Source organism: Photinus pyralis, unplaced genomic scaffold (genome assembly GCF_008802855.1).
Source record: "Photinus pyralis isolate 1611_PpyrPB1 unplaced genomic scaffold, Ppyr1.3 Ppyr1.4_unclustered_Scaffold450, whole genome shotgun sequence".
Classification (NCBI taxonomy): Eukaryota; Metazoa; Arthropoda; class Insecta; order Coleoptera; family Lampyridae; genus Photinus; species Photinus pyralis.
Window position 1 is genome coordinate 65,634 of NW_022171596.1, and position 72,089 is coordinate 137,722.

General features: G+C 34.7%; 4 protein-coding genes and 1 non-coding gene across 6 annotated transcripts; all 5 read left to right on the forward strand.

Annotated features, from left to right (window-relative positions):
- The first annotated feature begins 7,176 nt into the window (after window positions 1-7,176).
- On the forward strand, window positions 7,177-8,436 carry LOC116182271. The gene is made up of 2 exons (XM_031502791.1): window positions 7,177-7,384; window positions 7,444-8,436. Exons 1-2 carry the CDS (start codon window positions 7,324-7,326, stop codon window positions 7,881-7,883), a joined length of 501 nt encoding a protein of 166 aa, XP_031358651.1. The 5' UTR covers window positions 7,177-7,323; the 3' UTR covers window positions 7,884-8,436.
- A 639-nt stretch (window positions 8,437-9,075) lies between these two features.
- Window positions 9,076-17,395, forward strand: LOC116182270 (coiled-coil domain-containing protein 6-like). Its single transcript, XM_031502790.1, has 7 exons — window positions 9,076-9,233; window positions 9,379-9,598; window positions 13,512-13,805; window positions 13,853-14,160; window positions 14,208-14,398; window positions 14,448-14,664; window positions 15,765-17,395. Exons 2-6 carry the CDS (start codon window positions 9,383-9,385, stop codon window positions 14,660-14,662), a joined length of 1,224 nt encoding a protein of 407 aa, XP_031358650.1. The 5' UTR covers window positions 9,076-9,233; window positions 9,379-9,382; the 3' UTR covers window positions 14,663-14,664; window positions 15,765-17,395.
- A 1,273-nt stretch (window positions 17,396-18,668) lies between these two features.
- On the forward strand, window positions 18,669-20,455 carry LOC116182290 (40S ribosomal protein S4). 2 transcript variants are annotated; one of them, XM_031502813.1, is made up of 5 exons: window positions 18,669-18,772; window positions 19,072-19,330; window positions 19,379-19,476; window positions 19,780-20,081; window positions 20,288-20,455. In XM_031502813.1, exons 1-5 carry the CDS (start codon window positions 18,770-18,772, stop codon window positions 20,409-20,411), a joined length of 786 nt encoding a protein of 261 aa, XP_031358673.1. In that variant the 5' UTR covers window positions 18,669-18,769; the 3' UTR covers window positions 20,412-20,455. The 2 variants fall into 2 exon arrangements, with proteins under 2 accessions (XP_031358673.1, XP_031358674.1); XM_031502814.1 differs by lacking the exon at window positions 18,669-18,772 and adding an exon at window positions 18,906-18,925.
- Window positions 20,105-20,243, forward strand: LOC116182301. Its single transcript, XR_004147476.1, has one exon. It is a non-coding gene; the product is annotated as a small nucleolar RNA SNORA16B/SNORA16A family (small nucleolar RNA).
- Window positions 20,456-21,201: 746 nt separating the features above from the next.
- On the forward strand, window positions 21,202-30,514 carry LOC116182272. The gene is made up of 5 exons (XM_031502792.1): window positions 21,202-21,523; window positions 22,720-22,934; window positions 24,395-24,677; window positions 28,087-28,490; window positions 28,533-30,514. The coding sequence occupies exons 1-5, from the start codon at window positions 21,306-21,308 to the stop codon at window positions 29,741-29,743; spliced, it is 2,331 nt and encodes a 776-aa protein (XP_031358652.1). The 5' UTR covers window positions 21,202-21,305; the 3' UTR covers window positions 29,744-30,514.
- Window positions 30,515-72,089: the final 41,575 nt, after the last annotated feature.

Sequence of the window (72,089 nt, forward strand, 5' to 3'; positions counted from 1 at the left end):
GGTGTCGGATCAAGTGACGATTGTACCGTACTCGACCGTGATTGGTAGGTGGAAAAGTCGCGGATACTGTCGATACGGTCCTTACTTAGTCCATTTGTTTTGTTAAATCCAATTTAAAATTCTCGCACATCTCCTTTGATAGTATTACGAGCATGTTACGACGCTTATTATCCGGAAAGGTGACGTGATCCGCTTGAATAAGAATTATTTGTGTTTTACATATGGAGTTATACGGATATCATTTCCGATGTCTCCAATGGTTGCATGGATTTCAAAATCTGTGATTTTTTGTCTTTATCTTCCATACCGATTGTAACGAGAGCGTTTGATTTGGATTATAATTTTTTCCCGCAGAAGTACGGGGAAATAAAAGTGGTTATCGGTGTAAAAATGTCAAGGTTCTAGAACAATCTCCCAGACAAATATAGCTCGTGTTAGTCTTCAAGTTATAATCTGTACGATTGGAGTCAATGTATTGTGCGTAGTTGCCACACTTTCATTTTCAATTTCCAGACGGGCGGGATTCTATTACAGCCCTTTTAATGAGGGTTTAACCAGTGAGATAAGCATAACGAAAAAATCAGGCTGTGGAAATATTGCATCAGTTTTCTTAAAATGACAACTTTAATTCTAGCTCGGGATTGGTTGAGGAAAAGTCACTAACCAATAAAAATTAGGTACCCTCATGTTAAAAATATTCCATTTTTGGGCGTAGAATATTAACTCGGTAATTAGCAGAGAGAACCATTCGGAGAGAAAATTAATATTAGTTAGATTAAAATTAAATTAGATTTAAAAAAAGGGAGCGTTAAATTTTCGGGGTGAAGATTGCGTTGGTTGGGCGTTTGTTGCGTTAAGTTTTTTTTTGGAAAAATAAGGGTAGTTTGAAAAGACTAAGTTCAAGTTAAATACGATTTTCCATGTAAACAAAAATTTCAAAGGGCGACTCGACAGCAACTCATTTTTGTCTCTTGTCTTGTCGAACCTTTTCAAATGTTGGTTTTGCAATATTTCGACATTCTTGAATTATTCTCTGTCTTAGTTCGTTTATGTTCGCCGGTTGCGTTTTAAATACGACAGATTTCAAATGTATCATATTAGTTTATTTTTTGATTTGCACGATAATTACTAACCTAAATGTAATGCTATTTGGTATGGTTGGAAAGCATTTTTCAGAGCTTTCCAACGACGTATCACACATGGGGGGTCACTATTTAAGATTTAAAAGTTGGGGTGGCTGGGGCGCAGGGGGTTGGAGGGGGTGCGTCGCCAACTATGTCATTGTGATTCCCCCACCGAATTACCGAAACGGATTTTGATTTTTTTAAATATCTCGTTTATTTACTAAGATATGGGGGGTGGTAAGTTTTCAAATTGTCACCCTGTATACTTGAAAATAGTTATAGGTATATAGTTGACGATATTTGCCTAGTTAAGCAAGTAAATAGTAAACATTAATTAGATTGTTATGAAAGTTTAGAGAATGGTAAAAACAAACGCTTCCTAATGAATAATGATGAAGGCAAATCAGAGCTCGGAAACTTTCACTTTCTGTTGTAATTAGTATAAATAGGGTCTTATTTGTATTTTATTGTTCAGCTGTTTATTTGCGTTTTTGAAAGATGGCCAATCTGTAGGTAACCAAAACTTTGGGAATAAAACAACTAAGTGAATCGTAAAAATGCATCCCCAAGTTCAGGGAATGATGTAAGTACCATTTAAAACTTTAAAACTTGTACGTGACACCGATATAAAACAAAGAGATTAGTTAGCACCCGAAAGCGACACTTAGATTATTGCCGTTTCCATGTGGTATAGAAACAAGATTGCAAGAAAAATCGCGTAATTGGAACAAAAGCTACAAACAAAGATCAAAGGTGCCGATAGTATTAAAATTGATACATACCATTTCTGGAAAACAACAAACGACCACTTCTCTCACCTGCTGCTGTTAAAATGACTATAATTAAATAGATTTGATGTTACATCTCTTGGATGAATAAATAAAAATGTTTGAGTAGGTACCCCATAATTAAGTCAAGGGTAGTAATTATCTAATTTCGTGGGAGATACCAAATGAAGAGTTTTTTTATTCGATTTTAACAAAAAGTAACGGTCTCCTAAGAAATGGATAGTATTTGATTAATTAATGCTGTTTGTATTCGTTGCCCGGTGTCACACTTTTCTTTCGTGTTTTTCTTAACCCGAAAGGTTTTGTTGAATAGAGGCTAATATCATAAACCAGAAGATGTTGAAAACAAACACACATCAGTTATACAATATAGCAAACATGTCTTCACACTTCACAATACCAATACATTGACCATACAGTGATATTCATTAAAAAGTATAGACATAGGATTTACGTGTATTATTTTTCACTATGTACCTACTTTTAAATGACAACATATCTGGTGACGGGCGCCTAATTTTATGCGGCTAAAATACCTTTTTAAAACTTAATAAAGATCTGGATGTTATATTAATTAATTTGAATATTGTTGCTTTAGCTTCACAGAAAATAAACTTCTTACGCTCCTTAAACTCTTATCGGTACTATACTATAGGTACTATTGACAAAATCAACTTTTTGTTCAGTTGAATACATCACACACGAAAATAAAAATACGAAAGCCAAAGTTTAAGAAGTTACCTTGGTTTCATGAAATTAGTCGCTCTGCAGAAGAGATTTTGTCATTTAAAAGTAGACATAGGGAAAAAGCAATACGCATACATCCCTATGCCTATTTTTTTAAATAAATATCACTGTATATCTATGAATCATATCAACAGCTCTTACGTTTTGACATTTCCATTATGAATACGATACATTTCCAATTTGTAATTTTTATTATAAAAATTGCAATAACGCGCTCATTTAGATAGTTTGGGTGATTTTAATGGATGGTTTGCCTTAGTTTTGGCATTTGGCTAGCATGGATACGATGCAATAATTTAGCCATAATACTAAAAATGGAATGGTATTGCTAAAATTAAATGCAAACCTCACTCAGTGAAATAAAATAATCCAAATTCTTTGCTTGGATTCCATTAGGAAAAATCAAAATTATGATATATATTTTTCTCTCTCTACTTTTGAACAAAACAATCGCGTAGTCCATTTAAACGAATAGGAATTCCGATTTTATGCCACGTGCTCGCCTTTTCACAAAACGGAACGAAACCGTTATTTCCAAAGAGATCGTGGCAACTGCAGTCGCTTGCCGTAATACGTTTCTTGATATGACTCGTAAACGCCAGACACATCTTTGTTCAAGCCCACTATGAAGCAGTGCATGTGGAAATTTTGCTAAATGCTTACCAAAATATAAAAAAATTACTTTTTTAATTCTAAAGCGACCATCCGTTACACCTTGGAACTTTAAACAGATTAAAGAAAAGATTTCGCCCTTCACCAGTGATCGGAAATTTCTATTTCAAAACAAGTGGAGACAAAAATAGATGATTTTGATGTCAAAGGCGCTGTCCGAATTGTTGTGACTTTCACAAACACGGTTCTTTTTAAGACTTTTATTAATAGTCCAGTCAAATAAGAAAAAATAAAAACATTAATCGGTAAAGATCTGAAATTTTGGTACACATGTTCATTAGTGTTCCCCATTGGACATACTAAAAGTCCTCGTCAAAATCTGTTGCGCTCGAGGCGCCATCCTGGAAAAAAGGAGCACTTTTTCAGTTTCTTGCCTATATATCGGCAACAATTATTGATACGGAAAAATAGTTCAGATAAAAAATATAGTTTATTAAATTGCCCATAAAAAAGCATATTAACATTTTTCTGTATGCCCAATACTTTAGCTATAATCCGACATCGAATAGGGAATCAAGTATCCTGAGCTCTCGAAACAGTCGCGCAGATATTTTTTTACAACTTTTTACAAATCATTAAAAATTCATTGAAAATTCTACCAGTATTTCTTATATATGCGAAGTCGTCGCACTCAAGCTTGGTATGAGACACGTTTAGTAAGGTTTCTCATAAAACTCTCTCTCAATAGAACTTTCATCTTCAATGTGAGCACTGAGTGTCCGAACAGGGTCAAGGTCATTCTGAAGGTCTGATAACGATGTCGGTTTTAATATCTCTCACTAGCAGGCACGTTATACTTATGCAGATAAGGGCGTTCTTCAGCTTCAGAAATCATTTCGTTGCTCCAACACTTTTACACATTTTCGCTTACCTTTTTGAAAAAAACATGATGTATCATCAAACATTATGTCATTGGTAGAATGCTTTATCGCACGACGATTCTGTTCATTTTTTGGCTCTATTACAGCTATCGATGTAGTCATAAAAAAGACGGCCTCCTATAATATTACGATACGGGGCCTAAACGCGTTCTGACGTATTCAACGTGAAATTACAGCTAAAGTACTGGAGATACAAAAAAAATGTAAATACTCTTTTTTATAGGGAATTTAGTAAACTATATTTTTCATGTAAACTATTTCTTCGTGTCAGTAATAATTGCCGAGACATGGGCAAAAAACTGGAAAAGTGTACCGTTTTTCCAAGATGGCGTCTCGAGCGCAACAGATTTTGACAGGGACTTTTAATATGTTCAATAGAAAGTCCCAATAAATGTGTATACCAAAATTCAGCTCTTTACCAATTAATGTTTTTATTTGTCCAAAATTGCGCTAATTTGAATTTGACTGGACTATAAAGAGAGGCAGGCAAAGTGCGAACTGCAGCTCCGTTTCTCACTTTGCCTGTTGCATTCGTCATTTCGCGAAATGCCTAGGCATTTTGCAAAATGTCGGATTTCTCAGTTTGCCGGTGACATATATATTTTTTTACATTTTTTTATAACGCCATCTATGCACCACTAGCCCAATTAGTAAGTTCATTTATGTGGTTTGCAACGTGACCAAATGAATCAAATGTAATTTCGCGGGAATATTTTTGAAATTTTATACAAATTCATGTACAATCTTAATCTTACTAGGATAGTTGTAAACGTACGATTTCGTACGCAGTTAATTTATCACGTCCTGTATATTTTTAAATTACAACGTACAACGCCATCTATGAACCATTAATCCAAATTGTAGATTCTGATTTGTGGTTTGTTACTTAAATGACAATGTAGGCACAATTCTAGTATTATTCCTTTTTTGAATCACGTAATGATGGTTTTGGTCTCAAAATGTAATCTGAAAATTGAATAAAAAGAAATGTGAACTAGAAATGTATTAACTTGCTTCCATTATGATAGTGCAACTGATATCTGCATAGTTACTTCTTAAAAGCATCATTTGTGCTGTGTTTGCTGAATGTATAAATTCATTTTTTTACTGCAACTTAGCATATACAAGGTGTTTCCAAATAATGGCCAAACTTTTAAATATTTAAGACGTTTGGCTCAGGATAAAGATACCATTTTTCAATGAAAATCTTATAACTGGTACCTATAATGTATGCTGATTTTATATTTGCTGGCATTCTAGATATTTTTACACAGAATCCAGTGCTGTAGTAAAATTTTTGAACACCCTGCATATCTTGTCATTTCGTCATTTTTTGCATTCTTTGTCTTAATTACATTGATATATCATAACCTATATTTTTTTTAATGTTAGCCAAGAACCAAAAATTAAAACCTATTTGTGTACTGTTTTTAAATAGTAGGCCATGGATTCATGGAGATTTTAGGTTGTGATACATCAATGTAATCAGGAAAACGAATGCAAATAATTGACGTTAAGATATATAGGGTGTTGCGCATGCATAAGCCCAATTTTTAGCCATCTACTTTTTAAACCTACTGCTAGATTTACTAATATTACAAATATCTGCAGTTACAAGTTTTTTGAACTATCTTAAATAACAAACTTGAAAAGTGCAAACATTGTTCAACAAAATTTTGTCTTAGTTATCCACCATATGTATCGCCACTTATTACATAAAAAAAACCGCAGCCTTCTACAAGGTTCAAGTGCTGAGATCTTAAACCCTCAGACGGACCGCCTGAATTCCGAGAATTTCAGCAGTCGGTTAGATTCCGAGTTTCCATAAGCTAAGCATAGACCTTAGGTCGCCTAGTTTTATACCATCAAAATGCTGATGTTTTGCTTGAGTAATTTTTTTTTCATGTTAAAAAATGACATGTACAATTTGTTCTGTTCTTCACTCGATGTTTCATTCTAGTTCAACTTCCAGTTGTCAAGTATAAAAAAGTTGAGATGGATCAACCTATAATAAGGTCAATATGTGTGTGGTTGTTTTTAAGTTTGGCCTGATGAAGCATTGTAAGTAAACCACACCTTGTAGAAAAGAAAAACAATGGAATCATGTAAATATTTTACCACAGTGATATTTGTGTATAACAATGCTTCGGAGTTCTGTGAAACAATTGATGAAACATATTTTCATTTTTATACAGTATACAAGGTTGACAAATTGACTACAATATGAATGCATAAATGTATATTACTTTTTGAAATCTATTTGTGACATTTGTATGTAAACAGAGCTGGAAAATATTTTCTGAATCAATGGTGGAATGTCAAGTGAAAATAAACAATTTTAAGTGAAAATGTAATCGGCTTCAATTTAGTGTATGATGCGATAACAACAGTCCACACTGTGTTTGTGTGCTTTGATTATCTCTTTACTTCTGCCTGAGCTTCAACAGGCCACTCTATATATTTTTTTAATAATTTTTAACAGCGCCATCTGTGTACCAGTAGTCCAAGTTATAATCTCAGGCCTGTGGTTTGCAACTTAGTTACACTTTTGTGGTAACATCATGAATGCATACCTATACAGTATCATCAGTGTGTAGAACCAATGTATGGTTTGTAACTTAAATATGCACAGCATACTTTCGTTTTTCATGTCAGGTATTGAATAATTTTGAAGTATGGTAAATCAAGCACAGCATTGATTGTATTTAACTTGTAATCCATTACAGAACTGCACTTTTTTAATAATTGAGTTGTCAACTGACACTGTTTTAAGAGATACCAAAGCATTTCTCATCAGCTTTCCATAATGCCTGTTAATTTTTTGCAAAGTGAGAGACACTGAAATTAACAGGATATTGTTTCGTATTTTTATGCTTTTGTAAGTGAAAGAAATTGTTACTGACCTATTGCAGGCACAATGTTGGCTAAAAGATCTCATTTAGATTAAAATAAAAATTGGTTATTTAAGGCATTAAGTGGAATGATAAGTTAAATTTTTTTTAGACCCCAATAAAGGACTATCATGTGCCAATTAAAGAAGTAACACATTGGTTTGATGAGTTTGTTGTAACAAAAAAAAGAGAAGACATTTCGTTATTAATAAAAGATCTTATGTTGAAATATGATAAAGATTTGGATATTCTACCAGTGATATCATTTCCAACACTTGATGGTAAATCTCTACACCCTTTGACTTTTGGATCTATTAATTGCAATTATGTTTCTGTTTAGGTAAACTTGTGCAAAGAGATGAAGAAGATGAGGAGTTCATGAATGACGAACTTGAAGAGGAATTGGAAGAGGAGGATTATTTGCCGGAAGACAGTAGCGAAGTGAGTGATTCTCATAATGACAGTACTGAAACCCACGCAGAGCAACAGATAGAAGATGAATCACCAGCAGCAGTAACGACACCAATTACCAATCCAATACGCATCAATTTAAACAATTCCAAACGTAAAGAGGAACAACAAGAGCCTGTTGCCAATAAAGGTAGAGATGGCTTCATCGAAGAAGCAATATCTGACCAATTTTTAAAGCCTGATATGAGCGAAACAGGTAGCAGTAGTAGTAGTCGAGAGACTCTGTCTTATTTAAAAGCAAAACGAATAAATAGACACAAAAGCCTTTCCACAATTGATACAAAAAGATTTAAATCGTCTGATGACTAAATAAACGTTTTCCGTTAGTTAATACGAAAATATTTATTAGTAATTTTTTTCATTTACACAAAGCTTGAGTTTCTATACTGTATAATAGCTAATTTAATCTGTACATAGCGTAGATCTAGAGAACGTGTAATGATACCGATCACTTTTGTTAGCGATACAATAATTGTGTAGTACTGAACGTTTATATTATACAGCTTCAACAAATATGATGAATAATAATAAGTAATTTAATTATTTCCCACTATTAAACCCCTAAAACAGCATATAAGCATTGTTTATTCATGCCTAAACAATGATATAAGGTATCTCATGTATTTATTTTAATTGTACTTTTAGGGTTTTTATGACAAGTTTAAATGATAACTTTTTGTATTATATATTTCATAGGCTGTATATATCTATTAGTAATTAAACGAAAACTACGTTAGCTGTATTACTTCTTTACCCGGTTAAATCACTCATTTAGTTATATTTCTGTTTAAGATTTAGTAAGTTAAGTTTAGTTATTGTTGGGAATGTATTGGTATCCCTGAAATAAAAAATGTCAAAAAAGTAAGGTTATGTTGGATTTAATCTTCATATCTTCTTGTTTGGCTCAAGCAGCTCAAATGGTGTAGTTGTTACCGTATATAGGTAATACACATATAATTGGTGTTTTTTTAAAAAGAATTTTGACTTGCATACGTTGGTTCACAACTTGTTTATGGGACATAAGTATTCTGATGTGTCACTGTTACTCAAAAAGCGCGGGAAGTTTAAATTGTTTTCCTACTAATTCTAGAACCATATTGTCATGCCAATGGGATGGAATATGAGAGTGAGTCAAGCTAAAATACGCGTTAGTGGAAGAAGGCTTTGCTTCACTACGCTCGTTTGCGGGATTCGCGTGGCGCATTTTGGTTTAATTGCGGGACATATTTATCAATTTTTAGAATGCGAGATTGTATTTGCCATTACAGGATCGTCCCGCTGAATACGGGACGGTTTACTTTACACCCCACCCCTTATTGGAAAATTGAGAAGTTCAATGTTCAATATTGATCATGTTTCAAGTTTTCCCAGAGAAAACCTGTTTTTCTCATACATGTGGTTTGGTTTGGCTCTAGTGTAATGTGTAAATCATCCTTTAACTGTACGCAACGTAAAATTGTGGTTTGTTCACCCCGTTACGTTTACGTAAACCGTAACCGTAGGGTTATTTATGTTTATTGAAAGCTGTTTACTGCAGTCGTTCGTCTTTTGCTTCATATTATGGCCGCTGCTGTCTTTTTGATATCTTCATGTTGTGTTGTACTTCTACAATTATAGTTTTCTTTTATAGTTTTATTATTTTAATCATTTAAAGCGCGGGTAAGTTTACTATTTACTAAATTTTCCAACATTTCCTTAACGTCATCTTAACAATTTTATCAGAGAATGACCCCATAAAAGAAAGGTTGCAGTGCAGTTGGAGTAATTTATTTCTGAAGAACGTTAATCTGAACTCAATTTTTAGAGAGATGGCAGATTCTGCTAGCGAGTCCGATTCAAGTAGCATCGACGGAGGCCCTATTATGATGCCTCCTAGCCCCGTTACCAGAGAACAACTGCAAAAGCGCATAGAAAGTTTGCAACAGCAGAACAGGGTGCTGAAGGTGGAATTGGAAACGTACAAGTTACGAGTTAAGACTTTGCAAGAGGAGAATCGAAACTTACGTCAGGCTTCTGTTATCATTGTAAGTTTGTGTTTTGTTTTTTTATGTTCGTGACCTTTAACTTTTGGATTTGTTTGTATAATTGGGCCTTTTGAGTGCACCGTTATCTACATATGTTGCTGATTTTAATGTCTTTCGGAACTGTGTATCCTTATTGAGTAATTGGCATTTATTAACTTGATTAATTGCGCCGATGTGTGAGCACTATTCATTTGGTTATTAGCACTCATCTTAATTTAAAAAATTATGTCTCATGCTTTTGAGATGTAATAGTTTCTAGCACCTTCTATTTTGCAAGTTGCATAAGGAAGGATGACTCAAAGAACTGATCTTTAGCTTAATGTAAGTGGTGCGCAAAGATACGTACTCTGCTTGTATGCATGTCCGGAATCTCTTCTGTCTGTCATTTTTCGACAGAGGAGTTCTTCGCATCGAAACACAAAATGGTACATGCATCTACCAAAAAGGTTCAGAATTTGCGCTGTCAGTTACTTTTGGATGGTCACTTTTTGATTAGGCTTTTCATAACAGGTGGTAACAAATAATTATCGGGAAGATTTTCTGGTTAGAAAATTTGAGTGCGAGGTTGAGTGTGTGTGTGCAATAGTTATGCCAGACGGCCTCCAAATTTCTGGGTCAAAATTTTAAGTGCCAATACCCCGAGAGCAGAGTCTCAGAGAAGGTACTCACAAAGGAAAATAGGACATATGGATGACACATAATTTCGGCGTCACTCAAGCGACCCCACGCTTTATCTGCGCCAAAGTTGTCCACATTTATTGTTGTTTGTAACTGATTGGATAGTGGCGCTGCAATATTTTACAAATTTGTAGGTTATGTGCTGATTTACCATCGAATTGCAACAGTGTATAAATTGTGCAACTAGTTGATGCACCATTAAGGAGCACAAGTCGTCACTCTGATATAATTTTCGAACGTATTTGGTGAAATGGTATATACCTGATACCTACCATGTTTGTAACTGTCTATAGCAGGGATCCTCAGCCAGTGGGTCACGACCTCGAGGAGGTCGTGAAATATAAGGGAAAAATTAAAAACTATTACTCTCGCAATTACGTATTGTTATTCTTATTTATTTAACAAAAAAACACAAAACAACTATTATAGACGTTTTTATCATGTACGTACTAGGCTACTAGCAGCCCAGGCGAACTTGGTACTGCCTTTGGGAAAAGTCGTTTTCGTGGATGGGACATACGCTCGGTTTCGGCTGCTCACCTCACAGACTCACCGAACTTCATACCGATTTATTTATATAGAAACTTCGGCGGGCCATTACCCAAAGTTTCATCGCAATAGTATAAACGGTTTAGGCAGGCATAAGAGACAAACATTCATTTTTATTTATATAGATTTAAATAAATTATAATTCATAGGGGGAAATACTCAACTCAAAAACGCATTGCTTCAACTTAGTGACGGAAAAATGGAAAATTACAAAGCAATGTCTAAACCAGAACACACCTACTGAAATTACTTTACAATTTGAAAGAAGTGAAATGCCATTCCCATTAGTTAACACTTCGAAGCGCCACACCCACCATAGGTTACCAGGAAAATTTAAAGCCAACTGAAAGCTCTGCTATAAACATTATGTTAAAAACCGCAGTACGTAAGTAGCAGTACTTCTGGTCTAGCAATTAATGAACGTTTCACTTACACTTCCACGTAAGTAAAGTAAAGCTAAGGGAAATTTGACATGACGGGTAGTTTCATTTGAACTTAAAGTAAAAGAGTCGTTAAACGGAGAGCAGTGTGGAAAAGGTTGAGAACCACTGATCTATAGTGAAGAAATTTGAAGACACTAATACAACATTTTGCGAAGTTTTATCGATTGGATTACATAAGCATTCAATAAAGTTCATTGATTCTGAATTGCAAATGATGGTTTGTTATCAAGTCGCCTTGACATTGGAGTTTGTTAACATTCTTATTTGCAATTGTTTGTTAGCTATGGTTTTGTCGTAAATTTTTTGAAACCTTGATCAAGAGTATGAATCACGGTATGAATGGTATGTATGATAGGAAATATATCTTCGAATACATCGATTTATATTGTTTTAGCAATTATATTTTCTATTTCTCAATTAATTTGAAGTCCCCATATCTTTTGTTCTTTTTGACCTTCCCATATGAAAAACAAGAGTGTCCTGTCCTAATATTTAACATGGCTATTTGTATTTCGGAAGAAAGTACGTGATCTTACTTTTGGATTGCCTTTATATATTTTTTGTCCTTACTTTTCATGTGCATATAATTAAAAAAAATGTGTCAAATTCTTGACAGAACAGTTTTCTAACTCATACCGCGCCTTTGGCAGAGTTTTTTAAAAAATAAACATCGGGAAAAAACGTTTCCCACAAAAGTTTATTATTTTCCGATGTAGAGTAAGAATATTTAATAAATGGTATAGTTTTCCATTTGAAAAAATTAAGTTGCCCTTATGGGGCAGTTATGTGAACGTGCGCATAGCATCATTAAATGGGCCACTTCATATGAAGAAGGTTTTATATAAATCATTTTGTGATATCCATGTTGTCTCTGCAATAATCGACTGTCTCAAGATAAATGTAACACCCTGTATATAAATTAATTTTTGTGACATTCAAATATAAGATTATGAAACTGGTAGTCGCAACCGCAACTCAGAAGAGAAATGATCGCTACATCAGTTAAACCTCAATAGATCATCCCTTGAAACAGATATCTTTTCTGTGCGAAAATGCTTGCTTCATACCTATCGTATATGATTCGCTATTTATTATCGTTCTGTTCCGAATTCCGAATTAATAATTCTAATTAAGTCGCGATAGTCAATCATTTTTTTATGATATGCTCTCTCTTAAATACCTCGGGCCGGGCCCCACGTTGTTTCGCACTACTTTTTTACATTTGTTTGTGTTTATTACTAATAATACATTTATTGTCAAGCAAGTTTTTAAAGCACAGATAGGTACCACCCGCACACGTGCGCGTTCTGCCGAAAAGCTTTTCAGCTCTTCCTTTTATGTCTAAGGATATGTGTACCAAATTTGTTTTCAGCTGTTTAGCCCAAACTAAGGGTACAGACGGACTAACAGACAGACTGGTATAATCGAGATTTTGTTTGATTCAGAGATCTGTGGTGTTTAAAGACGTGTATTTCCGTAAAAAAAGTGAAAAAGTGGGGGGGGGGCATTTTTTATCTCAATGCATTAGTTCCCTTGCTAATGCGCGGGTGATCGTGTCCTGAGATAATTTAAAACAAGTACATGAAAGTCCTGTCCTTAGTTTTCTATTTGAGGGACTAAAAGAAAATGAGGGTTTAAAAGTGGAAGTAATCAATGAAACGTGCACCACGATTTACTGTCATCCCTTTTTTTTGGCGCATATCAACGGCTTTTTGAATAGTCATTTTACATAACCATTTTTAGCGCATTTTGTCTGTCTGTCTAGAGTTTTCATTGTGTATATTTAATTCGTTCTTTTGGAATTCGGTAGCTTATACCTCTGGCATGTGAGCCCAGACACATCTTGACGGTTAATGTGTGCATGCGCAAACTGCACAATGCTAATTTTCTTATTTTATTTTTCTTAAATTTTAACCACAGATGCTTCAAGTAAATGCAAACACATCTCATATAGTAAAAAATCAGATGCGCGCATGCGTACTGCAAAATTCCAACTTTTTTTATGTATACTATAGTAAATTTTTTTTGAAATTGTAACTACAGATGCTTCTGGTAAAGGTAAACCTATCGCATGTATTAAAAATCAAATATGCGCGTGCGCAGACTGCTATAGAGATATTTTATGAATTTTTTAATTCGGTGAAGTTTTGCTAATCTAGCAAAATATCATTTTTGAAATGTGTAATCATAATACTTAAAAGCAGTATTTCCTCACAAATTTTATGTTCAGTGTTTAATTTTAGCAAGCCAAAGCCGAGCAAGAGGAAGAATTTATATCTAACACTCTCCTGAAAAAAATTCAAGCTTTGAAGAAAGAGAAGGAGTCCTTGGCTCATCATTACGAACGCGAAGAGGAGTGCCTGACGAACGATCTTTCGCGAAAACTTACTCAATTGCGTCAGGAGAAATGTCGTTTGGAACAGACGCTCGAACAGGAGCAGGAGTGTCTCGTAAATCGGCTTATGCGAAAAATCGAAAAACTCGAAGCGGAAACTTTGGCGAAACAAAGTAACCTGGAGCAGCTTCGGCGTGAGAAAGTAAGTGGTGATCTAGTTGCGTTTGGACTGGAATTTCGTTTTTTTAGGTCGAGCTGGAGAATACTTTAGAACAAGAACAAGAGGCTTTAGTTAACAAGTTATGGAAGCGTATGGATAAATTAGAAGCCGAGAAGAGGATGTTACAAATTAAGTTGGATCAGCCTGTGTCAGATCCTGCCAGTCCGCGTGATATTAGTAATGGAGACAAGGCAAGTAATCTTAGTGCTCATATTCAAACTTTGCGAAATGAAGTGAATAGACTTAGACAAACGTTAGCAATTAGTCAACAAGAACATGCTGAAAAAATGCAACGCTACGCTCAAGAGGAACGTTGTATTCGTGAAGAGAACCTTAGGTCAGCCTATACTGCTGAAATACTATTTTACTTAACTATGTTGTTAGGTTACAAAGAAAATTACAGCTCGAAGTGGAAAGACGAGAGGCTTTATGTAGGCATCTGTCTGAAAGTGAAAGTTCTCTCGAAATGGAAGAGGAACGACATTATAATGAACAAGTTTTAGGTACTCGCCAACATACCGTGTCTCCTGTTCCGTATAATCCATCTCCGAGTCAAAGTCGTCCTTTGAGTCCAGGTAATTTTTATTTAACCTAAATTTTCTTGTACATTTCATCGCTTTTCAGGATTAACATTGCAAGCTCCTTCGCCCCGCGACTCTTTGATAGCTGTCCAACCTCGCTGTCATTCATGCGGTCAGTCTGTAAGTTCGTTACATCAAGTTGGATCTAGTAGTCCTCCCGCTCCCGCGCATCGCCGTACCAGTGAACGATTTATTAAACCCGCCATACCTGCTCCGCAGCCTGCTAGTCCCATGGATACCTCGATCAATAAGGATTAAAGGTAGTTAACGATTAGACTGTATGAACGGTATCATCACTAAACAGAAAATAATATATGAACAATACCATTGTGCAACATGTTCTTCTATTTATATTAATCGTGGGATTTACTTTGGAGTGGAAAAAACGTCCATTAAGCGGGGTTTGCTTAGGATGAGCCTTGCACTTTTGACGAGCTTAATCTGTTCCACGTTCGTGAATAAAGATCGGGGAAATCAAAAGATTATCAGTGATACGTCTGTAAGTTTTAGGGCGGCCGTACACTAGTCGCATTTTGCAGTTAAGGTAACCACAGAATTGTGGTCACGTCGACTGCACTGCGCGGTTGACCCAACAACATTTTTGTGGTTGAGTTGCGGTCATATATGAACCGCACTTCAATTAAGGCACGCTTTTTCGGAATGTTTTTTATATCATTGGAATGTTTTTTCCATTCCGGAATTTTATCGGAATGCTACCTTTTTTTTTAAATGGGATTAATTCGGATGGGTGGGATCATTTTGTTGATGATGCACTTCCACTAAATTAAGCAAAATTTTTCTTTTACTTTTATTGTCTCGGTTGCTAATAACAAGTTATTTGAGTACATCCCACTTTTGATGTAAAAGTTAGAGGAGAGAAGGATAGGGGGTAGTGTACACCCCTTAATTAAACACTATACAATTTAAAATGGGCCTTTATTGCACAGTAACTTGATAGACTGCTCTAATTCTTGATCATGTGTGGGTTGCGTGCCTTCATGCCCTGGTAATTTCACGTAGAAATGTGTGGGTGTGCAATGATTCCAAAAAATGGGGCAGAAAGGAAATAAAAAAATGTTCAAGAGATACACCTTCATCTGAACTCTCTATAAGAGAGATCAGTTTTAATTATGAAGCAATACCTCGTACTGCCATGGGACCCCTAGTTGAAAACGTCCCTCTCTGATTTGCCTTCTTAGTCGATCTACATTTCGGCGCGCAGGTTGTAATGTATCTACCTAAGTGATTCATGGAGTGCAGTTTCTTTCGCTGTCACTACATGCCATAGTATAAAACTATATGTACACATTACACAAAGAATTAATCACGCCCCTATTTGATGCAATTGTTTATATTTCAGACTAGAACAAGTACACATCATTAACTTGAACAACATGAAATTAATAAATGGCTCTTGAATGGATAGCGTTAGTTAAATAAGTTTTATAGAGTATTAATCATTTTGCTACATATAAACTTGTGTTTACACTGGCTTTAATTTAAATTTTTGTTACTTTCACATATTCTTACTAAAAATGCACTTGAATTGTAATAATACAATTCGGAAAGTATCTATACAAAATCAAAAGGAAATAGTTGTGCACATTATGCTTTAGCTGGTATTACAGTACTTAAACATTGCAATAACATTGTAGCTGTGCATGATTTTTATTAAGTCTTATGTAATATTGTAACAGTGTTCCATACATGAAGTTTCTTGTAACAGTAAGAATTTGTATATGTATCAGATATTGCCAATAACATTTACTGCCACATAGCGGAAAACAATTTTTCTTCATTGCCGTCTCGACTATGAAACCCCCAGTATTACGCATGCACACTAAGAAATAACGAAACTAATGAAAGGCATGCAGGATGTTCTTTAAATGCAGCTTGCAGTATTTTGATTCACCGAATTTTCATGTCTGCTGTAATTATGTAACATCCTGGAACTGCTCAAAGGCCTGATTGTTAAATACTTGTTTGTTGGCAAGAATTGTTTTTCTTCGTTATAAGGCGCTTACGTTTACATAAGGTTCTCATTTTAGGAAATGTAAGGATCGGTCTGGTAGTTTTAACATAAAAAATTCTATCACTATTTTCCAACGCAGTTAAAAATGTATAATCAATAATCTAAAGTAGGTTTATAACGACAATGTAATTGTCAGATTTGCCAAATAAATAGTGTTTTATTAATAAACCACAGGACTTATTGTAAGTCTGCTTTCCTATGTATGAGAATTTTTTTGTTAAATTTGCTTAGGTCAATATGTATGTAAAAGATGCTCAGCTTTTCCTTTCATTAGAAAATCAAGTGTTAAATGCATTCTCTCGTTGTTTAACTCTCTCGGTAGAGTAAAATCTCAGTAATCCAACTTTGTGTAATTGCATGTGAAGGAGCTATTAGTGAGGTTTTACTGTACCTACGAAGAAACCAAAACCATTTGTAGCAATATATTTTGGGTTGAAATGTATTTTTGGCCGACATTGTTATTCTCCAAAAAACTGTCGTGAATTAGGACAGCAAAAAAAGTGATATTAGGTGTAAATTTTGCATTCTTGTTGGATCTTTGGCTGTGTTCTGTATGATTGTAGTTTCTTATTAATTATACAGTACATCGGATTTGCGCATTGCTATAATATGACTTGAAAATACAACAAGATTTAAATGTTCTGTATGTCTAATTTCAGTTGTCATATTGTATTGATGTAGTTACAGAATTGTTCTTTTGTTGTCTCCATGTTGTTACGTAGGGGTTATTTTTCTGTAGTTTAACTTAGAATTACAGTTTTATTTAATAATTATTAAAAGTACTGTCGCATATTGGTTTTCTTTCTATTTATGTAATTTTGAGTGATATTGCGATGCTGTATTGGTAGAAATAAAAGGTTTCAGCTATTTGTACAATTTAAGGTTGTGCCCTTATTTTTTTTTACTTGCTACAAGATGTACAAGATCTTCCAATAAATTTATTCCACAAATAAAATACATTTGGATCAATTTGTTTGTAGGACCTCAGAAACGAGAAGATGAGAGCCTAGTTTCCAGTCGGGGAAATTTAAGTACAATAAATCAAAATACATGTTAAGTAGGTTTTATTGTATTTAATAGCTCAGACTTATCGCCATTTTATATGGAAAAGAAAAAATTGTACTCGCTGTAAATTGAATTAAAAATGTGTGAAAGTAGATTTGCACTTCATAGCAGGAGCATGGTTCGAGTAATGGTGCTTCATATGGTATGGTGCTTTGTTAATCACGCTTAATAAAAGTTTGAAGTTAATTCTTTTTTTATATATACCCCTCCATTTTTATTAGCTTTTATATCATAAATGTATGTATGGTTCTTAAAAATAGAGGTACTACTATTATTATGCTTAGACAATTATTTACATCATAATGGTAAATATGGTACCGCTTTTTAAATGATGTGATTTTTATGACAAATGCGTCGGATAATTTGAATCCTGTGTGCCCATCTGAGGACCCAGCACGGGGGCAACTTCACTCGGACGAGTGTATTGTTTTTTGTTATTACGATCAAAATGCATCATTCGACATGGGTGTGCAAAACTTGCACCAATGGATACTGGTGTATCCATGCATTTGGACCACCCTGTACACAGATAGAAAAAAATAAAAAAACTCTCATTGCCACTATTTGAGCTATACAAGATAGATTTTCAATGCAACGTTTTGTTTTGGAGAAGTCATTCTCAAGCTTCGCGATGGATGTATTGTTATCCTTAGAGAAGATATGCCTAGCAGTCTCCCTCAGTTTAACAAATGAAAGACGCAAATTTAGTTTCACATCCAATTGAGAAGTGCCAGTTGCACTTTACTCGAGGAAAGTGTTCCTTATATGCATTGAGAGGCAGTATAGGACATCTTGTGTACCTATAATAGTTAGGTGTTGTAGCTACGCAATCTGATATCTCTTTTGCTTTAATTGTATCACCGTTCCTTGAAAAGCGTAAAAAACATATGAAACGTGAATGTAATTATTACACCTGGGTCATTGTTTAAATAATATTTAAACCTTTTAAACAATGCCTGGGTCAAATTGTTTTAAAACTGGCACTTCGCGCATTCTCATTGATAGAGAGTCAAATTTAGATTTAGGTGCCGACTCGATATTTAAAATTTCTGTTGTCGCCTTTTCCGTTTTTCAAAAATTACATGTAAAGATAAAGCTACCAAGACCACATTAAATATTGTAAATGAATCATAGCAGCAACAAAAACTAAAAAATTATCCGAGGGGTTAGCTCCCGCCAAACATTTTAAAATGACCGAAGTTTCAGTATTGCCAACAGTAGCAACCTGGTAATAAAAATAAACCTTTCTTTCCTGTAGTGTATTCAAGATGGTAAGTATTCGGTGAATTTTATTTTTCTTTAATCATCCGCGATATAATAACAATAACTCATAATTGTTTATAAAAAATAAATTCTTTGCTGTATTATTAAGAGCTTAATCGACGTATTTCTTGTCAACGTTTCGGAATACTTCGTAAAAAATGGTAGGATTTCATGCTGTTAAATTAAGGGTTATGCTAATTTTGAGCTTAAAATTTATAACAATTAAATGAACAATTTACGCTCTAAGAAGTGCTTTGTTTAAATACCACAGAAAATGAGTTGTTAAAACATAACCTCTTCCTTTCAGGCTCGAGGCCCGAAGAAGCACTTGAAGCGTCTCAATGCTCCGAAAGCATGGATGTTAGATAAGTTGGGCGGTGTCTTTGCGCCAAGACCGTCGACGGGACCACATAAACTACGAGAATGTCTCCCACTCGTTATATTTCTACGGAATAGATTGAAGTACGCCTTAACTAACTGCGAGGTAACGAAGATAGTTATGCAAAGATTAATTAAAGTGGACGGGAAAGTGCGAACTGACACTAATTATCCTGCAGGATTCATGGGTAAGTTTGCAAAATGAAGTGTTTGTTAGGTGCTAACATCATTTTTAGATGTCATTACTATTGAAAAGACTGGTGAAAACTTCCGATTGATTTATGATGTCAAGGGACGATTTGCCATTCATCGCATTACGCCTGAGGAAGCTAAGGTGGGTGACAACTCAGCTGTGTACGGAATGACGATAATAATAGCGGCACCAAAGGTTGAGAATCAATGGAGTTCTCCCTGTTCGTTTGATGTTGCCAATGAAAAATTCTTACTCATCTGATCGTACAATTGCTATGGCAATTTCAAAGCTGTAACGTGTATCTTTGCGCTGTTACAGACGTTACTTGCCTACAGTAACTTCTGTTTTTGGTCATCAATTAGTGATAAATCATTAATCGATAATACCCAAACAGAATACACCAATTTTCCGATATTGAAATTATTTAACCGCATTTTATTTCAGTACAAGCTGTGCAAAGTAAAGCGTGTACAAAAAGGTCCGCGAGGAATTCCATTCATCGTGACTCATGATGGACGAACCATCCGTTACCCAGATCCAGCAATTAAAGTGCACGATACCATTCAGCTCGAAATTGCAACATGCAAAATCCTCGATAATATCAAATTTGAAACTGGAAACGTGTGCATGATTACTGGAGGTCGTAACTTGGGGCGTGTCGGTACAGTGGTTAACAGGGAACGTCATCCTGGTTCCTTTGACATTGTACACGTGAAGGACGCCAACGAACATACTTTTGCCACCAGGTGAGTGTGAGAATTATAATTTTTCCGGGCTATATCGAAGCTGTGATTTATGTTTCTATGATAAATTGTAGTCAAAAGTTAGCCCATAGCAATGTATCTGTTTTTAAGGTCACTGATGAGCCACAAATGCTTAATTCAGTATTACCCAATCAGAGAACAATATTTTTTATTATCCATGTAAGAATTCTAACTGTTATTTGTTTTAGATTGCATAACGTCTTCATCATTGGTAAAGGTACGAAACCGTACGTTTCCTTGCCTAAAGGCAAAGGAATTAAGTTGTCTATTGCTGAAGAGAGAGACAAGCGGTTAGCGGCAAAGGCACAATGATGTATTTAAATTTACATATTTTACAATAAAAACTATTAAGGATGTGTTTTTGTTTTTGTGTTGAATGCTAGGGCAAGTCAAGAAATTTTTTAAATCCATTGTTTTGTGTTTGGTACTGAAAATCAATAACACATCATTTATCTTGTCCTATGCGTTTATCATTATTTAATATTATTTTCAAAAATTTCAAATTTTATATAAATTTCTCCAGTTATGTTTAATAAACAGTTGCGCAGCGGTGAGGGGGTGGAGGGCACTTATTAGGGGTAGAAACGTCATACCTAACAATATCGAAAGGCGCTTTTGATTTCAATTTTTTGATAATTGTAAAATTCTGAGTTTATTGCTGTGCTCATTTGTAATTGTTTGTTGTGGGAAATTGGAGAAATTGAGGAAATTATAAATTAGAATTATAACTATAAATCTATTTATATTTCGACATAAAGAAATTACCATTGACATCCCTATGGTGCGTAAACCGTTTCTACACTCACCCTGTATATGTCTACTTTTAAATGAGAAAATGTCTTCTGAATGGTTTCTAATTTAACAAACTACACAATTCAAAAAGAATGAACTAAATATGTATATTGAAAATTGTAGTAGTTGCGGCCTCGGACGGACGGAGAAAGTGGGGCCGTAATAGCGCCTTCCAACATAAGTCCCGTACTAAAGTTCACACTAAGGTTTTCCTGTCCAAAGATCACGAGGGCAACTAATAAAGTACGGATCTGTGTAAAATATTCGACAGATGATAGAATCGAATCCTGTAAAATCGGTTAAGCTTAAGGTAAGGTAAGGTTCTTAACCGAACTAATTGACATGAAAGAAGTACAGATTTGTTTACTCTAAAATGTGGAAAAAAAACTTGTCGATTTTGTTATTATTACGAAAATGGAAGACTGGTTAAAGGAAGAGCAAGTAACCGAAAGCGAAAATTTCGATGGCATTCTAGTAACGCACGATTTAGAGGATTGCATTGACGATAGTTTGGAGTATTCCTCATTTAACAAGGTTTACGAGGAACTGCCCCTAAGTAACTTAAGATCTGATAATGAAAATGATCAAACAACGGCATTTGCGGAAAAACGGGAATATGATGAAAGTTTTGTGTAAGTATTAAATTTTTCTTACCAAATTTAGACATGTCACATTTTCGGTTCGAGTCTTCGATTAGATATTTTTTAAATTTCATTTTATTCGAAATTTGAATATATATAACATTGCATAATAAATTATAGTACTAGGTATGTAATGCTAGAAATAAATATTAAATATTTGGCTTCTGATTTTGTATGGAATGTGAAGGGGGGAGACTGGAAAATACAAGTATCGCAGGGGCGGTATGCAAGGAATACCCAAACAAATGAATCTTTTACTTACGCTTTTAGTATCATGGCAGTCATTGCAAATCGTACTAGTGGAATTGGGATTTTGCGAGTGAGGAGTGGTTTTATTCCTCATGGTATGGCACTCTTCCTCGAGCCCTTATTGAGATTCTTGAAAATTCTGTGTATCTCGAGAAAGTAGTGTCAGGGGTACTTTCAAAGAGCTATTGGAATGTCTGGAAGAAACATACCGATTGGTGATGTGCAGATATCTTGAAAACTGTGTGTCAGATGAGGTTACTGACAAAGGCAAAATGAATTGTTTGGACGAGGCATACCTGGAAAATGGGGTGTTGGAAGAAGGTACCTATACCTACCTACAAAGAGAAAATGAAATGTTGCAGAGAATTTCTCTTAAGAGCTCACCCACTTTCCTCTTAATGTTTAACTTTAATGCATGAAAAAGTTAACTTCGATCTTGTTTAGAGTATCATTATTGATGTATCTGTGTAAAACTGTTTTCTCTGGTGGTAATTCTAAGTATAGTCAACTGGCCATTTTGGAGCCCACTGACCGTTCAAATCTGTGCACAAAACTCTGTGTACAGGGGACCGGTGTAAGGTCTTACCTTATGCATTAATAAACGTTAAAAAAATCAATGGTTTTTATTTAAATGATAAGACAACACATGTAGGACATGTAATAGGAATTTTTTCAAATGATTCACAAGGGTCTTGAGATGACGATTTTTCTGACTGTGATTATGAATAATAATTTTAATAAATGCTAATTATTGATAATTAATTATTTCATAATAAATTAGTTGATTATTATTTTCCTTGAGGCTTTATGGTATTATATGGGTAACAACTTATTAATTTGTGCTCTTGACAACAGAATAAAGGAATCTGTTCTTTTGTCAAAATTGGTGTATAAATAACGACTTTAGTATACTAATTAAATTGCGAATTTTGTTTTAGCTATATCAACCAGTCATTACAGCAAGATGGAGTCTATATGCATACAAATCAAGACACATCGGATGAAATGCAAGACTGCACCGCTCTGACAACATCAAACAACGAATCTTACTCAAAAGATGGCCAGTTTAATCGATATTCCTGCGAATATGGTGGCTGTGTTCGAACATATAGCACAGTTGGAAATCTTCGTACTCATATGAAAACCCACAAAGGTTAGCATAAATGGTTATTTGCATCTACAGTTTGGAAATAATTGCAAAATTCTTGTGATGGATTTTCCTTGCATGCAATTAATTATAAATGATGGTACATTATGGCCATATGTGACTTACAGTTAATAAGTATGTGAGATAGGTGAGAAAATGTGTTGCATGCTGCCATTCTCTTTTACCAAGTATCGTCATTCTATTGAGCGTAACTTATAGGATATGAAAGAAATGAGTATTTTCTTTTGTTGTTAATTGAAAGGTATAAACCTCGGTATAAACGGTAACATTATGAGGATGTTCAAATGAAATTAAGGTTGTTAAAATTTTTGCTCGTTTTTTGTACTTATACAGTTCTATGATTCTTGTGAATACTAATTTTACATTGTGTTATTAATAGGTGATCAAATAACGCACGCTCGATCGAAACACTGAATAATTTATCTAGTATACTGTATCTATTTATGTTTACATTGCTAAAAACATTACATTATAACATCAAGTTCGGGCCGTTCTTAATTGATCACTTGTTATTTATGCATAGGATTCTGATTTAATAAAACCTTGCCATTTCTGCTCTTGCCTGCATAGGATAATTTTGGGTAAGTTTGTGTGTTTTTCTCTTGCTTGGTCATATGTGTTTTTTAGCGTTTAGCATGGTGATCTCGGAAACCTTTTTTTTAGTGAGAAAGTGGGGGTTTCATTTAAAATGTAATGGATTACCATTTTTCCCATGTCACTTTCTCTGAGATCCTAAATAAACTTTGAAAAACTCACCCTGTATTTAAATGTAGAAAGGATGATTCTGTTGGTAACTTTGACTATTGTTTGTTTTATTCTGCGTAATTTGTACACACTGAAAATATTCCAATTTTTCTCAGAGGTACTTGAATAGTTTCTTGACTAGAGGCATGATTCTAAATTAAATTCCATTGCTGCAGAGAACTGATAATAGTCACCCAAATTTTGCCTAATTCAGCTTAAGACTTTGAAAATTAGATGGGGGTGCTGGATAACATTACAACAAAGAAAAACAATAGGAGGGAACAGTAAGATAATAAGGCGGTAAGACTGTCCAGCTACTCCTAATCTCGAAAGGACAACAGAAGAGTAGAGAGGAAGCAAGAACAAAGAAAGGAGATAAAATGTGGACGTCGTGAAAAATTGAGAGACAGTGAGAAGAAGTTTTTAAGGTTTTCCAAGAATCTTAAACTCAACCACTTCAAAAACACCATTTCCATTTCAACATACACTATTATTATTATTATTTATTAGTTTTTGTGCTTTTTCATTCAAAAATTTAAGTAGAGCGTTATTGGTACAGCTTTCAAGATCAGCTTGTCCATAATAAATAATTGCCTAGGACATCACGGTTCATCATTATTTTAGTAATCATTTTGGGTTGCTTCTAATCGACTATGTGTGAAGTTGTAAACAAACATAATAAAACCCGACACTACTTTCAGGAGAATACAAATTCAAGTGCACTGAACCAAATTGCGGCAAGGCTTTTCTTACTTCGTACAGTTTAAAAATTCATATTCGCGTTCATACCAAGGTTAAACCGTTCGAATGTAACCACAAAGGATGCGCGAAAGCATTCAATACTTTGTACCGACTGCGGGCTCATCAAAGGTTACACAATGGTACGACATTCAACTGTGAATCGAAAGGATGCATGAAGTTCTTCACGACTCTAAGTGACCTAAAGAAACACATCCGCACTCACACACGTGAAAGGCCGTATAAGTGAGTTTATATTAACCAATTCTTGCATGGGTTTACCTTTGTGAATTTGTGCGCTTTTGGTGGTATTTAATTTTGCTTTTTTAGGAAAAAGGTATTGTCGATATATTTTTCAGTAGTTAACAGAAAGCCGAAATTTTGTACTTGTTTAACATGAATCCGAAAGTACGAAATGTAATAATATATTGCTTAGAATATTTTCGTATGGCAGAGCTATTTGTGAATAGCAAGAGTACAGACACAAACTCATCGCATCGTTTTTCTTTGTTTATTTAGGTATTAGACTAGAGCAGATTAGAGTTTGAGGCTTAGTAAAAAAATCACTATTGTACAGATTTCAATGGGCGTTCAAGAGGGGACCTGTTGATCCTGTAGCTTATTTCTAAGCTTGCTGCTCTGCATTTAGAGCCTCCTTATAAATATACATCCATTCCATCGAATGGCATTATTTTTATTTTGGAATCTTTATTAACATATTCGCAAATTTATTTTAGTTGAATTGTTTTAACGTGCATGATTGTTACGGTATTATTATTACAATTATTTCACTTTTTGTAAAACAATGTTTAATTTGTGGTTTATGCTGTCCAGAAAAAATTAAATAAGGAAAGCAAATTTTGTCATTTGAACTATAAACAACGTAACTGGAAGGGAAACCAGTATAGTCGACAAATGCGTATCGTTGAAGCGGTGCGACAGAATGAGGTGGTGGTATAACTATTTCACTCACACAATTTAATGTTACTAGTACTAGTACTGCCACTTGTCTGGCTTTACTAATAATATGTTTGTTTCCCTTCCAGTTATGAGTATATACTTCAATGTTTGGGAATGTTGTTTCCAAGGGAACCATTTTGGACACCTGGTTCATTTGGGAAACATTTTTTGTATTGGTCTTTACTCCAATTTTTTGGATGTAGTATATCTGTGGCTATAATTTGCGTTAGTTAATTAAAAAACATCTTTTAGAATACAACATTCATATTTGTTTACAGGTTTATGGTGTCTGTGTATATTTAGTTTAGCGGGTTTATCCAGGGCTCTTCAGTTTGCTAAAGAATTGCTTTAAAACACCGAACAGTGTAATGCATTTTGATTTCATTTGCGTTCACATTAATGCAAATAATTATCGCTTCCTTCAGTATGAATAACACTCATTACTTGTTTAGAACAATATTATTATTAACCCTTTTGTTCACTTGTAAAGTAGGCTTTCACAGCAGAAATCTGTTACTTCTAGACCATATATTTTCCATAGATAGGTATAACGTACAGCCACTAAACCTGTGACAGGGATAGCCAACAGTAGAATACCGATCATGCGCACTGGTTTGACATTCCTGGCATTTCACTGGCGTGTTATTTCCGTATAAGGTTTATGGTGTTGTAGTTCACACCAGGCGCATTTGAAATTATTACTCGTTTTGTGGATTAAAACATGTGTTTTAAAACTGGGTTTGTACTTTGTGACAAAATCACACTGGTCACATTTAAAACTTGGCAGGTCCAAATTTTAACAAATGCTAGATGTTAAGATGTGTTTTAAGACTGGATTTGTTTGGTGACGAAATCGCATTGAGCATATTTGCTGATCTTGTGTTAAAGAATGTGTTTTATAATTAGATTAGACACACTGGACACATTTTAAATTCTTGGTAGTCTCGTCTGTTAAAATGCTATTTTATTATATTATATTATTATATTTATTTAGTATTTTCAGCAACTTCAGATTCCCAGAATTTTAGAATCTCCTTAGCATCTTTTCAGAATGCCTATAGAACCACAAGCAGACCCGGCGTACTTCGTACCGCCTTTGGGAATACTTGTTTTCTGTGCCGCTTCACCTCGCACGCTCGGCGGACTTCATACCGCCTATCAGTTAATGTTTCATTGGATGGGATATACGCTCGGTTTCGCAGACTCGACGAATTATATAACCACCTAGCGGTATGAAATATACTTTATGACCTATTTTCATACCTAACAAATATACAAAAATAGTACATCAAAATTGGTCAAGCCGTTTTGCAGGAGTGCGACCACAAACACAGTGACATAAGATTTTTACTTTGCTGTATGCAATGCGGTCACTACGTCACCCACAAAACACCTGGCAAGCTAGTTCAAATCAAATCGACCTTTAAATTTAGAATTGTAATTATTTCGTCATAGGCGTCAGGCATCTGACATGAAAAACTATGCGGGTCGCACAATGGGTTCGAATCGAAACACACAATGACAAAAATTTATTGTTAAAACAAAATCCCTGAAAGAAAGAAAAGTTTACAAAGCTTTTTTGCGCATTTTACTTCGCACGCATGTGGTCGACAAATAAAATATTTTAAAACTTAACAGTTTTTTAAGATAAATTCAAATAATCTGATCGTACGAGCTTTGCGATATTTAGGCGCACTGCTTACTTTTTCAACTTGACACTTTTTCCGTGAATGGACAACACGTCACACCACTTTAGTTAACTTGCTTCCGCACAAATTTATTATAAAAATGATGAACTGCATCTTCAACTCGACAAATGGGGCTGACTGTCCGAGATTTAGCATAAAAAAAGGACAACCGTCGCGAAACTAGCAGCCTCCTCGTTTTCTCGTTGTCTTCAGTATTTAAAGAAACACCACTTCCATTATAAAATAAAATCCGTCTAAGAAATAAACGCGCTAAACGTGATCTTACACGCACTCGAACCTTTGATACAATTCTTTTATGAGATTCAAATTTTTCCAGCACATTTTTCATTATCAAACGAAGCTTGGAATTTTCTTAAAATCCATGTAGGATTTCCTCAAAGTATTTGTAGATTCTTCTCTTTAGGACCTTGAAATCTTGAGTCTTTCTATAGTCCCCTTAGAGTCCTTAGACCATTCTTTTAGAGCCTTTAGAAACTGTAGAATGTTCAGGATCTTGGAATTTTTTTAGAATATTATTGTAATTCCTGTAGAACATAATCTTTTTACAATCTTCTTGGAGCAGGAATCTCCTCAAAAACAGAAATAAAATGAGGCAGACTGAGAGCCTATCATTTGTAAATTTTATGTTCAGTGATAAAAATTCCTTATACGGCTTATAGCAAACAAAAAGTTACTTTCTCACTTTCCACCTTGATAATGGTATTATGCATATTTTAAAGCGGATATGGTTATAATCCACTCCTCAAATGCATTGTATTGCTTTCGAGCTTGGCATTTGGTTAAAAAAAATGTGAAAATGTAGTATTAACCATCAGTACTGTTTGTTTTGTACGGCTTATCACGCTTCATTATTACATTGTTGTATGCTTTAATTTGGTCCATGAGGACAGTTGATAGAGGTAATTTTTTGGGTGACTCAATGGACATGTATTACAATAACTGCAGTTGTGTAAACAGTACTGTGATGATTGTTTTTTTTATTATAGATGTATTGAAGAAGGTTGTGGTAAAGCGTTCACAGCGAGCCATCATTTGAAAACTCATCGCAGAATCCACAGCGGCGAAAAACCGTTCATTTGCGTAGAAGATAATTGCAAACGCGCATTTTCAACCCAGCATAGTCTCAAATCACACATCAAAACGCATCAACGCATGATAGACCAAGACAATGAGTTGAATAATAACCTTAGTCAAGATAAGGAAGCCGTATTAATTAAGAGTGACATTAGTGAGGAAAATGCTCCAATTAAATTTAATGATAAGGAATGCGAGAATAATGATAAGAGTTACATTGTTGACTTTGAAGGCAACATTATCTTTCAGAACGATTTGGTCAGTAACGTTGATGTTAGATGGAAAGGTTTGGAGGATGGAGTAAATTCTTTATCAGGTAAATTAAATCTGTTGGGAGAGGAACTAAAGTTTCTTTTAGATTTACAAGCGATGGATAGTGGAGATACGAAGGGAGATGCAGAGATAATATTGCCATCTGACAATGCTGACGAGTTTCATACATTCAACAGTAATACCGAGAACAGTATTGAGTTTATCTCACACGATTTTAACCAGCCGAAATTTGCCGAAGTACAATTGGATATGTCCACTTACGAAGTCGCCAATAACTTAAAACACTATGCAACCGTGAATACGGCCGAACCAATACCGATTCAGCTTTCCTATAACATTGGAAGCGAAAATATTGAGGACAGTAAAGAAGGTGAAACATTAGAAGACACCGAAGTCAGTTTAGAGGAAAATTCGATCATCACAGAAATCGAAAACGCCAGCTTGGATTTATATGACATAGAGCTAAATGATAAATCATCTTCCGGTAATACGGAATTAAATAGTTTCGCTGTCAATGATATCTTCAATGAGGGATCAGTATTTCAAAATAGTATTGTTTGTAAAAATGATAATCCAAATGTAAATATTATAAGCGTAAAAACAATTCGTCCACCCAATACTGTGGCGCCTGCCAGTGACAACTTGTTGGCGTTAGATAAAAATTCGGTAGATCTAAATGGTCAAATTTACACCCCTGAAGCTTTAGAAATGTCTCTAGCGTGCGAGGAAGAAAGTCCCTCTACTTGGATTGATGTTATGAGTTTGGTTAACAACAGTCCCATAAACGTCTTTGAGCATTCTGCAGTCGACGAAAATCAGGCAGTTCTTACGGGTATTCAGTCGTATACTAACTTAGATGATGCACCATTGTTTAGTTCTGCAAACGTCGGCATAGACAATCCAAGTAGGTTAGCTGATCAAACTGCACGTGGCAACAGTGTCAAGGTAAACATTTTAAAAGAGGTAACTGCCGCTGTTGATATTTGCAAATGTGAAGACTGTAAGTGTGGTCCTTATGGTAATTGTGACACTACCAATGGAAATGTACCAGAAAGTAATGGTTGTTGTGCATCTAAACAGGTAGATAATTTTAGTTGCGGCAACGAGGCTGAGTCAATGACAAGTCTTGGTGGCGATCTAAGCAGTGACTGCATTGAAAGTAATTGCTGTGTGGTTGTTTGTCTCAAATCTTTAGAGCAGCTTAAGCAGTTGTTGCGATTAGCAAATGACTGTGGCAATTTACAACAGCTATCCATCGGGTGCGTTCGAGGTACTTGTGCAATACAAAATCACTAAATGTGATCGTTTGATGTGAATTAGTTTACTAATATGCAATTTTAGCAAATACCATGACATTGGGTATTTTTGATATTTATTTACGTATTGACACCTTTATTGTGGTTTTCAGTTGTCTTCAGCCTTTGATTTGAAATTTGCTAGTTTTCTTTGTGTTATACAGAACACTAAGCCTAGCTTAATCGGAGTGGACATTGGCATGCGGTTGAGTAATTACTCACATGTAACTGCCACCATATTGGTGTAGTTTCCTTAGGGCAGGTGTATGGGTGATTCCAGCGATAAGTAAATATACTTAAATATCCCATTTACAATTATCAACATAAATACTACACAACACATATCTCAGGTCCATATGATTAATTAGACTTAATTTTCATGTTTAACTTGTATTTAGAACAATTTAACTAGTCATGTTAGCATAAGATTCAAATCAAATATCAAAGAACAACTAAGAACCACAATTACTTTTCCAATGTGAGATTTTTATTATTAACATGTTGTTTTTAATAACGGTAAGATTAGATAATGATTCAACTGATCCCCTTCAGTTACTAAACAATAATAATTTTTTTATTGTTGAGACTGAGGAATTTTTAAGTTATAATTGTGTTTGTACTAGTCAATATGTTAATTGAGATAATACTTAACAATTTAATACTGTTCTATTGACAGTATTTGTGTTACAATTACCTATGTTGTTTTCTAATATTTTGTAACTTAGTTGTTTTTTTTATTGTACCTGACCAAAGATTAAATGGTGTGATTACATTTGTGTTTTTATTTATTCCTAGCATTAACCTTTCAGTAAAAGTAAATAGGGCATGTTAGGTTTATGATCGATTACAGTAAGATATTGCAAACTGGAAAGATACAATCTTTGTTGAATGAAGGAATGTTGATAACTGTGATTGATATTTAGGGTTAAAGCCACGCCTTGTTTTCTTTTTTGATTTGATTATATATTAGCAAGAGGCCACGAGGACTTTGATAATTTTTTTTCAAAAATCCTCAAAAAATCCTAATATACATATAATTTGGACAAAATCCATCGAGCTGTTACCACAGGGTGCCCTATGAATAAAGGTCACATATGTCATATCTATGGAACCAGGTTAATTGCATCTTAGGGAAAAAGATTTTGATAACAAAAGCGGCCAAGAGAAATAACTGGAAATTCTTTTCAAGTTTCTAGGTTTTTCGCTAGAGGGCGTAAGATATGTTAAGTAGAAAATTGATTTTTGTTCTAAAATAGGTATACCCAACGCTCGCTAGTCAACTTCTCCTATCGCCAGTAAAAACTCACTTACCTGGCTAATAATGTAAAATACTATAAATGGGGAAAAATTTTAACTAAATTGGTTTCGATGATTTGAGCCCCAGAGGGAGGAATCCGCGATGAAATCTGATGTGTAAGTAAACGAGGCATGGATTTGGAATCTGTTGCATAAAAAGTTCATTTACGTCTTCTAGTCAGTGATAATCACGTAATTTAGTAAGTATAAGTAGGTACCTATACAATAAGTAATAATATTTTCCGGCCCGTGTGTCGCAGCTCAATAAATCTGGACTGTGGTGCTAAGGGCCCCTGGTTCGAATCCGGGTTCGGGCATGGATATTTGTAAATGTATAGCTATAGTGGGTTGGGTTGGTAGAGCAGCCTTGGCTGAACGCCCATTAAAAAATAAAGGCAAAATAAAATAAATACCCCCTGTGGGTTCGGGGATAGAATTGGCCCACTCCCGTCCTGGAGATCGTAAAAGGCGATCAATGGGCACTAAAGGTGGCGAGTCCAAGCGCCTTTAGTACCCACTTACCTACCCAATTTTATCTTCAACTCCGACACCAATCATCCTAGGCACCTTTTGTTCACACGACCCTCATAGAACGGAAAAAAGGCCTTGGCCCGCTGGTAGTAGCGGTAAAATGCGAATGAATCCCTCAACTTAGGGCGACGCCGGCGACAAGGAGAATACTGTGCCGCGATTCTTGGTCGTGAAATGCAAGGAACGTGATTTTACCAAGTTCCTTTCTGATTAATAAAATGTTGTACAGTGTGTTAAGAATTTTAAGGAATATAAAAAAGGTAGTTACACAAAAAAAATCCAGGACCATTGTTTAATCCTAGTATTAAGACATTTGATTGACTTTATACTGCAGTATGCAGCCAATCAAATGTCAAAAATTTTGTTTATGCTCAGATTTGACAAATAATGTAGGATTTTGATTATAATTCGCATTCCTGCAACTGGCCGTAATAGAAACTGTGTCGATTAACTCGAAACTGTTGCATCGATGAAAATATAAAAGAAAACCTTAAAGATCAGGGAGTAGTGGATGCGGGAAGAATAAAAACACGGCGCGATGAAGAGTTTTTTAGATACTTCAAATCATGTTCTTACTTTCAATGTCTCGTGATTACCTAATGACTTTCATGACAAATTCGTGCTCAAGGCCTTACCGGGTTTCTTGTAGAGCTGAATTCAAAAACTCTCCACGACCCCCTTTCATCTAGTCAACGTAGGAGGTGCCACCATTAATAAATGGGTTTCGGATTGTGATATAGGTAAAAAAGATAAGTAATTAAATTAAAACATATAGCATAACCTAAAAAGAAACATATTAACCAAATAAGGAATCCTATAAAAATACCTTTACCTGGAAAACATACAACACCAGCATTTAAGTAAATACGCTTAGATAAATAACGTAGACAATTTTAGCTTGGCGCTTCTGGAATTTTCCACTTCGGATATCAACATCTTTTGCAAAACAAGAATCTGTCATTTCAACGACAAAAACAAAAGCAAAAGTGATATCCCCAGTTGTACCAAACACACTCCTAACATACTGCATCTCTCGTAACATTTAAATTATGTGCGTGCCGAATTATGTATGTTCACCTCGGATTGCAATACGTTTTTATATAGCGGTATTAGTTTCAAAGTACCGTTAAAAGATGCACACTTTATTGAAATAACAAGTTAAAAAAATTATATTAATGTGATAAAAGATTTGCACCAGTTGTGTTCGCATAAGATGGCGGCAATTTCCGGTCCCGTGAGTAAGTTTAATTATATAAGGGCAATTTGTACTCAAAATAGGAAGACTGTATGTTGACAACCATAATCGGTGTATAGTGTACAGTTAATTAGCTCTCAATGAATATTAAAATCAATAGCTAGCTCTTTAATCTTGACGAATTTATTCGATCATCCACCGCGTATCTCCCACCTAGTACTTTAGTGGTACTTAAACATGCCGGTCTTGGCGGGTAATCCTTATTACTGAGGAAAGTGGCGACGTTATTTATTAATTTGTCTTCATCTGATCGTTTACGTCTGATCATTTTTGAGCATCATACGGTTTTCGACTTCGCCTTCATCATCGCCTTTGAGGTCAGTTTAACTTTTACAAACTGAAATGTGCCTTCTACGGTTCCTTGGATTTCCTTCAGTACACATTCTCTTAGTCTAATTAACAGTGCCAGCATATAAACCTAAATAAACCTAATGAGTAATTAATAATAACTATCCATTGGGGCTATTTACCCAGTATGTGTTTTACAAATAACCCTAAAGAATAGTATATTAAGATACAAGTGTATAATCAAGTCTTTAAAGCACGCGCAACGAGTTTAAGGGCACGACGCAAAGCGGAGTGCCTTTAACGTTGCAAGTGCTTTAAAGACCAATTATACACGTGTATCTTATAGTATTTTTTATTATACCTGCAGTATAATTTAAAAATAGGAAATAGGTACAATGAAGTCATATTGACGTTATACTCGAATGCATGTCTAATTAAGTGGGCTGGGTGTTCGTAATTTCACGATTGCCATGGAAATGTCACTTGACGTTTGCTTATAAAAATCATCGTCTTTGTGAATTAAACGATTTCCGTTGAAAAACATAATACACCGTCCATTAAATCGATTGTTGTAAAATCTAAACAAACGTTGGTAGGTGTAAAATCCAACTCCAGTAAAGCCTATTATAAAGAATATGAAAAGTTGTTTCCATGGATGAATAGGAAGTTATTTACGAATACAGTCTTAAATGCATCCATAATGCTGGCATATATGAAGGAAATGTCAAAGGTATTTAAATCTTCTATATTTTGGTGCATTCATTAAAAACTTTAAAGCAATGCTGCGATTAAAAAGTGGAACAGATTTGGAAGCATACCCTAAATTACGCGCGTTTGTAAAAGCTTCAACCAAAGGATAGGTACAAAAGCCAAAGAAATGTTCTGCATTTACAGAAAGCGACCTAAGAGGATTTTTTATTTCATCCAGATGACAGTTTCAAAAGTCATACTTGGAGTATCGTTACTTAGCAACTTTAAAGCACGTGTGTTTTAAAGGCCCTTTTTCGCACGCATTTGAGTGTTTAAAACGGAGATTGTGATTCAGGTATAATAAAAAATCCTTTATTAGACATATGTATGTAAGTTACATGGCATATCTACTTACATTACATAGCTATGCCCAAGTTTAAAAACAAAATTAGGACTATTTTATTGTCGAAAGCTTTTTATACGTTTGATGAGTTTGTGAATAACTCTAAATGTCTTTAGTTTCTTTTTATTCTATGAAAGTAAACCTAAATGTTTTTGTGTTAGTTTAGAATTATGTACGACAAGTGTAAGTGTAAACACACAGTAGCACAATATATCATATTATTATTATAGCTACTTTTTAATTTGTCCCTTTATTTTAGCGATACTATACATATTATTCAAATGCATTATGTACGGGAACACGTTTATACAATTTTAAAACTTTCTTTTAACTTATCTCTTACCTATAGCTACTGCCAATAAAATTGTGCCCTCCTTCGGTATTGCAATTACGCGTGTAGTAAAGATCGGCTCCTTTAAAATCCTTGTTAGCGTGAGGTAGGTATGGTATAACTAACGACAGATCAAAACCTCGATGCCGAACCCAATAAAGTTGGATGAAGGAAGAGTAGGATTGTTCGCCGGCTTTGCCCACCTCTTGCATAAAGTCATGAGTTCATCTCGTTTGATTGAAATCCTCTCTTATTCTTGTTTTCTATTTGAAAAACCTCACCCCTTGAAGCTTCATTGTTTTAGCGGCCTCATGCATACTTCATGTTCTCTTAGACTGTGACGCATTTCCTATAGGTTTTAAACTTTAGATAAATTTACTTAAATTCCTTGTGAAAAAAGGAGAATTACGGTGACAAGTGAATGGGACATTTTCGTTTTAGGAAGCAAACGATTAACATCGTGCATTATTCTGTACGCCCGACTTGGCAATACGTACCTATATAGGGTATAAATCTTTCAAATAACAGTCTCTATATTATAGTAATTAATCGGGTACCTACAAGAAGCAAAGACGTAATCAAACAAATCCTAAAAGTTATTGAAAATTGAAAATTTACTTTACAACGTTTAGTGAGAAAAGGGGGTTAACATAACTTTGTTTTGTTTTTAATTGCTTAAATTGTCTTACAGGATTTGGTTTCACAACGAAAGTCGCGAACAATTTTAAAATTTTGGCCCTTTATTAGTACAGGGATTTCCATTACATTTGAAACACAAATATGATCACCATAGAGAATTATAATTTGACAAAAATTCTAATAAAATGCATTAGCAAGAACTTCGCAATTTATAGAACTAAAAAATAGCCTGTTAAAGGACACTACACTTTCTACAAGAAATGTTCAATGTTATCATGAGGGAAGAAATAGATAAGTGACTTACCTTCTGGGTTCAGCAAATATGATATCAATTCTTTTATTTGAGGAGTCTTTCACCCTGCAAATTAGATTCTAATTGGTTTCCCTTTTTATAGGAAAAAAAAACACTAGATCTGGGCGATGAAGATGATGAAGATTTACTAAATTCCGTTGTGATTGGCAACTTATTTGAAAAATTCTTTAAAAAAGGAGCTTATTTTATGGTGGGGGTGGTGTTTAGTTAAATACTGGAAACGACGAGAAAATGATGCTGCTAATTTCGCGACGGTTCAAGAGCGTGTAAATTTGTTAACGTTAAATTTTCGGGCAGTCAGTCCGATTTATTTTGTTGAAGACGTAGTTCGTCGGTTTTAAAATAAAGTGCGCAGTAGAAGTTAGCAATCCTAATTAAAAGCTTTAATGTTATCGGCAAGTGAAGTTTTAAAAGTTTGTGGAAAGTTTTTAAAACGGTTTGTCCGCATCAGAAAAGGTTAGTTCGAGTGTAAGTAAACAAAATAGAGTAGTTGTCTACTTAGTATAACCTTATTAAATGGCCTGTCTCTAATTAAAAGTTGAAAGTTTCTACCGTCCGAACAGTTACCGAAATTTTTTTATCAGTTCGAGCCATTGAGATTTTTCTTCGTGGCGGGAGCCGGACGTTTACGAGGAAAGTAAACAATTCTAAATTTAAGGTTGTTTTGTTTTGAGCTAGCTAGGCGGGTGTTTTGCAGGTAGCGTAGAGACCCCATGTCGATGTACACAGATATGTAAGACAATGCTTAAATTTTCAGTATGATTTTGAAGAAAGGGAGCAAAAAAGATGCAGGGACTCCGTTACGTTAGTTGTAGCTATGACCTGAAGTATACTAGGGAAGGAACACAAAATAAACCAATGTAATGGCGTAACAGTGTAATATGCATGATAAATATAAATCACATACACAACACATGATACAAAAACAGGTTAAAAGCAAGTTACAGAAAACAAGGTAGCTGTATAAGAGGTGACTTCTCTTTAGTGCAATAAAATAAAACTCTTTTGTTAAAAGCAAAATGGGAAATTACATCACCTTGGAGGACAAACCCAATGTTACATTTGTGGAAATCAGGTAATCGCAACTTATATATCACATATAGATTCTAAACAGAAGAGATTTTGAGCAAAATCTCGCCCAAAAGATAGATAACTCGCCCCTCGTCGGGTGTATCCGAGCCTACAGTTGAGAGTCGGGGCAATTACAGTATCAAGTGTCGTAACTCGTTTGGTTACAGTTCTTGCATTTAACATTGTATAAGTAACTATATTCCATTAATAAGGCACCCCGTTACTACTACTATAAGTTACTAAAATCCGCTTGTTGCACCAATTTTATCCGTACGGCAAAAAAACAAGTTTAAACTTACTGCCAAACAGTATTGATATCTCGATTGACACTGACTGTACTTCTAGAATACAACGACACCAAATCATCGCCTCCTTGATAGACTTGTTTGGATGACTTCACTCTATGGAAGATTTTTCCCTTTAACCACTTCATTTTTGTGATTCTCCAAGGTTACTAAGTTGTACTGATATTATGTTATATTGTGGAGCCAAATCATTGTAACCGTTAAAGCTACTCGTGTATTACATAGTAAATGCTTCCACTACAGTATGAAAAACTAACAAACTTTTACGTATTTTCCTAGAAAAGTATAATTTGCGGCGAAATCGATTTTATCAAAGTTTTTGTGGAAGGAAAAGGAAAGAGACAATTAAGCGGGGAAAAAACAATTTGAACCCTTGCTAATTGTAGCGTAATATATTAACAAAGTTGCCAGGAAAAAATTTAATATCAGAGCCTTCCGAGATTATACATACATTATGCATGAGTAGAATAGGACACCCTAATAGCCTCTACTAGAGTTGAAATGTACGCTGGTCAAGCACGAAGGTATAATTTTCGCTGAAAGTCACTCGGATGGAAGAAAAGAAAATATGAGATACTTTCCCAAACAGACATTTTGGATTTCTTTGGTGTTTGCAAAAAATCTTGTGTATTTCAGCATTATAAAATATCCATACAAATCAGTTTTGTAATTATAGAAGTTATTGCTCGCTCCATGCAAAGTCCCTATCGAATATATTATAATTATTAAATACGAGAAAGTAATGTTGAACGTCATTGTGTCTATTACTGTGTAAGGTCCGGTCTTTCATGTTTCAGTGAAACTTCTCCTGAGTGTAACGAATGTAGGTTCTTCCGCCATTATATAACTATTGCATACAAATTTGGAAGTATTTCTGGTTGTCATTCCATTTCATATTTTTAAAGCGACCGTCCAGCTTGTAAGGAAAACATGAATGAGTTGAAATTTGGGCACACTTCTATACAAGTGTACTTACATTTTTTGTAAATTTTTCCGAAACTGGGATAGTATATGGCGGTTCAAATGTTAGTCTGCATATACAGTGCGTTTCAGATAATAGGGTCACCTCAATACCTTTTTTATTGACTGCTGTTTTAAAATTAGCTATTAAATATTTTTAAGGTTCTTAAATCATTATTTCGACTTAAGTCTTTTAATAAAAGATTTAATTCTTTATATAAGTCACAAAACTTATCGAAAAAATTGGGAAGATATGTCTGGTACGATGTGGACACGTAAAACATATTATGAACCTACAGCGATGGCTAAATGATAATATGATGGAATCCAGCAAGAAGAAGGCGAATTATAGGATTTCCCCTTTGTTTCAATAACCTTAATTTAACTCTCACACAGGTAACGTCTTGTGGGTTTTACTTAAATACTATAAACACTCAAAAAACTAAAAAACAACCGAAGCTTTAAAAATTGTAATCGCAACGGAGGTTTTGAAACGCTTTAAAAGTAGTTTTGCTCTGAATCCTGCCCATCACTTTCAAGAAATTAAGCAAAGTAAGGTTGATTGATGCTTGTTCATCTAAAGGAATTGACGAACAATGATATCGATTACAATGCTTCATAGGTAACAGAGACATAAAAATACGAAATGAATTATTTTTTATAGGTACGTAGCATTTTTAGTTTAGTGTATTTATTGTTAAACGTTTTATGTAACTATAAGGATCGAAATTCAATCGCTTAGAATCCCGAATGTTGTGCCAAAACAGTTTAGCTCTGAATAATAAGCCAGCCCAACGGAATGTCTCAACAGGGCCGTATTTTCCCCTTCACTTTTTAGATATCTAAGATATGTAAATGTAATCAACTGTGGTCAACCAAGATGGTCAAGATAAAATTTTATTGTACTATTGAGACTGAAAACTGAATAATAAAATTACGTTGCATCAGCTTTTAAGGGGTGAACAAGCTGTAATTTTTTTTAAACTCTCGCGAATTTCCCTTACATAATGGTAGGTAAAATTTATTTTAAAATGCAATTCTGTGGATAACTCAATGCTATTTCCCTTTAAGAGGGGTATGATATATTTTTTTCAATTTTATCGTTGTTTTAGCACAGTTTTTACATCCCTATACTTTTATATAGAAACCAATGATATTTTTATATCGCTTTTAGGATCGGTCACTTCATTTTGTTAAAGGTGTTATACAAACGGGTATTGCATCTTCGTAGTTTATTGGGGAAACAAAACGAAAATTTCAATATAGTATCCCCGAGGTTGCTTTAAGTTTTTATTTCGTATAATATTCGGATTCGCCAGACATACTGAATGGAAACCATCGAATGAATGGATTCGTCCTATAAAAAATAATGGTAATTTTCAGTTTGATGTGGTAAAACCGTAAAAGACGATTTATTATGCAATTAGGTCGTTTGGACGCTACTGTATTTGCAGGATAAATAGATCTGATGCAAACAGCAAATACACTAGGAATGCATAGGTGATCTTTCTGTTGGTAATCGTATGCCGAGTGATCCAAGAAAGTATTGCGGATAGTTTGAATTTCTCGCAAACCCAAAAAAAGTTGATAGCGCGCCAAATGTCAATTATATAATTGCAGTGGCACATCTATTTAATAGGCAACTAAACACAATCATAATTAATTAATTAAGGAACATTAATTTATCCAGCATCCAGTTGGTTTCAACAGAATGGTGCACTCGTGCACGACGTCCTAATAATGCGGGAATATACCTATCGCAGAAATTTTTCATTTTACCAGAAAATTTGTAATAAGCGCCCCATAAATAAACACTTTACAAAAGAATATTTCTTTATCATACGTACGAACAAAGAATCCCGAGATTCATAAAAATTCAATTAAGCAACGGGAAATGTAGTGAACGTTTTTAGAGTGACAAAACGAAGCCGAAATCAAACGTTTAGAAATGCAGTCTAAAATTGGGATGCTCTCTGTACATGGGAAGCAGAACATGTGGGTACAGCGTTGTTTTTCGTAGTCGGTGATGGTTTTGTAACGACTAAACGTAAATAAAACGAGCCACTCATGCGAATATCATTATCCATCCCAATTCACCTGATTACTTGCCCTTATATTTTTTGTGTATTTATATATCTATCTTTAATCGTGAACGTTCCTTGCTGTTTATGTTTCAGTTAGTTGATTTTGCTCTGTTATTTTTATGCCGATACAAAATGAACTAGGTAAGCATCTGATCTGGAGAAATACAATTTTGTAGTTCTCCAAAACTGCACTATTAAAATGGTGCCTATATAAGTGTACTCACATCAACGTATTTACATTGTTTGCTAAAGATTAAATAATAATTTAAAAAAAACATTCGTATGTTCCAATTTCTACCAAGAGTTGTCTTGAAACTGTAAAGAGCGGGTGGTTTTTCTTGGCAAGGAAATTCAAAACTGGTGTATTCTGGGGATTAAATGCTATCGCCCTTCGGCAATTTGTTCGTGCCTAAAAATGCATGAAACTATGGTAATTGTCTCGAATTTTCTAAATACAGCCAGTAACATGCAATTGTCTCATATCGTTGCGTAAAATTTTGCAGTTGTGCTCCCGGGTTATTATCGCAATTCCATTTCGGTGATTTTAACAGATGTTATGTCACACGGTTATGAAATTGCGATTTTCTAATTTGTTACTACTGGGTGCATGCACTGATTAGCTTTCAAGCCATAATTAAATCCTGATTTGTTCTTATGAGTCTTTTATAACAGATAATTTGACAATCTTTTAAGGTTTTAACAGAAGTAAATACAGTACAATATTAAGTTTTAGTCAACGATAACGATATTCAGTAGCTAGCTAGAGAGGTGTCATTTATATTTTCTTCTCGATTCCGAGGAAAACTGATTATATTCCTTTAGTTAGTGATGCTAATTGAAACTTTACTTTTTGTAATTTTCATAAGCTCCATGTTGTTAATAAGTTTCAAGGAGGTCTTTAAGTAGATTTTATTTAGCAGAATATGCTATTATGTATTTATTTAGTTATTAATTAATTTACTTATTTATTTATTTACTCTTCTTCATCCGCACCTCTTCCAACGTCTATTTTCTTTATGCTTCCTTCAAATCTACTCGCGCTTCCTTTAACCATGTTTCTGGTTTTGTTTAGAACCCTTTTTCACATCATCTTTTATCCGTTTACATCTCTCTCGTTAATATCCTTTTTACACCTTCTTCACCTTTTTTTTGCACCTCTGTAACGCCATCTTGACACACCTTTAACAACCTGTCGTCACGTGCTATTCCTTAATTTCTTCCTTCTTCCTTCCTTGTTTTACACCTGCTTAATGCATCTTTTCCCGTTTTTTTTACTAATGCTCTTTTTACTTCCTCATTCCTTTTTCTTTGACACCCCGTTCCTTCACTTCTCATTCATTCGAGATTATTCATATCTCCTTCAAATTTGCTCTATGATTCTTTAACGTTAATTTCCTTAATCTCTCTTCTTCTCACACATTTCTTCTCACCTCCTTCCTAAACGTCCTATAATTTAAGTCCCCTCTTCAATTCTTTTTTTTTGGTACACAAACGTTTCGGTGAAGAAGAGCAATGCAATTATTTGAATAGAAAAAGTTAAATTTTTATCTCGATTTTTACTCAGCGGAAAAATTACAAAACATAAATTGTTCAAAAACTTATTATTAGGTTTTATTTTACAACCAGGAGTTTGTCGATCCTTGCCCCTGGTCAAGGACAATCGGTGTCGGATCGGTTTCGAAAGACATAGGCAATCAGACGGACAATCAGAAAACTTCAGGGATTGTGAATATCTAAAACAAATTTACAGCGCACGAGACGGTAGCAATTTTGCATAATACGTAAAGGGAACGTCGGAAATTCCGGCCGGCCAGGGTACTAGGTTGAACGTCCAAAAATTACAACTTTTAATTCCCAGGCTTCCGGGTGTCTTAAAACACTAGACACAGTATAACACAATTATCTACGGTTAATTATAGTTACTTAATTGGCCGGACTAAAATTTCCAAATTCGGTCCATTTATTACATGGAATTTCGGACCAATTGCAAAAGCTCTGCGATAATGAAAAAAACGGTACGACCTTGCATCTGTAAAGCTCGTTTTCGCTTAACATTGGGAAATTAAAATCGGTAATCACTGAAATCATACGATCTTAATCTTCTTGAGAGCTTTCGGAAACAATTAGAAACTTCAAAATTGTGTTCGGCAGCTGGGATCCTTATCAGCGGTTAAACGGCTCTAAAATTAAAATATTACTTTTACTTTCTATTTCTCACTTCTAGAAATCAATAAATCTGGAAGCTACGATTTCTTAGTAACAAAGCACCCAATTACTACAAGCTAGTGGTTTCTCTCAATGTACGAAAACGGGTGCTTTGTCTACAAGAATATTCAATTGGGGCTAATTAACAACAAGGAAATATCCAACCAACTATATGATCAAATTTGCACGAATTTGACCTATAGGGAATTTTTTTAAATGTATATAGGTACATATGACCTATGTACGAGTATACTTGATTCCATCCATTTGATCATAGTCCAAAATTTCCTGTAGGTATGATGTATAACAAATTTTTTTCGTATTATGTTTTACTAGTGCCACATATGCATCTGACATGCATTTTCACTTTGTGAGCGCCTTTTACGAGGTGCTAAGATCTCAATTCCTCAGACGGACAAAGGGAAGGAAGGACAAATGGACACACGGAGTTCACGTCGGTATATATGCCGTATTTTTCATGAAAATTACGCTAAAAATGGCTGAACAACCTCGAACACTAACTTGTTTTATCATAAACAAGAATTGCATTCTAAAACACGATACTATTTTTTCGGCGTCGCTAGCTTGAAAAATATATGCAGGAGGATTTTTAGAAAGTGTCAGAGGTAAAAGTTTCTTTGATTAAAACTCAACCTGTACCAGGCGCAGCACAACTCAAAACTTTGTTTCCTCTTTGAATATTCAAGAATTTAATTAAACAGAAGTCAGTAATCTCTTTTTGTAACATTTAACAGTTTTGGTTTGAAAGTAAAAAAAACTCAAGTTAAACAATCCAATGTGTATTTACTAATCTAAACGAGTAAGTAGGAAGACAAACAACGCACTGAAGCTGAAAGGGGCCAGACGAAATAAATAACGGCAATAACCAACAAATGTTAATGTAAATGGTTCGTGGATTGTAACAAATTTCTCGGTGGAAAGAAAAACTTATCTTTCGCATATTTTAACCCTTATTTTCAAAATGCGCTGCCGTTTTTAACAAGGAATAAGTTAGTTTAACTTTAACAGAATTTTTATACCGCTTACTAAAAATAAATGCCGGGATATAAATCCGGCAATAAATAAAAAGACGGTTTTTCGCGAGGCCAGAAGGCGTGCATTTTTATTGCCCGAAAACTGCCCGTTTAAATTAAATGTGAAGATACTGTAGCAAGTTAGTAGGAGACTGAATACGGAACGAACATAATTCTTCTCAGATAAAAGTTATTGCAACAAGATTTAATCACTTATACAACCAAATAAATGCTTATTCGCCTTTCCTCCAAATTTGCGAGTAACAATTTACTGCCACATTTTTCTCTCGGTTATACAATTAATCTGCAAGTTAACGACGAATTTTTACTTATACAGAAAGTGATACCTACAACGCAAGCTTTGTCTCAGGGATGGCATGATCCTGTAGGTAGGGGGGTTCTTTACTGGATTTTGCAGCTTCAACCTAAAAGCACTTGACTTAATAAGCTGCTGATTTATGTAAGGACAACGGCTGCAGATGGCAACATAGCTATATTGCCATATCTTTAAGTCGTGCAGTGTAGGTTGTCATCTTGTGGGATTGCGAATGTCATTTCTAGATTTCAACTATATTTCAACCCCTGCTCATTTAGTTTTTTTACATACACCCAATCTCTCTATGCTTCTAAGTCACATTTTTTTATACTTACTGTGTAAGGGTTGTTTTCTAAACACTATTCTTGGAGTCGCGCTTTATATTGATATACTTTCGCATAAATGGTTTTACTATGCATTTTACCGTAATTACATTGATTTTCTACTTTACTGATATAAAAAAATTTGACCCTATGACGCAACTTGTAAAATAAGATTGCAAAGTGTCAACAGCATAAATTATTCCCAATGTTATACAAGTTTTCTTTTTCCTGCATGTAATTTCTTCCTCAGTTGTCGGTGATATTAAATGAAGAGATTACCCACCGAAAATATCCAAATATTTATGAATTTTTGCCAAATAACTTTTGAATCTCTTCGAATGCTCAATCACTCCCACAGCTTTCCTAAATCGTTCCCAAGTCATTATCGAATCTTACTTAGCCTATTCTATATACAGGGTGACAATTTGAAAACTTACCACCCCCCATATCTTAGTAAATAAACGAGATATTTAAAAAAATCAAAATCCGTTTCGGTAATTCGGAAGCGGAATCACAATGACATAGTTGGCGACGCACACCCCCTGCGCCCTAGCCACCCCAACTTTTAAATCTTAAATAGTGACTCCCCATGTGTGATACGTCGTTGGAAAGCTCTGAAAAAATGCTTTCCAACCATACCAAATAGCATTACATTTAGGTTAGTAATTATCGTGCAAATCAAAAAATAAACATGGAAAATCCTATTTAACTTGAACTTCCAAAGCCGACTCGACAGCAACTCATTTTTGATCGCCAGTTATAATCTATTCTCAAACACTTGTCGAACCTTTTCAAATGTTGGTTTTGCAATATTTCGACATTCTTGAATTATTCTCTGTCTTAGTTCGTCTATGTTCGCCGGTTGCGTTTTAAATACGACAGATTTCAAATGTATCATATTAGTTTATTTTTTGATTTTCACGATAATTACTAACCTCAATGTAATGCTGTTTGGTATGGTTGGAAAGCATTTTTTCAGAGCTTTCCAACGACGTATCACACATGGGGGGTCACTATTTAAGATTTAAAAGTTGAGGTGGCTGGGGCGCAGGGGGTTGGAGGGGGTGCGTCGCCAACTATGTCATTGTGATGAATTACCTCTGAATTACCGAAACGGATTTTGATTTTTTTTAATATCTCGTTTATTTACTAAGATATGGGGGGTGGTAAGTTTTCAAATTGTCACCCTGTACATATCACTCTTATTAAATAGGTACCTTCATAGTATTAGAGTACCCCTTGAATTTTCTTAGAGTGAGTTTTTAACTTCATCTGAACTATCCTTCTTGATCACTATTTTTGGCAATACTATATTAATTGATTTACGTATAATTTTGTCAGGAGCGTACCCATTTGCCCGAAATTTTGTACGTTCTTTCTAATGGTCCTGAAAGCTGTGCAGATTTGAAAATGGGAAATGCCGTTTTGTCTATAAAACTTATATTTATTTAATAAAGTATGAGAAACAAATTTTGATTGAGAGAAGGCCGTGGAAATTTCAGGTCTCGTCTAATAATTAGTTTGACAGCACGCGTTAAGAAGTTATCAGTGAGTTGATTGCGTGATTAAATACGCTAGTGGTTTGGTTTTTTTAAGGAAAAAATCTTCTATCTTGAATTTTCAATTTTTTATATACCCCTATTTTTTAGTGGACAGGGATTAAATCGACATTTGTTCGGCAACATTCTCAAGTCACTCCTGAATCATTTCAACATATTCCTCAATCCACCCCTGCATCATTTCCAAGTTTTACTTGAAACTTACCTAATCCCTCCAAGGATTTCTTGAAATTCCCCCGATTCGCTCTCTCTTAAGCCCCGTGAAACCTTCTCAACTCCACTTCAATCCATGTTCAATTTTTCTTGTATTGATGTTATTACTATCTTGATTCCCATAATAACGTTTTCAACCAAATAATGCGATTAAGTTTTTTTGGATAGTTTTACGCCTGGTTTTACGCGACCACGTTGAGTGTTGGGAACCACACGAACACACGTAGTGAACTAGAATCTCCATTCCCGTTTTGAACGTGATACTTTTTTTCATGGATTTGCAGTTTGATAATCAGAGGGCGAAGCGACTATCATCGTCCAGGAATATCTACTATTTTGCTCTGATAGTAGTATAGGTATCCGAGTCTATATTAAGTCTAAAAACTTTCGACTAATAAATCTAGGTCCCTTTCTACAAAATCAGAATCACTTAGATCAGTGATTAACAACAATAATTTTTCGCTTAGTGAACGCTAAAGTTCCTACCTCCCGAACAGCCACCGAAAATTTTTTCATCTTACTTATTAAGTCAGCTGTCTTTGATAAGTGCACCTGAATATCGCAAACCTTTCACGGCCAGATTATTTAGATTCTTAGAAAAACTGGCTAAACACCGGCTGTGTAGCCTTTCTTTCTTTCAGAGATTTTGTTTTAATTTTGTTTCATGTGTACCAGAATACATTTTTGTTATTGTTAAATATTTAATTGTGTTTCGAATCCTGTGTGGGACCCGGAGAGAGTTTTCATATCCGTTTTTGATTTCTATTGGTGACCAAGATTTATTTTAGGTGTTGATCAAATTTTGTGTAATAGATTCATGTATTTCCGTAAAAACAGGGGGGGGGGGGTCATTTTTTACCCTAATGTCTTTCTAAATATTGGAGCGGACCTTACTATTATTAATTTTGATATAAAAAGAATAGGGTTATTATTTATTGGTGTTTTGTTTAATAATCGTCTTCAAGTCATGGAAGGGACAAGATTTTTGGAAAAATTCAATTGTTGCGCAAACGCATTTCTACTTTCATTTGTCTCTAGATTGTGATCGGCCCAGATGACAAATTTATCTGTTTGCAGGAAGTGCTCTGTGGCGCAATTAATAGAATACCAATAGTAGGGATGTGTGAGGTTTGACCTCCTTATGTGCCAATTACAATAAGTAATAATACGGGCGCGAATTTTTTTAGGATCAATTCACCTGGAAATTTCTTAGAGATAGTGTAGCGAAGTACTCAGTTTCACACCAGCATTTATGAACACACCGTACATTTTGGGAGTCAACCAGCTTTAATGACCATCCGGTACATATAGACGTATAATCGAGCGCTTCGTTACTAAAAAAATCCTTAGGTGCAGCTCGAGTCTGTCCGTCCGTTACGCCGACATCGAATCTAGTTCGCCTGCTGGTGTGATTTATTTACCGTCATTTATCAATTTATTTATTTTTCTTGTTATTAACTTTTAATTTTGATTCCGTTAATTATATTGTTTAATTTTCATATCACATGTGCGCGGACCTACCGAAGTTCGTCGAAATATTTCGCGGGGAGTATTGGTAAGCCATTTATCGATGCGAACTTTTTACTTTTTACTGAAGTTTAATTTTCACGTGACAGTGTCAAGAAACGGGCATGGTGTGGGAGTTTTACTCAAAATTTTCCATGCAAATTCGCACAAGAGAACATTGGCGCTTTGTAAAGTCGCCTAGAAAGATTGGATACTGGAAAATTGGTTCTCAAAAAGTCCTCCGAGAGTAATTTCGTTTAAGAAAATTTAAAACAGGCTACACGACAGATATTTGGATTTTGTTGTAAGTTGAATCTAATTATATGAATTTGTGCTGTTCTGGTACCCCTACTGATTGATTTACATACCTATGTCTAACCAACGCCCGAATTTCACTAGCAAATAAGCTATGGTCTAGGTTTTTTTCTTACCTATACACACATAAATTCTGAGCCTTTTTGTTGACCGGCTCGGAATTAAGGTTTTTTTAAATTTTCAAAAAATAATTTGGATTCGTTATTTTCGCTCTCAGACACCAGATTTAGTAGAGATCTGTATCATTTGCATCATTTTGAGGTCTGAATTTTGGAAAAAAATGTCATTCTCAGAAACTTATAGATAAACTTGTTCATTCCATCTTCCTATGTGGACGTAGCTCACAAATTCAAACCCTTGGTTTTATAAAAAAATACTTTTATCTTCTTTTACTTGTCATAGGTACGTACCTACCTTTTTCCAACAAGTGACATAGAAAATGTGGTGTTTTTTGGCTCGTCCTATGTGCATAGAGATTTTGAGTTTTAGTTGTGAATATGAAACATCACATCTCACTCTAGTATCCACATTGAAATAATTATAAAGTGCAGGCGGTTAATTTCCGCTATACTGATCCGACTTCCAAATTTGATAAATATATATACTTCCCCATGAAATTTATTGTTGTAGAAAATAGTAAATGCGACTAGTTTCGCCAATAAGGCATCTACAGGCGTTAATTATACTAAACATTACAAACTTAATGACTAGTGAGGGGTATCACAGCTACTTACAATGAGTTGTTTAAATTATAAAACAATTTGTCTGAATACACGTTTTTGACAGGTGTCGAATTAAATGGAGAACCTAGAACTGATCCGTAATAAAACTGTACAGACTATCATAATATTTGTTTTACTTTACTACATAGCAGAACAATCACTTAATGGGTTAGTTTCAATATTTATATGAAGTAAAAGAAGGCAAGATAATTTTCTAATGCATCCTTATGGTTAATTTATCAGAAGCTTTATTTGACGTACGAAATGAGGTTTTTAGTTGTAATAAATAAACGAAGTTTGCCTATAAAAACTCATCGTCAGATGAGCGCCACAAGATCTCTTTGATGTTATCTGAGATCAGACAGAAGCTATCAGAAGTTAATATCCCTCAATTCTATCTGCTACTCCCGCTTTATTCGACATGAACCACACACCCGCACGGAATAACAACTTCAGCCTGGGATAACACCATCTTTACCCGCAGAAACAGAATAAATAAAAAACTCGATTTGGAAGTAAATTACTTACTTAAATATAAATTGAAGATTTACTACATCATATGTTTTATTGAGACATTTCGCTATTTCCCTTTCTCGCGGGCCCTATCACTTCGTTTTACAAACTGGGAATTAACTTTTGCGATTAATTGGGTTAAGTAGTGGCGTCGCGTATGAGTTTGGATAACTAATTTGTTCTGATACTTCAATTGTTACAAATATTAGACGAAGGGGTAATAATCCTAAAATTGCGTTTAAAATCGTAGTAACTAGAGCGGAGTCCGTGGAGGGGGTTCATTATTTTAGATTTTCGACGAAAGAGAAGTAGTGCCCCATTCCTCCTAATTGGGCCATACAATTACCAATATGTAGTTCACTTAGCGCCACTATTGTCGAATGTTGGTAGCGAAGTGTTCAAAATATAGTACTAAGTTCTTTGAAAATAGAATCAACTTTTATACAATAAGGTTGTCGATAGCTGGGTTTAGCATTTAAACAATACGTAGGTATATGTGATCCTATTTATTCGTCGTCAAAGTGTAACTAGGTGCCAATTGGTCTTGCCAGTTAATAACATCGGGATATGGGCAGCTGTTTTATTCTACATTCCTATATCCTATTTACATCTCTACTAAAATTGGAGCTATCAGAAACATTCCAATTTTGTATGGAACCAAAGCGATGGAAATCAAAACAAAAATTAGGGATTTGTTAGAGAACTGAATAAGCTTTGGAATGGTGCCACGCGACGCTTTCTGCCGTTTTTTAAAGGGGTCACCCCACCTAAGGGGATGACATAAAATAGTTGCAAAAATTTGATCCTCATACCATCCAAACTTGACGTGGTTATTTGAGAAATTTAGAAACGTCGATTTCGATGGTTATATACAATATACATTTACAAAGACAAGAACTCGGTCATCCACGTACGGCGATTAAATATCATTCTTCGAAGAACTTTCGGTTCAACTCTCTAATTAATGGTTATTGATTATTACAAAAGATGTTCGTCTCTAGACATTCCAAAGGTGCCCGAATTGCACAACTAAAGGTGGTTCATATGCTAACAGTTACAATGAATGAGTGTACTAATACAGCTATTATAAAATAAATAGTACACGAAGTGCTTACCAGAATGCATTGAATAGCCGAGAGGAACCCGCCCCTAAAAATTTGAACATAAATGAAAGAAAATAATGCCTTCAAAGGACTGGAACATATTTTACTAAATAATTTTCCGCCCTAACCTGATACATCTACTGATGGTCTCATTGGCCTGCTATGATATTCAACCATAATTCATATAAACGGCTTGGGTATGAGAATTCTTGCATATAATAACAAAAACGCGTTTTCATGCTTTGAATTTTTAGCAGATGGAAATATCACTTTGTAAATTAAAAAAAAAACTATACATAACGAAGTTGGTTGAATGACCACTGGCCCAAGCCAAAAAAAAGAGCACATTCATATTGATACTTAAAATTGCTTGCAATGAGATTCACCCCTAAAGCGTTTAAAAATTCATAGCAAAGGTCAATTGTGAGGTCTCATCGACTTGCAAGGGTTTCACGGGGAAAGTTTTTCCTCTTTGTAAAACAAACCGATTTTACAAAATGTTTCGTTTGGGGCCAACACTTCAAAAAGGTCAAAAAATTTGCATCTCTTCAATCGCAGCACCTACCTCTTTGTTGTGTCATGTAAAGTAATTCCAAAATTCCTAGCGCAAAAAGGCGTATCTCTAAAGGGAATGCCAAAACATTCGAAACTGGACTTTTACTTCAATTCTTGGATGGACAAGAAACAATTAGAATACGTTTCTATGAGTTCATTAATAATTAAAATCGGGTTCTGCCACGAACTGATATTATACATTTTTCAAGTTTCCAGAAGCTAAGTTTGGATTCCTTATTGAGTTGTACCACCGGAAGGGCGTTTAAAACAGTATTGAGGAATTTAGATATGTAGCATGTATTAATATTACCCAATACATAGATACCGTACACACGAGAATTCACTCACTCACTTTCTTTACACTCTACAGTGCTTTGTCTAATTTTATTATACTGCAGCAATCGAGACCCTTGCGTAGATGTTTTTTTGGCTTGACATGCCCGTATTTGACCTCAATTTTTCATTGTTTTCTCTTTGGAAAAGCAACTGTACAACTAAGTATTAATGCGCTTTACGTGAACACGGGCCGTGCGGTGCGATAAAACGCACGCACCGCTTGTATCGCGGCGCGTGCGTTTTTAAATATAGGTGGCAAATTTAAGTACGACAGACTACTAGTTCAAGAACGATGGCTGCGTCGTGAACACGTTCCATTTTACTTCTAGAAAACAGTTTATTGAAACTAAGATTATTAAATAAACTCAAAAAGAGACCTGAAAATAGAAAAACCACTCATACGATCTATAGAGGTCTGGAGAACGGATTTCCAAAACCTTATAGCACCATCCCAGAGCTGTTTGTACCCTTTCTAGAACTAAACCGTTTTCAAGGTTTTTAAGATTACTGATACAGTTTTCCAAGCCCTGTACAATGGAATGAATTCAAGAATCATTAAGAGCTCTTTTTCTCGCACTTTTATGGTCCATACTATCCAATAGCTTTCAGGGTTTTTGGGACAAACTAGGGTTTTCCCCTGGGTTTCTCTGACTCCTTTAGTTCTTTCTGGGAAGGTTGCTTTGGCAAGTATTTCGAAAGCTCTTGAATTGTCTTGGGTCTAAATGATCCTAAGAGACTTAGAGGTTCTGGAAAGACGGTTTCAAAAAAACCATGTCATTTATTTTTAGCGCATTTTCCAACTCATGTTGAAAGGCGATATTATAGCAATTTTTTCCGTCCGTCCGTTTCTCCTTCCATCCGTTCGTTTGAGGCCGAAACTACTCCTACAGTTTTCAAGATATTTAGTTCGTTCTTTTTGTATTCGGAAGCTAATAACTCTCAACAAAGAAAAATCTTGACGATTAATGTGCGTATGAGCAGACTGCGCAATGTTAACTTTTTTAGTCATTGTGATATTCTGCTTTTTTATTTGTAGATATTTTTCTGAAATTTTAACTAAAGATACGTTTCCCTAGCTCCTTCTAAGGCTTCGCAAAGGAACTCCAAAATTCCTTAAAAAAGAGAAGGTGAAGAAAAGAATGCGTTTGGTATTAAATAACTTGAAATTGAAATGTAGCAATCGAAGCATGATACTTTTGAAAAACTGTTTATAACTGAAACTAAGTGAATCACAACACTCATGTATTCGAAATTTTACACTTTAAATAATTGTACCAATCCTTCATTTTATATTCTAAATACTTTCTCAATGTATTTTATATTTTCGTTTTACGTAGATTTATAAATATGTCTATTTTTTTGGGGAAGTAAATGGTCATCGGGATCGCTTAACGTTTGGGAAACATCTATACATTCCCAAGAAGGTAGATATGTCAATTTTCTTAAAGGCTTGCAAACTCCCAGAATGATCTGTAGATTTACAGAAAGATCGAACAGCTTTTTCAAATATTCAGATAAATGTGTAAATCTGTAAAGCCATATAACTTGTGTGATCCTTCTATGCTTGCGTAAAATAAAAATTGATGTTACTGCAGACTTTTGTTTCCATGCTTAATTTTAGGTCAATTTTACACACTATAATTTGATGTGGCGGTCACGTAGGTGCATTTTTTTGCTAATTCGGCGTTAAATGGGCGATAATCAGTACCTGATGAAACTTTCTGCTCTGGTACACATACTGTTGACCTTGCACAGAAAGATTAAGTTAGTAAGGTAAATTATTTACAACCGTGTCAATGTTGAACGGAAGATCAACGTTTCGCCTACTTCCGGAAGGGGCATCATCAGGGCAAGAAACAAAAATTTGGTCACTTTCTCTGCTCTGGAAAACTGCTATCCCATTGGTTTATCTACCTTCCTGGCGGAATGGGTTTAAAATAGTTAGTATTCTCTTTTTCAGTGATTCAACGTGTGCAATCGGGTATCTATCATTAAAAAAATAGCCTATTCTATTGCTTACAATGTTCTCTTTCTTCCACTCGTTTCTCTTTTGAGCGTCTTTGAAATCGTTTATATTTTTTTATCAAGATATCCACCTCTTATTAAATGTGTTCCCCAAGTTAATTCTTTAATTATATTTTAATTATACTTATATACTAACGAACGCAAAAAAAGAAAGTCAGTATATAGAAAACTGTAAGCAACTTAAGCAAGAGGGACGTATCTTCATTTTTTTTATTTTTGAGTTTATTTGCGCTAGGGAATTTTTGGGGCTTACAACATTCAAATTTTGCTAGGGAAATGTTTGTAAACTTGCCGGGCCCATCCATGCAAATTCACTCAAAATCTTAAATCCTTTATACAACAGATCAATATTTAACTTAGACAAAGAGCGGTTTGGAACAATCTTTAGGCGACTACTTTTGCGGTTGGACTTTGACGATTGATTGGAGAATATAGGTTTGCTCTCGATATGAATTCGTTTGTTGATCAGTGGAACTGGGTCCGAAAAGTGTGTTTTACATACACACTCAGATGAATTGGATTCTCTTAAGGTTTCATTGAACTACGAGGAAATCTTTTAAGTAAGCTTTTACACCAAACTGACTTTTTGCGTTAGCGGCACTAATTATGAACTTTATTATTATTTGATTTTGACAAACAGTTTTCTTTGTTGTAACTCCCTTGCATAGCACGAGTTAATTTCACTTCCCTCTTTCGCTTACGACGGCGTTTGTTTAAAATAATGGACTGTCCTTTACTGAATGGAATCTGCACGATTACGAGCTTTTTGAACTCCCACAATGGAATACCCAAATATCCCTTGGCATAATTTTTTTTCGTAACAACCTTTAATTTGTTGTTAACTGGCACTCTTTAGATAAAATGGCGATTACAACTTATACAACTCTACCCTGGGTATTGAACAGAACTACAATTCGTTTTTTTTAACCACTCCAAAGGTGACACACTTGGTAAGCTCGCCGTATTACAATCGACAAAATAAAAACTTGAACTGAACATGAGTAATATTTGTTTGGTGGAATGTTCCTTAAACCTTAACTCTTTTTTAAACTTAGAAACTTTTCTTGGGCACAATTCAAAGGGAACATTCGCAAACAAATTAACGCAAATAAATGCTCCTGTTACAATATATTAGTGAAGATGCTCCTTTATTGAAAGTGTTGCCATAAAAGGAAATGAACCCACCAACGAGATTTTACGATAATTCTATTTGTAGAAATTACCATGGGAACAATTTGGAGGATTAGTTGGGGCAAGGAAGAGAAAGTATTGCAATAACGCATCTAACTTAGAGAAAGTGGTGAAAAAATTTTGTAGATCATGCCTTGCTTTTTCCATTGGCTAAAGTGTTAGTCGTGGCCAACAAAGTCCGGAGATAGTAAACCTCCATTACTAATTACAATTATTATCTCTACTGGAACATAATTTTAAACACTCTCCCTATGACTGCTCAGATCGGTCGTCCATTATCTGTGCACGTGCAGAATTACTACTGTTAGTAGGTAAAAAAAACCGTATAAAACCGCGTACAGCACATAGTCAGTCACATTAAGATGGGATATACAGTAGATCGCCACACATAAACCAGCTGAGAAACAGATGACGTAAAAGCTCCATTCTCAATGCCTAAAGTAACTCTTGAATTATTTAAAATCTTATATAGAATCAGGTAGGTACAGTAAAAGTGAAATGTTTTAGTACCTCTGCTGAAAAAGACGATCCCCTGCCTAAGCCGATATGCATTCATTAGAATAGTAAAACATTGCATTAAGGGCACCAGAATTGACGGCGATCTGAAGTAAAAGTTCTGTTTTTCTTTTAAAGTTTGTTCAGAGACGCTTCAAACTTTTATGAAGCAAGTTTCGGTTGAATACTTTATAAGATAGGTTTAAACATCACGATTTACATTAAAAAATAAAATATATGTACCGGCTCTCTTATTAAAAGTAGGTAGGTGATGTAAATTACATACGTTCCGTATGTTGTCATTAAGGTCGTGATGGGGAAAATGAGATTTTACAGATATTGTCAGAATTTTGTGATGATAAACCAAGTGCAGGAATTCTATTTTTAATTGTCATTGTATCTAGTATCTTTCAGTACATTTTACAGCGCATTATTATATGGAAAGGTACTGGTATAACAAAGTATGTTGCCTAACAGTCTACTTACCTGCATATAACACAATTTGTACGGTATAGGTACCTACATATGATATTCAAATAAAACTCAATAATATCTTTATTATGCAGGACACATTTTATTTACACACATCTGATTAAAATCTGCAACCAAAATGAGCAACAAAACCTCAAAAAAGTGCAGTAGTAAATAACATAAATTCGACAGTCGGACCTCTCAGTAAACACCATCTCCTTTTTCAAAACCTTATTCTAGAGCCTTTTAATATTAAAAATTTTTAGCTTATTGAGACAAACGTTTAACTAAAATTAATAAGTCAACAGTGAACTTATTTAGCAACAAATTTTTCGCATTTGCTACACAATCACCTGTTTAAATGGAGCATTTATTGTTAGAGAAATGTAGGTATATAAACAAAGTTATTCATTTAATGATCCATAGTATATTGTTGGATTTTCTTTGTAAACCATTGAAAAAGAAGAAAGTATATGATAACGTAACCATTTTGCCATGATCGTTGAAAAGTTTAAGTGACTCTTTCTCAATTCCATTATCAACTTAGACTACTGCGATGTCTATATTATTCAAGTTTCATTATTTTATTTATTTAGCTTTACTTCATATATGCTTCAATTTAAAAGGTCACTACTAATGTGAACACGTCTTAAATAACATTTTAATTCATCTTTAGATTCGATCCTATAGTTTATGTCTATTAGTTTTAAGGGCAAAACCTAAGAGTTGTACCTAGATGCTACGTCCCAAAAGATATATGTATAGAATGAAACTGATGGAGTAAGGCTAACACCACAATAATATATTTTAGATTCCGAGCACTAAAATTGTGGTTTTAATGGGATATCTCATACCTTAATTAGTAAAGTCTTTCGCAGAATTTGGAGGATCCACGGTATGGGTTGGACAATTTTTTATTTGTAGACCTGCTGGAGTTAGAGCTTGGGTGTCTAAAGGCTGGCGAAAAGTAGTGATGGAAGGTGTCAAACTGTATTAAGACAAGATCAACCTGTACGTGACCAGGTCCGTTCATCAAATTTGGTTCACAAATTCATTCAGCCCACAAAGCCGCAGCCCTACTGGACCCGCCGGCCAAATTGTCACGTTGTTCTTTGCCAAATGGTGCCTGTAATGCATATAATTGAAGTTAATGACCATCTTTAGGTTAAAGGTTAAATATTTTATGAAAACTACAGGCGCAGGTATGGTAGGTACAGTAACATAGTCGACTATAGATAGCTTAATTGGAATTTACATTTTTAACAAATTTCGGATTAAATGTCTGTGTGTAAGCATTAATGGTAACAGTTGTGAAGGGAGTTTGAAACAAAACCTCAGGACAGTCACCCATAATGCACTAGAAAACATGCAATATCACAATTTCAATATCCGTACACAGGGATACAGAAGACGAAACAAAAGAAGACCAAAATGAAATAGCAAAGTGGGAATTCTGTAAAAAACAGAAAAAGAATCAGAAATTTTTAAGAAATTAACGATATGTAAAAGGTATAAAGTAACTTAATGAAAGGAAAAGTAAAAGAAATCGAGTGTGATGGAAATACTTCCGCTAGTGGAAGATATGGGTCCAAGATCATGTAAGTTTCTCTTATAAGAATTTGAACATAAACGCCCAAATTGAAAAAAAATCAATTAGGTGTGGCTAAGTCAAAGAGCTTATAGTAAAATTTTGTAATTAAAATACTGTTCCGTAACGTATATTTATAAGAATTTCACCAATTGATAGAAGAAATTTCGTATAAGGGACGATAATACGAGAAGAATATTTAATCAAGCCTTTTTGTGCGCGCATTTAAAATAATGTTAAGACAATAAAGCGTGATGAATGTTTCCATTACTCAACGTATATAACGAGTGAAAATGGTGCGAAGGATAATTTCTTAGAGAGTTTTCTGAAACGCGCGCTGAAAATATACAATTTTCGTATTCTACCTATTCGTCAATATCTGAAAAGGAAAAGGAACATCTGCGAATGGATGGCACCGGAGCAATAAGGCGACGAGATAAGAAAGTTGGAAGTTAAGCTCCGCCCGGAGTTTTCAATTCCGCTCTAGGTCAACCAATAGTTATTCTGGAAGATGGAAAAGGATTGGTCAATGTCGTAGTGACCAATGGAAAAGTCTACTTTTTGTGACGCAGTTGGTAAAATTTTTTGTTATAAATAATGTATGTTACTAAAAAAGATAGCTTTCGTTTAGAGGAGGAAGGTGATTTCATAAAAAGGAGTCAATATGGTTTCCTTGAGGAAAGGATGTTTCCGTTTTCCCGAAATCGATGTTCGCCGTTGATTATCTCTCTGTAATACTGAAATGAGAATGACTGTAATAGAACAGTGAAAAACGTGTGTAAGATGTACAAACTATCTGATTAAATCTAACGTTCGCTCTAGATTTCCCACCAAATTACAGAGTACAGACGTTAACGTTTCAAAATTTATAGTTTATGAACAATGATTGCATGATACTTCCACACCCTCCTACGAAAGTATTATAAGTAATAAAATGTTACGTGAAAGGAGGACAATAGGTAATTATTTTAATTTTTCTTACTTGATAGATACACCCAAAAGCAATACCCGTATCTTAGTGCTTGCAAGTTTGTGAGATAAGTATAAGTTCTCAAATTTGGATAATTTCGATTTTTATTTGGTGGAATTTTATCTTTGAAACTAACATTCCTTCCCTATTTTCAAACCTACGGCATGGTCAAATTTTTACATGTATATTTACACGCAGGTATACATTTAGATTAAAATATGTAATTTTCTTATATTTTGGGCACACTGTTCTTGAAAATCCTGTAGAAGCTTACATGTAAAAATTGATACGAAATATCTTGTTTTACATGACATGCCTAATTGTAGAACTACCCACATGTAGACATTTGATCATATCTAAAATGCTACAAATAAGGGATGTAACTCTAATACAAAGATATAGCTAATAACTATTTTTACTTCAAAACCATTTTCTTGGGATAGGGGTTGGGGGTGCAGTTGCTGCTGTGATAGTTTTAATTTAAAATGAAACACCAGAAAAATGTCCGACATGTTCGAACTTCGGTTATTGTTAAGTGAATGCACCCTTAAGAATTATTATGGGCTTACAGATTAATATAGATCGTTGTACAACCCAAACAAAAGTTGGCAACATAAAAAACAAAATATTTAGCACAGCAAAGCCTAAATGATATTAACAATTTTCCACTCTATCCAGCGAGGCTACACTATATCCGTACATTTAGTGAGTGCTTCAGAAACGTGAAAGTAATTAAAACCTTCTACATCTTTATTTTAAGTTGTGTGAAGAATTATCTTTCAAGGGTTGGAACATTTCTTTCTATTCTATCTTTTTTGCGGATTTCTGTGCCAATCAGAGAGTAATATAAATGAAACAGATTCAGATTCAAACAAGTTTCATTTTCTACTGAGCAATTGTACGTACTCGTAGGTGCTTAGGTATGCCTTCCTTTTCGATTTCTTAATTTTTTTTCATAATTCATATTCCATGATCTGATCTCGACGAAATTGGATATCTGCGAATCTTTAAGCACGACAATAGACAATAGAGGTGAATGTACTAACTTTAAAACAAAACTGTATATTGCTAAACACATAATTAAAATTATATTAAAATTTCATATGTTCATATAAAGATCATTATATGAAAAAAAATGGGAATATCTGGACCAAGAACAAAACTGTCGTACAGTCACCGCCCACCGACAGTAGGTATGTGTGGAGTGTATCTACACAAAAATCGTAAATTGATAAAAAATCGCCACAATTGCTCATAAATTACTGTCATTGTTACTATAAATGGCCAGAGCTCTCAAGCACTTATAGCGCTTGAAATATCAACGCTTCAAGGTCATAATAATTTGAATTTTGTGATAATAAACCCCTTGCCTTGTAAAGTAAGAACTATATTTTTAGTTTTAAACCCCATTTTCGACTGTTTTAACTTTCTAGTGCATTTTGCAAAGGCTTAGGTAAATAATTGCCACAAAAAGCCTTTAGTTACTTTTAGTTAGGAAGAATCAGAGGTTAATCGTGGCCATACTTTCTGGGCACTGTAAACTAAACAGGAACATGCACTGCATGGGTTTGGTAGAATCACCATTATGTAGAGGATGTTACACAGACGAAGAGACGGCCCGCCACATACTTTGTGAATGTCCCGCTCTAGTCCAACTGAGACGATCCATGTTTGGGGAATCCTGGCCTCTCTGAGGTTCATCTCACGTGTTGACGTTGAGGGGTCGGATGAGCCTAGGAGGTGGTACAAAGGGCCCGAATTTGAGGCTGAAGTACGCGTGGATCCTGTCTACCCTCCTATCGTAATCCAGAATCCAGAATGTGTGTAATCATGTTTCCTGTGCCTTTATAGCCTACTAAAAATAGAAACAAGAAAGCAACCCCCTCAAAATTTCTTTTGCTGTTGCAAAGTTATAATTTTTTACCTGCATCATTGTTCAGTAGATTGACAAATAACTTCATGAAAATATTACTGAAGCTGAGCTTAGAGTCAAGCCCGGCTTAAGATGTTACTTCAAATATGACGTATGGAACATTGTACCATGTATGGAACTATCATCTGGAACTGAAATAAAAACTTCTCTCAGGTATCTTTCTGGAAATGCAAAAAAAGGCTTTGGCTCGTATCCTTTGTTGGAAGCTTTCACAACCGCACGTGAATTAAGGCATGGGTCAAATCACAGCATTGTTTGAAGTTTTGAATGAATGCAGCAATGGATAGAAGATTGAAACACCTTTGAGATTTCCTTCATATATGTGGGCATTATCGATGCGTTTAACACTTTGTTTGAAAGATGCTTCCTATCCACGCCACTAACTTTTCATATTTACAAAGATAACTTCAAGTGACATTTCCATGGCAATCGTGGAAATTCGAACAAGCAACCCAATTAATTAAGAATGTATTCGCATATATCGCCAATAGGTTTTCATTTTATTTTCCTTATTTCTAAATTATATTTCAGGTAGATATGATAAAACATACTATAAGGAAGGCGTGTATAATTGATTACACAATTGTTTCCTATTACGCATGACCTCAATGGTTTCCTTTTATAATTTTTGTGTACACACAATTTCATATTCCTTTCTACCTTTGCTGCCCACTTTTGCCTTAGCAGACAATTGAACTTTTCTAGTTACTGTAAGGTCTATAGTAATTATTCAAGATTACTTACAATATGTGATACAATTGATACAAATGTTTGACAATTACCGCCATTATTTAACAAAATTCAAAAGAACACTTACGTCGATGTGTACCTATGTTAAAATTGCCAACCCTTACGATTAAGGTATGCATTCTTCAGTATTTTCCTAAAATCTATCTAAAACTGTAGAACTATTATGGGCGCAAATATAGTAAGGAAACTTTCAATATTTGGAAATGCATCTAAATTTAAAAAATGCCTTATTTGTCGAAGTGCAACTATTTCAAGTGAATAAACAGTACTCTTACTACAATTCGATTAAAATGTGGTGCACATGGCATTGTCATGAAACCCTCGATTTTTGAAAATGAGGAGGGATGTCTATTTGATTTTGATTTTGATCTGGAAGTATTTTGTATTAATCAGGGAAATTTAATTTACACTTACCTATTAAATTGATTTGACTGTCGTTGAAGAACAATTATATATCAATATTTTCTTATTGGATTTCATTGTTACTTCCCTTTTATCTTGTTAGTTGTATACAGGGAGAGTTAAACATTTAAAGAAGCTGGGTGGCGCTCAATTGTACTAAAGCTTTATGTCCAACCGCTATAATGAATCTCAAGTCCCTTTTCTTTAACAACCCTGAGCTAGCTGACCGTTTATGAGGAGGGTTTGAGATAAAGCAGCGCCAGCCTAACTCACTGTTACAAGATCTCTATTATCTTTAAACGGTTTTTGAGATAAAGGCTGTTGAAATTTGAAATAAGCCAAATTTGATGCTTTATATTTTGATAACTATCAAATAGAGAATGCTTTATAGTTTCAATCTGAGCTGAAGACGTGGAAAGCGCCTTTTAATAATTATAAAATTGTAGTTAGCAAATAACTACTTATATTGTTACTCTCTAACATCACATTATACTTCATTTTAGTCATTTATTGTCTTATTCAGCTAACAATATGGTATACTGTGAAGCATAAAACTATGAAATCGTTTCCCATTATGTAAAAATATTTACAATTATATCCTGATCGTCAAGCACCAAGCTTTAACCTTAACGTATGCGTCGCGTTATCTTCATTATCTTGTTTCACCTCAATTGTAGCATTTTTGGAATTGTGTGCCCGATCAATGCTAATTCTAATCTTATTACTAAATCTTTAGCCTTTGAGGAACAAACATCTGGGCCTCGATTCAGTGTGTGTTTCGATTAAATTAATAAATCTAATTATCTCCTATCTTGTCTTTAATGTGCCTCATCTCAGAGCTAGATCAAATAAAAGAACTGGTACACGACGATCACTAGAACTTAACCTTCAACAAGCAACGTAAAACCTAGGGTCCTAAAACACTATCATTTAGGAAGTCTGAATCTTAAAGAAGGCGAAGGGTTTATTAATGAGTGCATTTACTTGAAGACTCACCACAGTATCTAAAAGGATTTAATACCAAACTAGAGATTTTGCAGACGGACGTACCTATATTACTTGCATAATTAAAAATGAACGAAGTATAAATTAGCTTTGGAGTTATGATTTAGATATGGCCTAAAATTTTCATTTGAATTGTGCTTGTTTTGCGCTAAATGAGACACGAATTTTGATAGTGATTGGAAGGCTTCGTTCCTGGCAATAATTTGTAACCCTAAATTGGTTTCTCCTTTAATAATTCCTTATACAAAATGGGAGAGTACCTCATAAATTAGATAAAACAAGCACAATTTACTATTTCAAAACGAGCATAAATTTAATTTTTCGGTATATTTGAGTGGACATGTTTGTGGCATTGATGCGATTATTAATTAAAATAAAGCTTATATGCAGTTGCAGTTTTCTCGACAGTAACCACAAATCCTAATTACTCTAGATATCAGCTTGCAATAAATTAATCACGTTATTACAAAAAATAAAATAATGTTTTTATTAAGGCAAATCAATCGCCATTATATTACTGACAAATATATATTTCCACCGATTTGTAAATTACACCATTTCAGTCCAGTTGTTACTCCCTTGACATTAGGAGATCCATTTATCTTAATATTGCCCTGTGCTCGACAAATCTAGTGGTCCCTCGACGGAACTTCTTTGCGGTCTCTGAAACAAATAGACAAAATTAACATAATTGTGTGTAACAAATTGAATTATTTTTTTTTCGGTCAAAACGTCGCATAGAATCGAGTCACATTTTCTATATCAATGTACTCACGTAGTGTAAATTTTCAAATGCACTTAATCTATAAACGCCTATTTGTATTCAAATAGAATCACTTATGCAGTTGTTGATGTTAATGTTCTTAACTAGATATGCTCACTCGTCAAAGAGGACCTATCCTTTGCTAAGCACCTACCTATAATTTCTTTGCTGTAGAGTTACAGAACAGATTGAAATACCAAACTAGATGTTCCTTTATATTTTATATATTTTATTATTATATTTTATATATTATATTTTTTTATAGTGAGGGGACATACACCTTATTGGCATTACAAAAGGTTTTCCAACTTTTGCTCTAGAGTTTAGAGTTTCCACAGAGGTTCGTTAGAGATTGGGGGTTCAGAATCCAAGCGTCGTTTATATCCACAATTGGGACCGATTGGATTATAGGATCTTTAAAACTTTTTTTTTAAGTCGCACTCTGGTTTTCCGTGTACCGATCCATACATGCCCTAAGTCGATGTGTTTACCTTTTTACATTTTGTACGCTAGTTTTTCTTTAGTGTATACGGCAATATCCAGCGTATGAAGTCACAGAGGGAAAATCTAGTTGATTTATATAGAATATTCTTCAGATTTCCTCTCGGAGATTCTGAGACAACATTTTTTAACATAATTCCCGGAAGAATATTGGAAATTTGTGTGATTTTTAGGAGTTATCTAGAGATTCTTTCTCTATCAACTCTTATCTTTATTTAGTATTCTGCCCAGACTATTCAAATGTGTCCTCGGAGGATTGTAAGAGATTCTTTGCAGGTTCTTACAAATTTTTTCGTGTAACCGTATTTAGGCATCCGTCAGATTGCAAAAAAATACTGCTATGTGAAATGGCATGCGGCCACTACGCTATCCACAAAACAGTAAACACCTGTCCATCTAGCACAAACAAATAAATATTAAAACTTGACAATGACAAAAATTTATTCCGGAACACATGAAGAAAATAAAACAAAATCCCTCAAAGAAAGAAAAGCTTACAAAGCTTGATTGGTCATATTATCCCTCACTCAGTCGGTCGACAATTACAATCAGAAAACTTAAAATACAGTTTTCTCTTAATAATCCAAATAATCTGGTCGTAAACGGTTTGCGATACTAGGCGCACCTAACTCGAGAAACGACCAAAACCAAAGTTTCAGTATTCAAACAACACGCGTTACACTTCTTACACCACTTTGGTTATCGTGTTTCTGTACAAATTTATTATGAAAACTGACGAACTGGGTTTTTTCAAGTAAACCAATAGGGCTGACTGCCCGAGAATTTAGCGTAAACAAATATACATGCTCCTCATCCCTCGCCAAACTAGCAGACTCGTTTTTTGTTGTCAACAATATTTAAAGAAACACCACTGTCAACACAAAATAATCTCCTCTTTAAGAAATGGCCAATCGCGACGGAATGCGCCAAACGTCCCCCCACTACTCCACAAGAAGCGCGCAGTACTTCGGTACACCTGGGTTTTCGTCATCAGCACCAGATGTGCATTTCCTGGAATTGAATTAACTTTTACCTGATAGTAAAACTCCTTATAGCCAGCGCCCAGATGTATCTACTTCTAACACCTTATCTAAAATGAACAATTTCAAGATGATAAATTTAAAACCAAACGACGCGACTAAAAAATGCACGTTCAGAAAAGTACGACCCTAACGGATTGATCTTAAGAAAATACGCGTAGCCTGTCTGAAATGGTTCCGCTCATTCAGTGTTTTCATAATTCTATTAATGATATAGATACACATAAAACGCAATCAGTAACGAATTGCACTTAAGGTCGTTTAATATAGATGGTAGATACAGTGGGTGGAATATACATAATTTTCCTATAAAGGTCTCCCTTCCTTTAAATGTACGATATTATCAGATACTTCGCTCCGAAACATTAAGCCCTAAGGTCTGATGATGAATCAGTATTAAAGATTCGAAATTGATTACCTATACAAACAGTAAAGTAAATTATTTGAAAAACTCGTTTTAATCTACATATACTCAACAAATAATTAAAATGGAGCAATACATTAATAAAATTACTGCACACTGTCCAACCACAGAATTGCCAGTGTTCTTCCAAACAATAATAAGGCTACTGAAGCTACACTAGACAACAACTCCATTCAATCAGGCTGAAGACGCTACAAATAGCTCAAAAATGCAAGACCCCAATTACGCTCAGCACTTTTATTTTTATAAAATGAGAAAATCGTACAAATCCGTACTAGAATTATAAATCACCAGAACTCTCACTTGGTTACCAACGCCGTTGTACCAAAAAGTACCATACGCTTTAGTGGTGCCCAGACACGAATAGCGTTCGAGTGTTCGTAGAGGTTAGTAGCATCTATATAACCACTGAAATTAACGATCTTATCAATTTACATAATAGCATGACACTTGCATAGTTCATTCAGCAAATGTTGTTGAATATGAGTTGATACAAATAGTCGAAGGCAAGGTTCTTGACTCTTGTGGGCTACTTAGCTGAAATAAAGTAATTCATAGCATGTGCTAGAAACGATAAGAATGGCGTAAATGCAAGAAAGGCAATTAAATAAAGATGTTATTTTGTGAGGGGATTCCTGCTAGTCTTTTGAATTCGGAAATTTTGACCAAGTTGACCTAAAAAGCGCAAGTGAATAACAGAGACGCCTCCATAAGAATAATCAGTAGGCACGTAGAATGAAGTTGGACGGGTACATCGAAACATGTACTTTCATTTAATAGAATACTATTTGCAGATTTCAGAAAGATAAATCTCCACTAAGCGATGAAAGAATTTCATAACTAAAATGGACCTTTATGCATAGGGTATAAATTTAACATAAATCAGCACAAGGAGTATTCTAATCTCGTGTGAAAACGAGTTCAGAAATAAATTACGCTTGAAAAGCACGTTGAAATGCTTACATTTTATTTGAGACGTTTCCATTAATAACTTGTTTGGTCGTTATGTAACGATATGAAAATTAAAAGATGAAGCAGGTCGCATGTACCGTACTAAAATTTGTGAAAAACCGGAACGGCGAAACGGAAGTATGTCCGATAAATGACTGGCATTCTTTCAGCAACTTCCGGAGTTTGGGGCCACTTTACATTTCCTTCCGTAGTAGTCGTACCGCCCCAAATGAGCGATGGCAAACTCCATATTGACCTGATTGTTAAAACGGATATATCGTGCAGCATTACTAGTTGTTACAAATATACGATTTTATGCATATCATAATGTATGCATATTTAAGGTCGTTTCGAGTAATTAATATGTTACCAAAAGTAAATATACAGTCCTAAAATGCGTAAAGTAGATTTGTACTGGATAAGGATTTAGGTTAATTTCTCAAACGCAAAGGTGTTGCTGTTGAATTAGTAATGATGGTGAAGAAGATGGTGATTAATTCGTTACACTAGCGCTATTCCGCACTATTTTATGGCACAGAAGATATTATACAAAGAAAGACTTCAAGCTCATTTTATTCCTTAGAGATATATTAGCACCGGGCATGATTACCTACTTAATTTTTGTAGATGTGCGTGAAATTTACCGCAATTAGGTACAGTTCATCTGTAACTAAGCTTTGTCTGTCGGTCTTGCTTGTTTTCTACGTACATGTGGTGCAGCTGAAATGGGTTGGTTATTCTTTACAGAGTTCCCACCCTTTGCCTCAAACATGTACACAAAGAACTGCTCAAACATGGCTAATTTGTATCGAACGTATCAAGATTTAGGATCTAACCAAACTTGCTAGATGTTAATTCAAAACAGCTATAATCCAAACCTTTATTTTATAGCAGAAGCCATAGAAATCATTATAAAACTTCTGAAAATTATATAGGTATTTAATTTAGCCGCTTAAAACAACAAGCTTAGGTCCTCCCGTCGTTTCTATGGAAACAATATTGTATCCTGTTCTGAACTTCATTTATTTGGTGCTCTGCGTCCCAATTTTTTAAATAATGAATTGAATGCACAATGATTTATTTCAGTTTATCTACCCTTGCCCTTAAAGTAATCACTTTATCTACCCTTACTGTTAATGAGACACTTGGTCTACTCATTCAAACCTAATAAGGTGTCAATTTAACGTCTGCTATAAAATAAAGTAAATAAATAAATGGAGAAACGGCTCCTCTCCCTTTGTACTTAAACCTTTTGGCTTGGTTGCTGGTTACTAAACATTCAACCCTGTGATGTATCAGAAACGTCAAACTTAACGTGCAAGGGCATAAATTGATAAATTAATACAATGAAATAAAATTGTTCGTCGTAATGTGCATTACTAAACGTCGGATGCTTAGTAAACTAGGTTTTTCTGTATAATGGAAAACTACTTATACTTCTCCAATGTCCACTGGATCAAGCATTGAAAAATGCTGCGTTAAAATCGCCTTGAAATTGGAGACTCCTTGAAAATTGTAAAGATAACAAATCGTTGGGGTTTTCTTTAGTCTCTATTATTGCCCAGGAACTTCGGTCACTTTGTGTACCTTTTTAAAAGCGCAAAATTTATTAACACTGTCACTGTAAAAAGGAAAACCAATCTTTTCCACAAACTTTGAACATGAGTGACTATGGGAAATTACAATTCCCGGCTAAACACGGCTTAACTTTTTTAAATAGTCTTTAACTGGTTAGCTTCTATAACGTGAATGAATGTGTCTCCCCAATGACCAAAGCCCGAATTTTTCTCGAACATTGAAATCTTTGCGCTGACGATCTGGCCCCAAGTTTCTCTTCAAGGACGTACTTTCTCGGTCAGATCAAGATAAAATCTAATGTTCTCAATACTAACGCCTTCTACTTTCGATTAATTCCCACCTATACAATGACGGATCGTTAATCCCGACAGTTATATCTAATTTTTTAATGGTTAATATCTTTTGCTACTATCAATCCCAGATCGGTTTAGGGTCGTTAAAGTTCCTAAGCTAGTGATTTTTATTGTGACAAGCTCGCAAATGAAATGCAATATATGCATCATTAAGAAAGTGAAATCTGTGATAATCATCAGGATTTCAAACAAAATACGTCGCCTAATGAACCAATTTGTTTTTTTCAAATCTTTGCGTATCTAGCCTCTATTCAAGGTGTTTGTTTATTGTTTAGTTGTAAAAAAAGATTCGTTCCTAGAGTTTTAAGGATAGGAAAATTTTTATATCAATTTTCGTTATCATTATCAATTTGTTTTGTTAATTCATTTGTGACAGTTCAGATTTGATTTATTGGGTTTTCGCTTATTTTTATAAAAGATTGATGTAATTACCTAGAATAAGGATGGTTTTTAATCGGAAATCGTAGAAAATGTTGTAGTTTAGATAAGATAATTCCGCGTAGAATTTGCGTGCGTGACTAAACGAGCGTCCTGTAGCGAATTTTTTATTGGTTTATTAAGTTGCCAGGCGTCGTTAATTGGATAAGAAGTTTCGACTAATTTAAAGAGGAAGTCCGTTTAAATACTGGAGTCGGCGTCAGATCCAGGCGATTTGCCGGTTTCTAGGCCGAGGTGCTGTTGGTGAGTAGGAGTTTTGTCGTCAAGTTCGAAGCCGAGTTGGCTGTCCTTTGAAAATTGCGAAGTCTACGTTAAAGTTGGTGACAAAGTTTTGCCTTTCGTCGTTCTTTAACAAAATTCATTTTTCGTCAAAGAGAAGTCAGTACGTGCTAATCAAGAGTCCAGCCTAGTTTTTTTTAAATAAATTCTACGTAGCAGTTTGGGATATCAATTTTCATTGAAGTTGTCGTCCACGTTAACCGGACAACCTTCGATTCGTCGATCGTGGGTTTGTGTTCATTCAGTTTAATTCAGATTTGAATACCATCAACATTTCTGCATTCTATCCAAAGGAGTGGGATTTAAGAGAAGCCAAATCGAATAGCCAATAGGTTCAAGCGTTTGCAGAGACAGAGAAGCGTGACCCATCGGGGTCATTGGATTTGACTCATTTTCAATAGGTTTCTTAGCGTTTGACAGATATCGTGTTCACGGATGAACAGACCATGGCCAAAGTCGACTCTGCAGTCCAATTTGTGCAAAAGGAACGATTATATAATCGCGGAGATAACGCGAATATGACTTCGAGGGGAAAGACGGGGGAAGATAATGCCCACAAGAGGAATATATCGAGTAAATGAACATTTGAAATAGGTGCGCAAAGCAGTATATATGAAAAATTAGGTTCTAACATCTGCTGATAGAGCTTTAAGTAAATTCAAAAGTCGGAAATAAACATTTTGTGTTGTGATCACACTTTCACGATTTTATAAAGAGGGATTTCAGAGCTTTAGCAACGAAGAAATTTCCACCTTCGTCGACTTCCACGTGTCAGATTGTAAGATCTCAATTTTGCAGCTACAAATTATCCGACGATGGTTTGTTGCATGACAGCGGCATACGATCGAAACCAAATTGGCAGAAAATTGATAATCACACCGGTTATGCAAACAATGGATGCAGCAGAGATAAACTGATGTGACCTATAGTTTACAAACAGAGACGACAAGGGTGTTATTAAAATGTAAATGTGAACAAGTTCCTGTGACAGGCATAAAACTAGATTGCGTGCTGTTATAGGGAACTCTATAATAATTAGCGGGTGTACGAATTTGTAACGTTAATTAACGAAATTTTTCGTTTCGTATTCGAAAATAATAGGCATGTACCGGGCGTGATTGATTTTCGAATTAATTTAATTAAGTAATAATCCGATTTTCATTAGCGAAGGCATATTGCCAATACTGCATATAACGGGGAACTATTTTAAGTTTCTCGCTTAACTTGATTAAATCATTCTCGGGGGTTGATTCTTCCCGCGTATGAGTAGGTACTGGTTAATTTAATTGACGGAGCGAGTCACAAGTGAAGTGGTTTCTTTGTAGACAATTTTTGCATCGGTAATGACGCTGAATTAAGAATAATTTTATAAAGCTCGCCGAACTAAAATGAAAATGAATTGCGAAGCCAAGAATGGAGGAAGGTAAGATAAAGAAGCGCTTAAGTTCATTAAGTTTGTTTTGACAGTCACCGCAATTCTTCGCTGATTGCAAAAAAGCAAAATCAACTAAGTTTATTCTCTTCATTGAAGCGACTTTTAATTGTATTAGGGAAATTGTGTATTTTTTATATTTGCATGCTTAATTCGTAGACATTCACTAACTCTGAGGGAGATTCAGAGTTTGTTCTTGAAAAGTTTGCTTACCTTCAATCTTTTAGGGAAAGGTAGCGTTATACTTCGGGAGGTGGAGGTTTTTCAGTCTAAAATACTTGAAGTTACGATCTCCACAGCTCTAAAACACTGAATTACATAAAAGCAGTTTTAGATTTATGGTGGATTCAGGAAGACCCACACATGGATAAGATAAATGAGCACCTATACTGAATATCATGAATCTGAGGACTTCCGGGGCTACTCCGGTCACATTGTGCGGTTTCCGGTCAGAGATTCAGCGGATTCTCTGTCAACAAAAGATGAATGATGTGTACAGTTCAGTTTTTATAAACTCCAACAACACGGTGATATATGGTTTTTTATATTTGAACAAAAGAAAGTTCCTTCTGAAGTGAAATTAAAATTGTCATATAAATTAATATGACTTTGTGTTAGTTCGAAAAACTCGCGTAAGGATTTTCGCAAAGGCAACCCCTCTTTCCAATCACATTCGCATTCCCCCGAATCAGAAGGATGATCATCATTATAAGAAGCGCTTGCAAATATTTAGTTGTTGAATATGCATGAGTCCATTCGAGTACACCGGCTGTTTTTCCAGAGATCCTCAGCTTTGAGGATCAGGGATCGTCCTCGCCTACTGCGTCGTCGTCCACTAATGGCATATACTTCTATCGGTATAAGAGCAGATCGATTTTAAGTACTTTTAAGGAGTACTTTGTCAGTAAATTGTTCGCAGTTTGATTTTTATGCAAATACCTAAATAATCGTGTAACTGATTTAAATAATAGTAGCGAGTGAGTTTTAGGTACTTGTTTTTGCTTCACGGACAAAGGTATACATTTTTTGTGTTCGATAATATAATCGCCACGGGATTTCGATTATATTTTCATATTTCATACTTCAGCTTTTGGAATCAATTATAACACATAAAAATACATCCCTCTCTTATATGCTTACAAGTCAATTTATAGACGTTTTGTACTAGGTCGCTAATTTGTATGCAAGGCGTTTATTTCTCATAATATAATTTTCAAAATGAATTTGTGGGTTTACTTTTATGGAAGATCATTTTTCGATACGGTTCAACACCGGTTAGTTTTAAAGATGACATTTAGATGGCAAGTAGGTGGCGGAATGCGAACTAATGATTGGTATAAGCGACGCTATTTAAGTTACTTTAATTTCATTTAATACTAACTGCGCTTCGTACGATTGACATTGACGGTACGCGAAATAGTAGAGTAAGATTTCAAGAAAGTATTTTAACTTAAAAATTGATTTGAATTTAAGAGACCACGTATACCACGATACTTAAACCAAAAAGAAAGACTAAAAAGTTAGAAACTTTTAGCAAATTAAAAGCATTTTTTCTTATTAGGATTGAAATAACAAAATTGAGTAAGGAAATTGAGAACCGATATGTTTTTACATATTTTTAAAGATGTTAAATTATGAATAAAAAATCTTCAAAACATTACCAAAAATTACTATATTTATTATAAGAAATACGAAAAACCTATGAAAACTAACTAACCACATGGACATAGGAACGACACTCAATATGCTGTTGTCAATTTACACAAAAAAAACCACAGGTCATTTGCATTTAATGCAACGGTCTTTGTTACATAAAAGGTTCCAACGTCCCTTCAATTAACATTGAAATTCTTAATTAAAACTGAATCTAAAACTGTAATACAAAAATTTAATAAATTGTTATCTGCAGTCAGCTATCCCAAATATTCTCAAAATTTTAATTTTTTATGGTTTTGCTTACTGTACATTTCTTCCCTTAACTTTCTGAAAATTAGCTGCAGCACTTTTTTACTCCTTTCCATTTATCAGAAACAAGAAACACTAAATTGCGATATAATAAGTGTTATTGAAATGAATTCAAAATTCAAATATAACTACATGTACTTCCCAATGTACGTGAAATTTGTTTATACACAAATATATTCGCATAGAAATTGTGGAATAATAATTCCTTAAAACTAAATTTAATTTTAATAGTCCAGGCTAAATAGCTCTAAAATATTTTATTTAAAAAAAAATTAGTTACCGGACGAAACCGGATTTTTCAGGCAGGTGAAATGAATACAAATTGGGAAAAAATATTTAAAACAGCTGAATTTTTCCGCGGGTGAAATCCCGGTGGTTGAAAGGGGTATTTTGCAGATTGTAGCAAAACTATTCATTTTAGACGAAAATGTTCAATGTAAAAGTTATAGAGATTAAGAAATGAGCAACTTTTGTATCTGCACTATTTTCACATAACCTCCAATTTTCCTACAAAAACCGGAAAAACTGTTTTTTTCGTTTTTTATCCTTATTTTTGCGAAAAAAAGTCGTATGGTTTGAAATGTGAAGGAAACATAGCTTGCTTTAGGATAAAAAAGAAGATAATTTTTGGGCCTGTAAAGTTGAACCGTTTCCAAGATTTCTGAAAAAAAAACACCTCTTTTTCATGGGGATGAAAAATCTATTTTTTTCATCGTACAGAGGTGCGCGGGGTAGCAAAATTTTCGTAAAGACTTACATTTTAATAATCAAAAATAAAAAATATTATTCCAATAGTAAAATTTTAAGAAAAGCGGCAAAAACTGAGGGAACAGTTTTAAGATATACTGTTTTTCATAGTAAGTAAATTTTTTTCCAAATAAATTAACGTATTGGATCCGCGCTAATAAAAAGTTTTTGAAATATGTC

What these genes read in the sequence shown, in the direction of transcription:
- LOC116182271 (XM_031502791.1), top strand. Translation starts at nt 7,324, where the DNA reads ATGTTGAAATATGATAAAGATTTGGATATTCTACCAGTGATATCATTT. An exon ending in ATCATTTCCAACACTTGATG is followed by an intron (nt 7,385 to 7,443) that starts GTAAATCTCTAC and finishes GTTTCTGTTTAG; the next exon opens with GTAAACTTGTGCAAAGAGAT.
- LOC116182270 (XM_031502790.1), top strand. Translation starts at nt 9,383, where the DNA reads ATGGCAGATTCTGCTAGCGAGTCCGATTCAAGTAGCATCGACGGAGGC. An exon ending in GTCAGGCTTCTGTTATCATT is followed by an intron (nt 9,599 to 13,511) that starts GTAAGTTTGTGT and finishes GTTTAATTTTAG; the next exon opens with CAAGCCAAAGCCGAGCAAGA. An exon ending in AAGTCGTCCTTTGAGTCCAG is followed by an intron (nt 14,399 to 14,447) that starts GTAATTTTTATT and finishes ATCGCTTTTCAG; the next exon opens with GATTAACATTGCAAGCTCCT.
- LOC116182272 (XM_031502792.1), top strand. Translation starts at nt 21,306, where the DNA reads ATGGAAGACTGGTTAAAGGAAGAGCAAGTAACCGAAAGCGAAAATTTC. An exon ending in ACACGTGAAAGGCCGTATAA is followed by an intron (nt 24,678 to 28,086) that starts GTGAGTTTATAT and finishes TTTTTATTATAG; the next exon opens with ATGTATTGAAGAAGGTTGTG. An exon ending in TGGAGTAAATTCTTTATCAG is followed by an intron (nt 28,491 to 28,532) that starts GTAAATTAAATC and finishes AGTTTCTTTTAG; the next exon opens with ATTTACAAGCGATGGATAGT.
- LOC116182290 (XM_031502813.1), top strand. An exon ending in TTACGCCTGAGGAAGCTAAG is followed by an intron (nt 19,477 to 19,779) that starts GTGGGTGACAAC and finishes ATTTTATTTCAG; the next exon opens with TACAAGCTGTGCAAAGTAAA. An exon ending in GAACATACTTTTGCCACCAG is followed by an intron (nt 20,082 to 20,287) that starts GTGAGTGTGAGA and finishes TATTTGTTTTAG; the next exon opens with ATTGCATAACGTCTTCATCA.